At 37.3% G+C, this 55488-nt stretch overlaps 12 protein-coding genes across 12 annotated transcripts in view; 7 read left to right on the top strand and 5 right to left on the bottom strand.

The window, feature by feature from the left end:
- Positions 1 to 6726: 6726 nt before the first annotated feature.
- On the top strand, positions 6727 to 7872 carry MONOS_15765 (uncharacterized protein; the record flags this gene model as incomplete). Its single annotated transcript, XM_067868660.1, has 1 exon — positions 6727 to 7872. The coding sequence occupies one exon, from the start codon at positions 6727 to 6729 to the stop codon at positions 7870 to 7872; it is 1146 nt and encodes a 381-aa protein (XP_067723111.1).
- A 215-nt stretch (positions 7873 to 8087) lies between these two features.
- MONOS_15764 (uncharacterized protein) lies at positions 8088 to 8798 on the top strand (the record flags this gene model as incomplete). Its single annotated transcript, XM_067868659.1, has 1 exon — positions 8088 to 8798. The coding sequence occupies one exon, from the start codon at positions 8088 to 8090 to the stop codon at positions 8796 to 8798; it is 711 nt and encodes a 236-aa protein (XP_067723110.1).
- Positions 8799 to 10792: 1994 nt separating this feature from the next.
- On the top strand, positions 10793 to 14053 carry MONOS_16043fu16299 (uncharacterized protein; the record flags this gene model as incomplete). Its single annotated transcript, XM_067868952.1, has 1 exon — positions 10793 to 14053. The coding sequence occupies one exon, from the start codon at positions 10793 to 10795 to the stop codon at positions 14051 to 14053; it is 3261 nt and encodes a 1086-aa protein (XP_067723109.1).
- Positions 14054 to 21408: 7355 nt separating this feature from the next.
- On the bottom strand, positions 21409 to 22117 carry MONOS_14671 (uncharacterized protein; the record flags this gene model as incomplete). The annotated part of the gene is made up of 3 exons (XM_067867493.1): positions 21409 to 21557; positions 21639 to 21764; positions 21997 to 22117. The coding sequence occupies 3 exons, from the start codon at positions 22115 to 22117 to the stop codon at positions 21409 to 21411; spliced, it is 396 nt and encodes a 131-aa protein (XP_067723108.1).
- Positions 22118 to 23010: 893 nt separating this feature from the next.
- MONOS_14670 (uncharacterized protein) lies at positions 23011 to 23486 on the top strand (the record flags this gene model as incomplete). The annotated part of the gene is made up of 2 exons (XM_067867492.1): positions 23011 to 23096; positions 23204 to 23486. 2 exons carry the CDS (start codon positions 23011 to 23013, stop codon positions 23484 to 23486), a joined length of 369 nt encoding a protein of 122 aa, XP_067723107.1.
- A 2052-nt stretch (positions 23487 to 25538) lies between these two features.
- Positions 25539 to 27527, top strand: MONOS_14669 (uncharacterized protein; the record flags this gene model as incomplete). The annotated part of the gene is made up of 1 exon (XM_067867490.1): positions 25539 to 27527. The coding sequence occupies one exon, from the start codon at positions 25539 to 25541 to the stop codon at positions 27525 to 27527; it is 1989 nt and encodes a 662-aa protein (XP_067723106.1).
- Positions 27528 to 29668: 2141 nt separating this feature from the next.
- MONOS_14668 (uncharacterized protein) lies at positions 29669 to 30358 on the bottom strand (the record flags this gene model as incomplete). The annotated part of the gene is made up of 1 exon (XM_067867489.1): positions 29669 to 30358. The coding sequence occupies one exon, from the start codon at positions 30356 to 30358 to the stop codon at positions 29669 to 29671; it is 690 nt and encodes a 229-aa protein (XP_067723105.1).
- Positions 30359 to 33620: 3262 nt separating this feature from the next.
- Positions 33621 to 33902, bottom strand: MONOS_14667 (uncharacterized protein; the record flags this gene model as incomplete). Its single annotated transcript, XM_067867488.1, has 1 exon — positions 33621 to 33902. One exon carries the CDS (start codon positions 33900 to 33902, stop codon positions 33621 to 33623), a length of 282 nt encoding a protein of 93 aa, XP_067723104.1.
- A 130-nt stretch (positions 33903 to 34032) lies between these two features.
- Positions 34033 to 34617, bottom strand: MONOS_14666 (uncharacterized protein; the record flags this gene model as incomplete). The annotated part of the gene is made up of 1 exon (XM_067867487.1): positions 34033 to 34617. The coding sequence occupies one exon, from the start codon at positions 34615 to 34617 to the stop codon at positions 34033 to 34035; it is 585 nt and encodes a 194-aa protein (XP_067723103.1).
- Positions 34618 to 35235: 618 nt separating this feature from the next.
- On the top strand, positions 35236 to 35929 carry MONOS_14665 (uncharacterized protein; the record flags this gene model as incomplete). The annotated part of the gene is made up of 2 exons (XM_067867486.1): positions 35236 to 35513; positions 35608 to 35929. 2 exons carry the CDS (start codon positions 35236 to 35238, stop codon positions 35927 to 35929), a joined length of 600 nt encoding a protein of 199 aa, XP_067723102.1.
- Positions 35930 to 41507: 5578 nt separating this feature from the next.
- Positions 41508 to 43732, bottom strand: MONOS_15979 (uncharacterized protein; the record flags this gene model as incomplete). Its single annotated transcript, XM_067868883.1, has 2 exons — positions 41508 to 41554; positions 41905 to 43732. The coding sequence occupies 2 exons, from the start codon at positions 43730 to 43732 to the stop codon at positions 41508 to 41510; spliced, it is 1875 nt and encodes a 624-aa protein (XP_067723101.1).
- Positions 43733 to 54897: 11165 nt separating this feature from the next.
- MONOS_17938 (uncharacterized protein) overlaps positions 54898 to 55488 on the top strand; it is a gene marked incomplete at both ends in the record, with an annotated part of 1038 nt that continues 447 nt past the window's right edge. Inside the window, 3 exons of the mRNA XM_067870908.1 lie at positions 54898 to 54926; positions 55125 to 55376; positions 55430 to 55488. The exon at positions 55430 to 55488 is cut by the window's right edge and continues 236 nt beyond it. Of these exons, the coding sequence (XP_067723100.1) occupies positions 54898 to 54926; positions 55125 to 55376; positions 55430 to 55488 (340 nt within the window). The remainder of the gene's footprint in view (positions 54927 to 55124; positions 55377 to 55429) is intronic.

The following is a 55488-nucleotide window of genomic DNA, read 5'->3' as shown; positions in this document are numbered from 1 at the left end:
CAGATTCAATTATCAATAAAGAACAAATAAAATCGTCATCATCTTCGACTGAAAATAAACAATCAACAAAAATTAACAATTCTTCTTCTTCTTCAAATAAAATTTATCAACAAAAAATTCAATCATTCGATAATTCAATTTCTTCTTCAAAGTAATAATTATTAAATAATACATAATATATAAATAAAAATTCATTTTGTCATCTATTCTCAATGAGAAAAAAACCTTCAAAGATATCAGCAAATCTCATGACCCAAAAATTTTCTTCACTTTTTTTTTTAAATGAATGCAATTCAAATGTGGTATATTATATCACTTCAGGCATTTTCATAGAAAAATTATGCACTTTTCGTTGAATTTTTTTTATCAAAAAACACACACACACAAAAAAAAAACTGTCTATTTTTTGACATTCGTAAAATGTTAAAAAACTTATTTTTTTCCATTTCAACGATGCTTGTTTTCAGATATGATAATCAAATTTGTTTCGAAATCTGAGAACGAGGAATAAAGTTATGAGTGAATCAATTTTTTCCTGCTTTGTACAAAAATAGTTTGAAATTTCGCATTTCCCCCCATATGCAGATAATTGTGGAGTTAAAAATTATTAGTTTAAAATATAGAATCTTTTTTATCAGTCGGTAAAAATTTGAAATATGGGTCATTATTTTTGAAATCATATCTTTTTTCGGGGAATTGATTTTTTAAAGATTGTTTGTCAATGGGATGAGATTTTGTATTCTCTTGCTAAAATTATAACTACTGTTTCAAAAACAAATGATATTTCCAAATTAAAGATAAAAATGTCATCAATATACCTTTACACTTTTCAATGTTCATTGGTTAATATTCAACAGAAATTTTTAGACCGAAATTTTTGAATGAAAAAATATGCTTTCAAAATAATCATCCATATAACATTTTTTAACGAAAATGAATTAAATCAACAGTTTTCAAAGTTGAATATTAACAGCTATACAGGAGTTGTTTTGAAAAATTTGAAATTGCATACTCCAGCTTGTGAAGACCCTGTTGGCACTTCCCAAAGAATAGATATCAAGCTCAACAATATTTTCATTTGCACTCCGAACATTCAACAGAGAGACATTTGAACCTTATCTTCAAACAGGCCTTTCAATTAGCAAGGAGAAGAAAAAAACACACGCTTAGGTGCATGTAATGCTTGTTTTCTTTTGAAGAATAATTAAACACGAGCATTGGCAACTCAACATCGATGCTGCATACAGTTTTATCAAACTGTTAGAAGCTGCGGTTGGATATTTTATTTATAGTTTGGGAGATTCAATTCTTCCGTCATCACATTATTGTTCATGGTATCGAATAAAGAAATTGTCACACAAGAAGTTAGAAAGATGGCACTATTGGCAATAGCAGAAATTCGATTTCAAAGAGATCAAATGTTTGATAATGACGAATTGGAGGAGTTTCAATGTGTCACAAAACATAAAGAACAGCTTATTGTTCGGGACTTAGAAAAAATCCATTCTTGCATTCCGGATTGGACAGCAGAAAAGCTGAGAAAGGCTTCTCCGTTTCTTTTTGCTCTTGCCACCTGTGCAAGAAGTCTGACATGCTCAAGAATTCGTCTGCGAAATATTGTCAGAGTGTTTCAAAAAGGCGGTTTATCAATAGCAAAATTAACAATTAATTTTTCATGTGGAAAGGGAATCAGAAACGATGATCACTGTGACACAGTAAAAAGTGATATCAAAGAAAAGAACAATTAAAACGTGATATGGTGGCTGGAGGAGAATTTGGTAATCCAAAATGAATTATTTTTGGCTTCATTCGACACTTGGAATTTGGGAGAATTTGAATCTCATTTTCTTTGGTGAATTAAATAATATGAGACGAGAGATCAGATGTTCAAGCGGACAGAACGTGAAGATGATTCAGAAAAAAGTTATAATTTTGTTCTCTGCGTTCTTTGTATAAATACAAAAATTAGAAAAAACTTAGAGATAAATTCGAAAAAAATAAAAGAGTTTTAGAGACTGTTTTTAATTGAGCAATCAAGAAGTTTAAAGGCGCCTTGGAGGGAAAGCGAATGATCAAAACAAGATAAACTTTATTTAAAGAAACTTTACTGATTTTCCAAATGAAGTTTCGGAGACAAATGTTCCCACTGAACAAAACTAGTAAAAAAATCAGCCATATTTCATAACATTAACATAAAGAAAATCGAATGGAAAGCGGAGAGCATTATGGATGAATTCAGATTATTTGTAAGCAAATAATTTAATTTGATTGTTTCAACATGCAAATCCAAATTTATTCAATCAAAACATCAGCAAATGACAGCCAGAAAAAACATTCAACATTGTCACATTCAAAAAAGGAAAAATGAAATTGTTCTTCAAGCTTGAATGAAATTTATGTGAATCAAATTTATCAAAGCAGATCATATCATTATTTCACTTGCATGTGTATTTTTTGGCATCTATTTTAGGTATATTGTACGGAAAACTCGAATAAGTGGTCAAATCATTTCTCCAAAAATCAAATTGAGAGAAAAAAAGGATATTAACCCAATCATGAAATGCTCATCAAGAAAAAAATAAACAAGAAATGAGAATGATCCTTTGATAAAGGAGTTCTTGATGGAAAAACTTTCGAAAAAATTAGCGGAGAATTGAAGATCAGATTTGCTAATTATTTAAGTGATAGCGTTCGAAATATTATAAAGAAAATGAAAAAGAAAGAAAACGAAGTAGACTTCGACAACTTTTCTTCTGAAGTTCTGAAATAGTTGAAGAATGATGTTCACAATGCTTCAGTTTCTGAATCGGAAGATTGTTGCGAAGAAAGAGAAAATGAAAAAGTTTCTTGGAAATGTGATCTCACTGAGAGAAACTTTAACATTATCTCAATAATGTTAATAAAAAAAATGACAAATTTTTGTTCAACACCGTGGATTATTTTATTTATATTATCAAATTATAATCTGGAATTATGTCAATGTGCTATTAAAAAAGTGTCCAGTCCAAATGAAAGTTTGTTTGATGTTCGAATGAATATTAAACAACAAATTCGATAAAAGTTATTGTCATTTTTATTTTCTGTTTGTGCTCTTTTGTTTTTCACACAATAAATATATAACTTTTTTTGAGAGTTATGAATGAATATAGTCAATATTTGTAATATTTCATTTTTTCGTTGATACTTTTATCTGATTGAAAAAATACTCAGTCAAAGAAAAAAATTTCTTTTGAAAACATAAAAAAATTTGAATTTTCGTTTTTTTTCATTTTTGGTTTGAAGTATTTCACTATGTCTGCAGAAAGGCAAAAATACCAATGGTTGTTGAACATGTTTGCTTCACAAATAAATACATTTGAATCAAAGCATGTCCATGATTATTTGAAAAGTTTTTTTTATTAATTTTCATATAGAATAAAAATTTTTCTTTTCATCAAATTTCCGTTCCCACAAATAAAACTTCACTGAAATGGAAACCGAAACTTAACAATGTAATTATTTTCATTTCACAAAAGTTTCTAAAGTGCGAATAAAAATCTGAAAAAAACAAGAATAATTTGTTTTTTTTTTTTTTATTAAACAAAAGGAACTTTTCAAAAGATTTTAGACACATATTCAAATTTGTCGAAAAACTGTTTCTTATTTGTTGAGAATTAACAGTTTACCAAAGATGAAATAAAGTGATTCGAATATAAAATTTATCTATTTTGATTTCTTGAAAAAATAACCCTAACAGTAATGAAATATTATTGAAACATAATTTAAACTTAATCGAAGATTGACAATTGATATATGTATTGTTTTTTCAAAACAAATTAGGATTCGGAGAATATGTGAAATCATATTTGAAGGGGGTTGTTATTGATTGGATTATTATGACAAAGATTTTTTTTTTCTGTTTCCAATGTGATAAATCTTTTGAATATTATTTTTTTTGACTTTGTTATGAAAAATATATTTGAAGAATGTTTATATTCATTTTGTGGAGTCTCAATCACAATAAATAATTTTATGAAACTTGAACATTATGAATTTTTAGTATATTCATGTTTATTCATAATTATCTATTTGCAAAAATGTTATTTATTAATTTTTATCGAAATTCTCAATTAAAAATTTCTGATTTTATTTGGAAAAATTTTGTGATCTCCCCTTAATATGCACAAAAAGCAAAGGAGATACGTTGAGCTATCTCCTTCCGCTTTGCATATTCATCTTGCTTTCTGGCTGCAGACAGTGCTTCCAAACTTGCACTGTGGTGGGTTTGTTTTATTTTTCGTTATAATTCTATTTTATACTGTTTATTTTCACTTCGAATTTTTAGCACTTTTAAAAGAAGCAACTTTTTGAAGTGCAAATTTGCTTGCGAATTGGTTTCGAGCGCCTGAAGAAGAAATGTATATGCAACATTGTGCAGCAAACTATGTTGAACCTGACGATATACAATGAAATATTTAGAAAAAATATTTTTCCATTGTTCACAAAGTCAACAGCACTCTGGCAAAATTTTTTATTTTCGAACTTCATAAAAGCAATCGTTTGGCGTGAAGATCAGGAAGTGAGATTTTTTGGTAATTAAATTTAGATTTGCTTTTTTATTATTTAAGTTTTCTTCCGTACAAGAATAAATTTTCACTTGATATCGAAATGAGACAATTAATAGACAAAAGAACTATTGATTCACGGATGCTTTTTTATGAATTTTCCTTTGTTTAATATGAAAATAGTTGAAACTTTTCAGAAGAAGTTTGTTATTAATTTAAAAGCTTTATCTTTCGAATATTTATTGACAGATGCTTCTTTTTTGAGGAAAAGGATGTGGAGTATTCGCAATGGTTATAGTCCTATGAGAATGAAGCACTGAAAAAAGAAGTAAGAAGTGAACAATGCGATCGGAATAACTGCTTAAAAACACCTCCTTCTGTATCAAGGTTTTTTTCATTTCAACAAAATAGAAAAGAATATTATTAAAAACTGACACTTTTGGGTGGAGCAGTTTTTTGATTCTTTGACAAAAATTTCTGCAAAAAAATTTTTGTGATCAATCCCACAACTAAATTTTCATATTCATCTTTTTCACTCAAAAGTTAATTTGTGATATTTGAAAATCAATCTTTTCATCAAGTGAAACAGTTTTTTGAAAAGAAACAAATAAAGTTTGTAATTTATCATTATATATTATATTATGAAATTGAAAATTTCTCTGATTTGTTCGAAATAATTTCTTAGTCACAACAAAAGCATTTTGATACACATTGTATCCATCGAATTATCACATTCAGATAATGTCTTATTGAAAATGCATTCTGGATGTTTTTGTGATTGTGTTGTGAGACTGTTGCATATTTGATTTCATTTTTATAAATTTTCTATCAACTTTTTTTGTAAAATAATAGTCATTCGAAAAGAATTCGATTTGATTAGAATTTAACATATCAAAATTTCTATATTGTATTCTGCTTAACAATTGAAATATATTAATTGATTCGATTGAAACTTCAACCATTGATAGATCGCAAAAATTAAAAAATTCAAAGATGAATCTTCTGAAAATACACAGAAGCCTTTTTTTTCTTGAATTAAAAAGAAAATAACTTTAATCAATATAAATCTTTCATTTATCATCATTATCTCTCAACATTTGGTTTTTGGAATTTTGCTTTTCGTTTTGATGCATCATTTTTTTTAATCCCATTCTAAACATGCTTGCAACGATTTTGTAAAATAAATATTTGAAATCATTGTTCATGTTTTTGATAACAGGTTCAATAATCTCGTTTGAAATAGAATCAAATGATAAAATTAAAATATTGCAACTTTATTATTCCTCTGTTAAATGTTGTGACAAAAGTTAAAATAATAATTTATTGGAGATTTTTGTTTATTTTTTTTGGCTGCCCAAATCAATTGACTATCTCATTTCATCTGTGGATTTGGAGTAATCAAAGCAGAACATAACTGCAAAACGATTTTACACTTTTTTACAAGTATTTTAAATGAAAATATGATCATATGATATCACAATTTATGAATATTATAATTACAGATTTGTTTTTAATGAATATTCAACTATTATCTTATGCTTTTCATGAACCATAATGAAAAATTTTGGATTTCAATTTTAAAAATCTTTTTTAGTATACAGTCTTTTGTATATAATGAGTGAGACCAATTCTATTAACAACGTTAACAACAACACAGAATCGAGTTTTGGTTCTGTAATGAGTGAAAATGATTATGAACAAATGGAAATACAAAAAACTTCATGTACAGTTGATAAAACAGTTTGTTAATTATTGAATATGCAAATGTTGATAATCTGAATGCTATCTCTAAACATTTTTAACAATTAACACAGATTCAGATGAGTTTTTATAAAAATGAAAAATCGAATGAAAATGACAGACAAATAGTTTCATATCAAATGAATGTTTGATTATCACTTTTTATTAGATTATTATTGGTTTTATTTTACTTCAAAAAAACAAAACAACTTGATAACATTCATGTTAGACGAGTGAAAAAAGAAAAAAGCATTCTCAACTTCATCCTCCAAATGATGATTTCGTAAGCAAAAATGAAGTGGCAAAGAAAATGATATCCTTTGTTCAACAATTACTCACTCCTCCTAATCCACGATCTCAACAGAAAAAGACACATCATTCTCCTTTATCGACATCTTCAAAATCACCAAACAACTCTTCAAACACGACACACTCTACTCCAATGAGAAAAGAATTGAGCAGACAAAGCTCTTCATATGAGGTTATGGATGCCACAGCCACGCCAAAGACTTCGCGCGTTATTTGCACTGATTCTCTTTGTCAACAATCAGAGAATTGCAACGATGATATATTTGATGACGAAAGCGATGAAAAAGAAAATGAAGAAATCGAAGAAAGCGGCGATGATGGATATTTGGAAGATGACATTCTTGACGGATATGATGAAAAAGTAATTGAAAAATTAAACAAAGAAGCAATTGAAAGCATTCTCGCAAATCTCGTTGACGACAGTGATGATGAACACGTGGAAAGTTCAGAAATGGAATGTGATTACTCGGGCAAAGCAACTTCATTGCAACAAGAGTCAGCGTCAAGCAGCAACAGCAGCAGTGGCGATAGTAGTTTCACATCACCAAGTGCATTGAGAACTCCGATTTCTTCGAGACCAACAAGAATGGATTTGGCTCTCGAGAGAGTTGGAAAGGAAGGTGCATTGAAGTACATGGGAACTGCTCCTTTATTATCTTTGTCGACAATAAAAAAACACGTTTGGGTGGAGAGACTTTTAACCAGATGGTGCGAGAAGGTTGAGAGAAGAGTGTGGCCGTTGGAATGGAATGTGGTCAGAGGGTTTGTGCTGTTTTGTGGAAAGGAGTACAAGTATTCCCTCACCTCCATTGTCCACGTTATTGTTCACTCAATAAAAAGAATGAGTATTGAAAGAAGAAGCAGAAAGTTGAACAAGAAAACAGTTGCAGCTATGGATGACGCGATTTGCTTCCTAAGATATGATAAAGAGGTTAAAAAGATGGGAAAGGAGAGGGAGCCAGCGTTGTTGCTCGATGAAGAAAGGGTAATTAGTTTTGTACCCAATGTTCTTGACTCAAAAGAGATGGAGGCAGCGATGTATCTAATGTCTGTTCAAACAGGTGCCAGAGCAATTACGCTCTCAAGCGTTCTTTTGTCTGATATTGTTCGTGTAATGAGTTCCAACGAAAGCGGAAAACTGTTGGTCACACTTCGATACAACAGAACGAAGGGTTCTTCAAATTGGAACCATGAAATTACAATTGAAGGTCAGGAAGAAGAGGGAAAATCAACAGATGCAGTTTACTGGCTTTCAGCTTATTTACAAAAAAAAAAATAAACTTTAAAATAAGCGAATTTGAATTGAAAAAGAAAGAAGATGATTTGAACCAAACCTTGTTTACACTTTCAACAGATGCAATGAGGGAAAGGTTCAAAGCAAGAGCCGAACAAGCTGGCTACCCCAGAAGTTTATTTTGTTTTCACTCATTGCGGAGTGGTTTCATATGTACAGCATTGATAAAAGCAGGAACAAACAAAGTGGAACAAAAGGCTATGCTGGAGTCCACAGCTCTCATTGCGGGCTGGGTTCCATATAGATTAGCCCAGATGGGCTATATAAAAAAAGTCGCAAGACGAGTGATAGTGTCGTCGAGATTGGTGAATGAAGATGAAGAAGGAAAGAAGCTGAGTGAGATAGATAAGACTATGTTGGGGCTCGAAGCTTTCCATGGGATAGAGTTGCGTGTTTCAGATAAGATGAGTGCACCCATGAGAATGTTTGAAGAAAAAGTGATTGAAAGAATGAAAAAATTCTTCGGAACAGATGTGGTTGAGAGAGCAAAGAGTATAAGATATCGAAGAAGTAGGTCGATGAAGATGTGTATGATGAAAAAAAGTTTGAAGAAATACTCAGAAGATGTGTTCAGGAATTCTAAAGGTTTTGGAGACAAAAAGCACGCATTGCGCTACAAAGGCTCTGCGTACATTTACACAACACGAATATACATTCGCGACAGAATTGAAAATTGTGGTGCAGACCCGATTGAAGTTGCAGACGAATTTTGCGGGTTGGCAGAAAAGAAAATATCAAAAGATGATGTCCGCAAATATTCGAAAAAAGAAAAGGTTGTAGATGAGAATCAAAGAATAGATGAGAATGAAGAAAATAAAAAGACAGCCGAGAAAGAAATAATAGAAAATGGGAAAGAAAACACAGGAAAGAAAAGTTTCAGTGAAAGAGAAAGAAATGAGAAAATAATTTGAAAAGAATTAGGTGGTCAGATGAAGATGACAAAATAGTAAAGGAAATGTATGATTACGGAAAAAGAGCATCAGATATAGTAAAACATTTTCCATTTCGAAAAAGACAACACATCAATGATCATATTCAAGTGTTGATAAAAAAGAAAAAGATAATGAAGAAACCACCACCAAGTTTAGGTTTGGTTAGAAAAAAAAGTTTAACCTAAACTAAGAATTTGAAGTGCTTGAAGAACTAGCATGGAATGAAAATGATATTGAATAATAGAGCAGTGATTTGTCTATCATTTGAGATATTTTTTGTCAAAATTGGTTGGATGGTTGACCGGCAAAATTCAAATGAAGTTATGGGTCATTTATACTGCTAACCTAATTTTAATAATTAAGCTTCCGATCTTTCCCGCTTTTTACTCCAAAACTTTTTGGAATATCTTGAAAATGTTATCTTTCAATGAAAAATATGTTTTGACTTATGAAATATTTTTATTCGATATTTAACTTTATTGAAAACAAAGAATATGATGATTATTTTAAAAATGCTTTGTTATCAACATGAAAAAAATGTTATTTGGAAACGAATGTTATGAGAAAAATATATTGAAAAACAATAACATTGATTTTCTTTCTTTTTTTGATTAAATGGAAACAAAAAATCTTATTGTTTTCATTCGTCAATGAAAATATTCGGTTTTCATAAAGAGAACTGATTAATTTGCCTGTAAACAGCTTTATGTTCTATCCTCCTAACCATATGTCCTGATAAAAAGATTTAACAATTCATTTTCAACGTTTAATATTCAAAATTTGGCTGACTTGGATTTAAAAGCCCAGCTTTTCCTTCTGATGAAATCTTATTTGCAGCACGGCAAACTTGCATTGCAGACAGCGTTTCCACTTCGTTACACATGTCAATTCACTGTCGAGTTCTGTAAAATTGAAAAACGAACTAATCAAAAAATTGAATCAAAATCAATATTTTTTTAATTTCAATATAGCCAACATACTTGTAAATTAACTCTTGTTCAATATCGACAACATCTGATACGCTTATTTTCCTCTTTGGAAAAATCTGAAACAAAAGTATAATTGATTGATCATGACCATAATATGTTGCGGAACAAACCATTATCTCCATCAATCTTGATCACTTCAAAGGAAATAAATATTCCTGATAAATCCAATTTATTTCTTGTATATATTTGAAGATTTTGTGACTTATTCAAGTTTGGAACACTACTTTAACATCAATTTCTCACAATTAATCGATTTTTCCTGTTCTTTTTTCGTATTAGAAAAATTGCAATGTTAAGAAGATTCCGATACGCTGGAGATAAATAGTTTGTGGAGAATTTTTCATTGGTGCTAATTTTATTATTCTATTCAATTAACAGCAAAAATTCTATGAATTTCTACAGTTTGTTTATGATTTCTTTCGTTTTTATTATAGGCAATTTATTTTCTATAAAGAACGAAATCAAGAGATCACCAATCAAAAGGAAGACGAGAGAAGAGCACAGAAAGGAGTTGCATCGCCTTCGCAGCCAAATTTCTACCGTTTGCCACCACTCACTCCAACAACTACCCCTCATCACACTCCTTCAATTCGTTCAAATGCAATTTCCGCTCCTTCTTCTCCTTTCTTCATCAGCCCACCAATGTCCCCACTTCGTCAATCTTCAACCGTTCAATTCAGTAGCTTCGACGATGTAATTTCCACTCCATCACTTGAAAGGATTGCAAACAATTCTGCTCAAAAGGAAAAAGCCAAAAAGAAAAAAATGGACAACGCTGACCAAATATCTTCTATTTCTCAGTGGCTTATGAATTTGAAAAATGATGATTCCTTACCCAAATTTGATTTTAACTCAACCGTCTTGGAACAGTATCCAGAGCAAATATCTTTGGATTGCATTCGTGAGTGCGCACATAAAAGCATTTTCCCAAGGCCGCTGTTTTCCGTTAGGAAAGAAAATCTTGACGAGCTCTGCGCAGAGAGAATGAAAAGAAATATTGACAATATAGATAATTCTTCAACAGACGAATTTCCAGACAAACTCAGTTCAGGCAACCACAAGGAAAATGAAATAACAGAAAAATCTTTACAATCATCAAATGAGGAGGAGACGAATTCATCAACTGAGACTTTCTATTCTGAAGAATCTGAATCGAAAGGAATGGATAAAAGTTCTGATAGGAGCGATCCTTATGCACAGTCATCAACATTTTCGGATTCACTTGTTGGATATTCATCTGCATCCGTTTGTGCATGTCCAGAAATGTTTTCGAGTCATTTTCAATTCATGCAAAGAACTGTAAATGCAACAGAAGCCACAAATGGAACAAATGAACATATTTACCCCGAGATAACACGAAAAACCGAATACGAAGAATTTCGGAAAGAGTTTCACTACGATAAAAATCAATCAAGTTTCAATATTCGTTCATCGCAACATGTTGATCTATCTTTATCAAAGGAGAACACGATAAATCAAGTTCGTTACGATAATGTCGAGGAGATAATTTCTGTTTTTGAGCAGCAACTCATGCTTGTGAACGATTTTAATGCTTTGAAGGACAAAATATGTGGTGCAACGATTTCAAATGTTACAATTGTTCAGCTGGAAGAGCAATCAGAGAAAGAAGATCCAGACAATTACAAAAAACAGGAAAAGAATATCAAAGAATTAAAGAAAATCTGTGTAAAAAGAAAAAAAAGAGGGAGACCCAAGAAAAGCAGAACCGCAAAATTCATCGAAGGAACATTAAAGAAATACCAAAAGACGGATGAAACGGAAAAGAAAAGAGTGTACAAACAAAGGCGTTCTTCATCCGATATATATACTGCATCCAAACTTTCAACCATATCGACAAGAAGACAATCAGAGAAAGAAAATCAAGAAAAAGAAGGAACTGAAAATGAACAATGTCCTGACAGTGGGAGAAATTTTCAGATTAATGAAGAGCTGCAAAATCTTTCATTTATCGATATCAGAAAAGTTCTTCATGGTGAAAAAGTGAGTGTCAAAGGTTCGAAGGGAAAGAAAAAAAAACTTTCAGTGAACGAAATGGATAGAAAACAAACCGCTGAAGATAAAGAGATCATGCTGATAGATAATGATAAAGAAGAAAATGAGAGTTCGCAGGAAAATTGTGGAAGCATTGCAAGTTCAGATTTGGCAATTTCAAAAGTGAAAGGAAGAAAACAAAAGAAACAAAGATCATTTTTGAAGAAAAAGGAAAAGAAAAAGCGAAGGACTGTTTTTGACACGGCTGAGACGAAAAGTGCTCTGTTGCACAAATTGAATATGTCAAGAAAGAAACCGTACACATTTATTGAGCAAATTACAACTGATGAAGCTTTTAGAGTGAGAAAAACAAGAAAGGAATTGTATGGTTATGAACAAGACGAAGAGTTCAGGCCTTTGGATTTGATTTCAACTGGATCTTCCACACCAGCGATGGATTCTCCACGCTTTGTCTACGATACACCAAATCGATTATCTAATGCACTCAGAACTTACAGCGCGGAGACTTTACAAACATATATCAAAAGAGGGACACCAACATACGGAGAAACATCAAAAAGTCATGAATGGGTGAGGGGAATGTTTTGTTTGTTTTGTGAAAAGTTTCATTTTCCAACCTGGCCATTGGAGGAAGATCCAACATATGGATTTCTCAAGCTTTTGGGAATTGGACTTCGTTATTCAGTGAAGTCTCTGTGTGCTTCTATCATCCCAAGTTTGTATTTTCTTTCTGAAAGTCAATCTGATTCATCCGTCAGTGTGAAGGTGAAGCTTGCTGTGAAGCAAGCAATGAGTGAGATTCGTGCTGCGAAGACAAAACTGCATCACTTCAATATTGATACAAAAGGAGGAGCAAATTTGATTAAATCCAAAAAGAAGGAGCCTTTAATTGTCGGAGATCTTGAAAGAATTATTGGATGTATTCCAGACTGGGTGTTGGAGAAGCCAAGGGAAGCATCCCTTTTTATTTTTGCTTTGTCGACAGGTTCCAGAAGCATAACGTGTTCAATGGTGAAGATGAAAGATATCGTTCGGGTGTTCGCCAAGCCAGGTTCAACCTTTCTGAAGGTTACGTTTAATGTTGAATGTGGAAAAGGGTACAGAATGGATGACCATTGCGTGACCCTGGAGGGGGACATTTGTTCAAAAAGCAGCTTGAATTTCATATGGTGGTTTGAACAATACTTAGTGCAAGAATTTGGGCTTTCGTTAACTCGATTTGATGAATGGAGTTTAAAGGATTTGGGGTGGGAACGTGTGTGGGGCTTGCGCAAAGGTGCAATGAGGGTGAGGATACAGAAGAGGGCAAAACAGGCAGGCTATCCCGATAAGCTTTTTGGCTTCCACTCTTTACGATCAGGGTTTCTTTGTTCCGCTCTTTTGAAAATTGGGAACAATCCTTTAAAGAGAGAAAGCGTTCTTGAAACTGCTTCATTTATTGCGAAGTGGAAGTTTGGCGGACCAACAGAGGAGGAGTATGTGAGCAGAACAACAAAAGCAACTATAATTTCCAACCGAACAAATTTTCCTAACGATGTATTGGAGTCTGAGGAGCCGTTTGCCTTGGATTTGTCAAACCCAACTGTTTTCCATAATGTCGAAATCAAAAGGAGTGAATGGAGAATAGAAAGCATTTTGGACACATTTCGATTTTACGTCTTGCAAATCATTAAGTTCACCTGTTGGAAATTTGGATATCCATCTTCGTATATCTCCAAATTGCATTCGATGGCAGCTGCAAAGTTTGTAAAGGCACATGATATTAAAAGAAAGAAGAATCAAACAGCTATTCATGCATGCAAGGAGTATATTCTACAACTCGTTAAGACCAGTGGCGGAGATTTGATAAACTTGGCAAATGAATATCTGTCGCAAATAGATGACTATCTTGATGGAAAGATCATGTTGGAAGTTTCAAACTTTAAGCCAAAGGAAAAGCTCAAAGAGAACAGAGAAGTGAATCCAATAACAAGTTGCAAGACAAGAATCAAGTGGACTCGAATGGAAGATGATGTTTTGATGAAAGGATTGCTGGACAATAAATCTTTCGAAGAAATAAGCAAAGAGTTGAAGTGCAGATCAGGAAACTCTTGCCGCGACAGATTAAGGAACATTCTCAAAAAAATCAAGGCTGAACACAACGACGATGCTAATTTGGATTTCCCGGAGAACGTTTTGGATTTACTGCAAATGGGTGATGAATACGAAGATGTGGAAAATGCAAAGACATAAACGAACATGAAAGCAAGCGAGTGAAAAAGACTGAAAGACATATTTGCAGAATTTCATTCTTTTCAGTGTGAATTCCTTATCTGTCACAATTTCTTTGATATCATAATGTTGATAACCTTTTTCTTTATCGAACAATTAAACTGCAAATTTCTCTTTGTATTGGATTGTTTGTTTTTATTTGCTGTTTACAGAAAATTATAAAAAGATATCATGTTTCATTGTTTCATTCTTTAAAATCAAACATTTCGAAGTGAAAATATAGAAAGTACGAAAAGATGGATGAATAATTCATTGTTCAAACAATCAAACGTTTGCTATCTCTTTGATTTTTTTGTTGCGGGGAAAACATTTCCGTAGGCTCCTATTCTATTTGATACTGAATTTGATTAAAGACACGTGACAATCAGAAGAATGCTGCATGAGAGAAAGAAATATCAATATGTGCATGTTTCTAATGAGTTTATTATGAATTATGTTTGCTTTGTGCAGTGAGAATCATTTTAAAAGTTGTGAAAGTCTGATTGATTAACATTGAAAAAGCGATCTCGTGAGAAAATCAAAAGCAGAATCACAAAATGGTTAAGGCTAATAAACAACATCAGAACATTGAATGTTTCAATGCTAAATGAAATGGACAATTGTTGGATTGATGATTGAGATGTGATGCTTGCTGTAAAGGAACAAACGAAGCATTAATTGAGTTTCACAAATGGCTTGTTGATTGCAGACATGGTAATATTGATTGTGGAAAATGATTTATGCTTGAAGGAAGATGAATCGATAATCTTTGAATGCAACAGTTGAATATCGAATCAGATGGATGAAATGATTAAAGATATATTTGCTTGAAAATGAACAAAATTACACTGTTGATGCTGAAAATAATTAAATATTTGATTTATGCAAAAATTAAATGGAAAAAATAATGATTGATTTGATGAATATTGCGAATGAAGAAAAGAATTTCAGAAATATTTAAATTGAAAAATAACGATGCTTACGGAAACAATTACAAAGTCAGACTTTAATAAGAAAAACTATTGAATTGGAGGGTTCAATCAATCGGAGCACAAACAGGAATGTTCATTTCGAACAAAGATTCGGAGAGTTTTTTCAGAATTTAAGTTTCCTTTTGATTCAACTGAAACTTAATGGCAGACGCTGAGCTTCTTTGAAATGAAAAAGGATAACATTATTTTCTATTGGCTTCTATAACTGTGTAGAATTTTGATTTTTCCATTCGTTCATAAAAGATCTTTCATATGAAGTTGCTTGAGAAATAAGAAATAAATTTCAAACTCTAACAATCAAAGAAAGAAACTTCTCACACATTACACTTTCAATATTAATTATATATGAATTTTGCTATTATCCATATGAGACATAATCCTTAATTTTATCGAATGACTGTGAATTTCGAATTAAATAATCAGATCAATCAACTGTCATAAGATGGTCAAACAAAGATGAAAAGGATATAGTTAGCCTGAAAAGAAAATCTGTGAAAGCGTACGAAAACAATAACACTTGAATTCGACTGTTGAGTTCGAATGATAATGATTTGGACAATAAAGGTTTGTTTTATTCTTTATTTTTTAGCAAAACTCTTTTTTTTATTTCAGAATTTATATGAAATGCAACATTTGGGAAATAATGATATCAAAAAGTCATTTATTGAAGAAGTTTTCTCCAAAAGCTTTTCAGTGATGGACCATTTTTCATTATTTCAATCTGTGAGGAAATGAAAGAGTGATACATAAAAGCACGTTTATTTGATTGGGGATTTAAGTTTAATGCAGTTTCATTTGAACAAAATTTGAATTAGCAATCCAGATATGTGAACAGTTTGTTCTTGATACAAAATTCAATTATTTTGTCATCTTGCAATTATTTATTTGAAGGAATGAATGTGAAGCAATTTTCAGACATCTTCAGTTCTATGGTTAATATATAAGACATTAAAACTCCTGATAGATCCATGGTAAGGAACAGAGTAGTTTTTATTATCTTTTTGGAATCCATGAAAAGCAGAAGGATATAAATTGTTTCATTTGGAGATTTTTATTTCTGTGAAAGAAAATATCACTCTCTATTTGGAGGTTTGAGGATTGCGAAAGGTTTTCTTTTATTTTGAAAGTTAAATTTTTGAAAGATATTTATATTTTGAGATAATTACGAATGATCAGAGAAAAAGAAAAGACAATTTGAAGAGTATTTCGATTGCAAATCATCGATATGATGTTTTCTGAAGGAAATATTTAAGAATTTGTCTGAATAAATAAATATCTTTCAATGAAAAATTCAGATCTGGCAAATTTTCCCACATGTTTTAGCAACATCAATAATAATGTTTGGAATTTAATGTGAATGAGAGATAAATCATTCAGAGGTTTGAAATATTTAATATTTTTGTAAGTTTTTTAGTAAAAATTGGCTTTCAGTGGAGATACATGCAGTTTATTGAATAAAAAGCACAATTTTCAATGAATCATAATATTCAGAGTATGCGTTTCTATTTGAAAGGTTTTATTAAAAGAAATTATTTATTTTGGATTTTATTCAGCATTTTTATTCTTTGTCAAAAGATGAAAGGACGAATGAATAACAAATACCATCGAGAAAGCTGTTATATTGATTAGAAAATGAAAGAAAGTTAGGATCGAAGTGAAAAATTCAATCATTGATGAAGTTCAAGGTTTGTGAAGCTGCACTGGTATGAGTTATTGATATTTATCTTTCAATTTATAGAAGATATGTAATATGCGGTGAGATGTGAACATAATTGTTACAGATTTTGGAAAATATTTGCAGCAGATAATTATGCACTCTGGGGATGTAAGCTCGTTATGAAAATAATTCATTATGATGCAAAACTCGAATTCAATGTTATCAGAACCTGAATATTACCAAGCGGAATGAATAATTGAGAAAATTGTTGTTCATTATCAACGTGTCAAACTTGTTTATCAGAAAGTGGAGCATGCAATACGCTGAGCCTATTAATCATCAAGATACGAATGATAATCTTGGTTTTTTGCAATAGAAATCCATTTCAAAGTTATCACACATTGAAAAAATATCGATTTGAAAATTAATTTATGGAAATTTTGATTTTATCGAAATCAATATAAAACATATTAAAAATAAAAAAGATATTAATAATTAAAATGGAAAATAATTAAATGAACCTTATCGTGCTTCTTTACGCTCGACGAGCAAAAGTTTGAATTCATTGAAAATTTTTCAAAGAAAAAAATTAATTTTCATTGAAAAATATACTTCCACGAGTGCAGAGAAATATTCGCTGGGCCAATTTCTTAGCAACCGCACCATATCATACCCCCACTAACATTCCCCAACATATCCTTCTAACTCCGGTCACTTGCCCTCCCTTCACTCTCCACAGCTCTCCCAAGTCAATACCCCCCCAGTCATTTTTCTATGTAAAAAATCAACACTGAACTCAAAACAACTAGTCGCTTGGATTTCTCAGCAACCACTGGGCCGATCGAAACGCCGTTTGGCCACATCCGGGCATGGGTTACTGTGCCGGTCATATGTGTTTCGATTCAGCCACTTGCCTCTCCTTCGCTCTCTGTGACTTCACTAACCAGGCACCCCCAGACAAAGTCAAAATTTTTATTTCTTTTCTGGACAGCCTGCCAGACCCCCGCCACCAACACCCATATGCATGCTATTACCGCACTATATGCACATATATCATATATTAATATCAAATTTATCTGGCCATTACTTCTGGTGTTATACTCGATATACCTCAAAAATGACCATTTTCACTCAAAATATCGATTGTAACTCAGAAACTACAAATAAGTGTATCCAACCAAAAATCACCAATATACAACATTGCAACTCATAATCATCCATGGAATCATATTTTATATCGACTTTGAAATTTTCGAGAAAAAAAATATTTTTCGATTTTACAGTCAAAATCACCAACTTGTCCGCACTGCCCTGCCACAACCGCTCGGTAGAAAAAATTTAGATTCGAGTATGTTTATAAGTGGCATATATACTTGCCACCTGCCAATTATCAAAGGAATCTGAGACCCCATATTTTTCGCTCCTTGATCTATGATCACCACTTTTTCAGTCAAAATCTTCATATCACATTTTCTCACTAACCAGACCAATCTGGCCCGAGAAAAAAATTCAGCGGACTATTCGCGAATTATCCGAACTTTTTGTGTTTTCATAAGTTTCGATCACAACTTTCATAAAAATCGATTTTCACCAATTTTTCATTTTTTCTGACTAACTTGAGCTAAATTCAACTTAATCAGAAAAAATCAAAATTTCACATTTTTCGAATTTTTGACCATGACTTCAAAAATTCACAAATGGTCCAACTAACACTTCTGTAAAGTCTCACGGCTTAGAAAAATTTATTTATCGAGATATTTAAATTTCTTTTTCCAAAATTTTGACTGAAAAAATTATATTTTACATATAATTCCACAATTTGAATAGATTAATTTCTGATTTTAATACCAATCAATTCCTCTCATAATATTACCCATATATGTAACTTTTCATCAATCACTAATTCCTACTTCTTATGAAAAAAATATTTTTTTGAAAAAAAGTTTGATCTAGATCAAAACCATTTTTCAATGAAAAAAATTCGACTTCTCAAAAACTGTTTGTTACCATTCTTACTATACACCAACACATTCCCCACCCCTCATAACCTATACAAAACATTATTTTCAAATTAATATGTTCATGGAATAAATAGAAAAATATTTATTAAGATTTAAAATTATGGAAAAAAAATTATTTCATAAGAGGATTGCTTTCAATATTAAAAATAAAATTAGTAGAGATATATTATATGATAATTATTTATTTGATATTAAAATTGAGATGGAATGAACGTTACAAAAAAATAAAAAAAAATTAATTATTATTCAAAAAATGAATGAAAAAATGAAAATATTTTTTTATCTCAATAATTTGTGGACAGATTAACACCAAAAATTTACATTATATACTATATCATATTAACATTATAAATGAATTTTTTCAATGGAAGATCAAACTTTGTTAGGTTAGGGTTAGTAATCCGGCGGAATTTTCACATAAAACCCTGGAAAGAAACTGAAAATGATAATACGAAACAAAAACAAACAAAATATGTACTATATTTTTTGTATTTCAATTTTCATTAATCAATTATTGATTTTATTCCGTTTCCGTTTATGAAAGATGAATGAATAAAAAGATATTTCGAATTATATATATATGGATCATTCAATCTTTAAGAAGTTTCAAAACATGAATAATTATAAAAATTTAAATGATAATTTTCATATTTTCAGTCGAAAAAAAATTTGAAAATCTGTGAAATTTTTTTTGAAAATTTCCATCGAGCAAAAATTTGACACATGAATAGCTAATTATAAAACACTATATTTCTTTTTTATCAGAGAAAATTCAACATTTTGGAATGAAATTTGTTGATTCATCACAAACTTTTTCTTTGGATAAAAAAATTTTGTTTTAAAATATTATATATCCAAGATTTTTGATCAAAATAAAAAATTTCAATACTTGTATATGAAAAGGGTATTTTTGAATGGACTATTTTGCAATTGTTTGTTCATGAAATTTACATGGTTTGTTTCGATTCTTTTTCATAAAAATTTTGAGATTCAATAACAATTCAGATTCTCATTTGAGCAGAATTTCTCGCATCGCAGAATACACATGGAATTTTAATAAATACAAAGATTTCCTTTGCTTATCTGATTAAAATAATAATAATGCAATTCAGGGGGTTTTCATCTTTCTTTAATATAAACTTGAAATTATTCAATTACAATTAAAATTTTCTTTTATTCGCTTGACAAATTTGCAGCAGATGACAGAGAGACTAATGTGAAAGAACCAGCGATGTGGTGCAGCGCAACAGATACGTCTTTTGGCGAAGAAGATCTTTTTTTGAGGATTATGAGATACCAGAACTATGCAATATTTGTTTCTCCAGCAACAGGCAACCGCAGAGATGGAAAGTGATGTGGAGAGTTCATTTTGCCTTGTGGATCATTGGATGTGGGAGTGCAACACATCATTCCATTTCACTTTTCGCGGCTGTTAATCTCAGATGAAACAATCACCAATGTAAAAATCAGTGCTGTGAGTGTGATCATTCGCTGACAAAAAATCTCCCTCAGCTGCTTTGGTGAACAAGGACTCAACAATTAATTTCTATGAGGGCAGTCTTATCAGAACTTCGGGGAACGTAAGGATTGAATGATAGAAATTCAACATTGGGGAATTGTTTTCGTTTTCATGCAATTCTATTAGTCATAAGGCAAATAGAGAAAATTTTTACTCATTTGTCCAGTTTTCTTCAGTTAGGATATTTGAAAACAATGAATCAGTTCTCAATTTCAACATTTTTGAGCATTTAAAAATGAATTCTTCATGTTGATTGCTGCTCAATTGCAAAGCTTTCATTCAAGAAGTCTTCATTTTTGCTGAATAGAGATGAGATCAATAAAACGAATGTTTAATTGAAACAAATTGAAGAGACAGAAAATGCATTTGATATATGCATTTGTTAAAAAAGTTGCATAACATTTGATTGTCACTAGAGGAGTAAAGCTGACTGAAGGCCGCATTTTTCTAATTGGAGATCCAACTTCGAAAACAATTTCTATTGGAATCTTTTCAGACAATAACTGCTCAATAAAAACAAAAAGAGCCTCTTCTATTATTGCTTATCCCCCTCCTTCTTTTTCACATTCGCCTTTTTCAATATTTTCAACTTTATTTCGGTTGTTTTGTTATGAAATATGAAAAAAGATAAATGTTGCATTTACAGTGGAAATTGCTTTTTTGTTTCTGTCAAAAACTTTGTGAAAAAAACTGAACACGACGAGAAACAGAAGAAAGAAGAGGAAGAAGATGAAGAAATAAAAAGAGAAGAAATAAAGAAAGAAATTGAAGAAAGAAAAATAAATAAATAAATTAATATTTGGAAAGCAAACGAAAGAAAAAGAGAAAGAAATGATTGAAAGAGAGAAAGAAAGAGAAAAAGATGAGAAGAAGAAATGAGAAGAAGAAAATATAAAGAAAGAGAAGAAGAAAAGAAGAAAATGATGGAAGAGAAAGAAGAAGAAATTTAAAGAAGAAAAGGAAGAAAAAGAAGAAAAAATAAAAAAAAAGAAGAAAGAAATTAAAGAATTAGAAAAGAAAGAGAATGAGAGAGAAGAAGATAATACTTGGCAATATATAATTACCTGCTCCCCGGCTGTCCCATCGCATTGTGAAACAGCTCCATGCACTACACTTCCACCAGCAGCAGCCTTAAGCAGATCTCCCCTTCAACTTCCTTTCTTCCACAGCTTCAGCTCAATAAGATCCTTCACAAGCATCAGAACCATCAGGAACAGCGCCTGCAGCCCTTCTTTCTTCCCTACCACAGACTGCACCGCCTCCACCCGCAGCTTCAGCCCCGCACCTGCAAACACCCCTACAAACACCCCCGCCGACACCCCCGAAAGTTTTCACACTCTGTTGTTCAGAGCTAACTTCAACAGCGCCAGGTACCAACTCACAGTATAAGCAACATTTCTGCTATCAGACGCTGTCTGAGGCCCCAGCCGAACATCTGCGTTGCACACATCAGGAATCCGCAGGAACGGCTTGAAAAAGTTGCCGAGCTGGTGCACCTCCAGTTCTTAGGCAAACGAAAGCAGACAACAACCAGATAGTCTACATGCTCCTGGAAGATCCGCAGCAATAGCGCAGGCAGTTTTCTCAGATGGCACATACAGAAGAGACTCCATCTCACAATATGCGAAGCCACAACAAGCCGCACATGATAACAAAGGCGAAGACAAATAAGTTGATGTTTCACTTGTATTTTTGACTTCATGCAGCTCATTCATCGCGTACTTTCGCTTTGCTACCTCGGTCCGTTTGTATTTCAGCAGAAACTCTGGAAACATAGATGCGTCTGCTATTCTCCTCTCCTTTCTGCAGCCCCACAAACTCCACAAAAAACATCTTGATCTTCTTCTTTACTGCCATTTGAAGCACGATGTCGAAAAACATGAAGAACTGCAATTTGTTTTCGTTAAACTTCTTCCAACAAACTTTCCAAACGGCCACATCTCTGCAATATTCTTATTGAATAACTTCCCTCCCGTAAATCATCACCTTCAAAACTGATTTGCTATTCTTCTGCTTCTGCTACTTTTGCGCAATCTCTAACTTCTGCTTCTCAATCATTTCCTTGAACTGCATCCTAAACTCTCTTGTAGTCTGTAAGTGCACTTTCAACAGCTCCTTTAGCATTTTCGTTTCATTCTCCATCTTGTTCATCTTCTTCCTCCCCGTTGCATCTGCTCTTCCACTGCACTGACTGCCTCCCTTTTTCCATTTGTCCCAGCGCTATTCTTTTTTAATTCCTTGCTGCAAACTTCTCATGGAATTTTTCACTAAAATGCGATTGAAAAATCAACGAAATAAAAAACAGAACCATCCCGCCACACACAAAGAAACCAACGAAAAAGATATGGCAATTGCAACCCCTGACCAGCCAGTTTCCACTTGCCATCCACACTCATTAATCCTCCTTGCTGAGCCCAGCACTTCTTCTCCTTCACCTGCTTCACATCCTTCACATTTGTGTTGTGCTTCTTGCTTAGCTCCAGAATCTTTTTCTGATTTATCTGTTTGATCTTATCCTTCTACTGCATCTTCTTTACCAGCCCACTTCTCCGCTTCTAGATCTTCTCGCCTTCACGGATCTTCTGCAGCAGCATGCTAAACTTCGAATACCGCTTATCCATCTTCTTCTTTGCCTCTTCGTGCTGCTCTTTCAGCTCTCGGATCTACCGCCCCAGCCCCTTCTTCTCCCCTTTCAGCTCCGCCATCTGTGCCTCGAACTTTCCGCACGACTTGCTTAACATCAGCATAGCATGAGCCTTCTTCATCTGGCTACATCGTCAAACGCCTCGACTGCTGCAATGGTCAAGCAGATCAGAGAGTGGGAAGTCACATTTTCGTTTGAAATGATTTGCTTATTTCTTCGACGGTTTTCCCTCCAATTTTTCAAGCAGAGAGCTGAAAACGTCAGAAATTCCTAATCCATCGAACTCTACACTCGTACAGCCTCACAATCCTCACCAAAATGTCTTCCCACAGCAGTAATGACAGAGACAGATACAATTCATGCACTCCAGCAGCAACAAGCATCACAGTCCGCAGATCCCTTTCCACATCATCCATTACTGCTTCCGACTTGTGTGATGTTGCCACAGCAGATGCATCTAATGGATCAGCTGAATGTGCAGTGGATGATAAGGACGACAATTTTTGTTCATTCCTTTCGACATTCTTCTCTTCGCTTCACCTCCTGAATGGCAAAGACAAAAAAGAAAAAATCGCAAAGTGAAGAGACGAACTGCTCTTGTAATTAAATTCTTTTCATGTTAGCCTTCAAGCCTGCCATCAGTTCTACTGGCTACTCAGATGCTTCATTTTTACATGAAAAGGAATGTCAATCATCCCGTGTAGCTCACCTTTTTTGTTTTTAAAGAAAAGAAAGAATAGAATCAATACGAACAAGAAAAAAAGTGAAAATGAAAAAGATGATTGAAAGATAAAGTATTGCGAAAGAGACTGAGAATGTTATTCATTATTTGAATCTGAAAAAAAGAATCAAACGATGCTTTTTTTGTATTAGAACTATTCCAATAAAAAGTCACGATTGAATAACATTTTTTTATCAAAACATTTATAATTGTTCGACAAGAACAACTTTTTATTTAAAATATATACACTCTTAATGAATTGTAAAAAGGAAACTGTCAAAAAAATGAAAATTCTCAAAAAAATTACAATGATAATGAACACACAATCTAATCGATTTCTAATGAGTAAAAATGTTTAAAAAGGAGTATTCATGCAAACAATCGAAATGAATATTCAAATGAATGAAATGAGAACTCAAAAAACAATAGAAAAAAAGTTTTACTCGTTCCAAAAATACATATTATAAGTTTTATGATCATGAGAATAACATAATTTGAACTTTATATTTATTGTTTCAAGTTGTTCACAAATTTGGTATGTTTGATAAATTCCATTTTCATATGAGCACATTGATCTGTAAATGTCTATTGATAAACAGAAACATAATCTCGGAATTATTGATATGATAAAGCAGATTGAAAGATACAATCGAAGAGTGTTTGCCCTTTTCCTTTTTGCAATTTATTCAATAAGCTCTTTTCTTCTTTCAAATCGAAAGGAAAAACAGGCACTTTTTTGAAAGTTTGTCATTTCTATATGAGCTTCATTAATAATTTCTATGTCATTCACTTTAACAATAGAAAAAACAAAAGAATCCAAAGAAAAAATGTTGTTAGAAATTGAAACCTCCAAAAAGCCGATTAATCCAATTATCTCTCCAGAAAATGAACACTTCTTTTCGCCTCCTCCAACTTCTCCTTCTCTTTTGTCTCCTCCCTCTTCTCCCCTCCCATCTCCTATGTCTCCGTTGAGGCATTGCAGTTATGCTTTGGAATCTGAAGAAGATTCTGAAAATGAAGAAGAAGATTCCACAGCTTCACTTTCATTGGTACAATGGCTGATGAGCCAGGGTGATGGAGGAAAAGTGCCAAGAATATCTTGCAAGTTTTCAAAACTTGACAATCTTCCTCCACAACCATCACTGGAACATGTGAGGAAATTCGCCCACACTTCTCAATTTCCTCGTCCTCTCTATTTCTCTCGGCATGAAGACCTTGACGAGAGATGCAGAGAAAGGAATAAAAAGGAAAAGGAAAGCCCAAAACAACAATGCCCCACATCAAAAGTTATCAAGAATGAGCCAAAACATCTTGCTAAAGAAGAATCCCAAAAGAAAAGCACGAAAAGAAAAGCAACGAAAAAAAATAAAAATAAGAGTTACAAGAAGAAGGAAAAGAAAATACATGTGTCAAAATCAAACAATGAAAAGACAATACGTAGCAATTCCACTCAATGCAGATCTTCTTCTCCATCTTCGTTTTCCGAAACTTCTTCTTTGACACCTTGCGTATTGGAAAAGGATTTACGAAGAAATCCTCCTCGAAGTGCAAAAATGAAGTTTTATAATGAAATGGAAAAGTCGTTCATTGATGAAGAGGATGAAGATGATTCAACACAAAGCAGTGACTACTCAGAAGAAAGAGACGAGATCCTTGACACAGTGAAGCCATGCGAAAATGAAAGTGAATCTTGTCAAAAAGATCAGAAAACAAAATTCTCTGTGGAACGCCTACAGCTGAAACAAGAGAGGAGCGAAAAGGAAAGTGAAAAAGAAGAGGAAAAATCAACTAGCAAACTGTCAAACTCTGATTCAACGAATGATATTCCATCAAAGGAAAGAATTAAAAGAAAAAGAATAACTTTGGACACAGATGAAAATCGAAATTTGATTTGGAGAAGGTTGTCTGTAGAAATGAAGGAAGATAATCCATCAAATACATTTTTAGCGAACAAACACGGAACAAGCCTTTTATCAGCCACTGACATCTACGGTCCACATAATGAGAATTTCATTCCACCATTAAGCATATCAACAAGTCCATCGATAAGACCGATATTGAATCCCATCAGGAACGAGTATGAATCACCAACAAGATTATCAAAGGCTTTGCGATGTTGCAGCAAGGATTCAATAAAGGAATATTTGGTTCCTGGTCTTCAATTCTCGGAAGATAGAAGGAAAACTCACAGATGGATCTTTTCGATGTACACACAATTCTGCGAAGTGATGGAATACGAACCATGGCCTCTTAGCGAAAAGCCTGCATACGGTTTCATAAAGCTGATGGGAATTGCATTACAATATTCAATCAGCACGATTAGAGATGATGTAATAAGTTCCCTGAAAGCCATTTCAAGATATCGTACAAATAGCCCAGTTCCAGAAACTGTTTCGCACAAAATGCTTGTTGCGCTGAAGGAAGTGAAGCTCGCCAGAAAAAGATACTGTTTGAGCGAAGCTTATGGGAAAAAAGAGAAGGAGGAAGCAGAAAAATGGAAGAAGGAGCCTTTGATTGTGCCTGACTTGTGTTGGATTCTTCAATGCATTCCGGATTGGTGCATTGAAAAACCTAGGGAAGCTTCCTTATTTCTGTTTGCAATAAGCACGGGTGCCAGAAGTCACACTTGCTCTCACATTAAACTGAGAGATATCGCGAGAGTCTATGTTGGAGAGAATTCAACAATGATGAAGGTCACAATCAATCTCGTTCATGTAAAAGGAATGTTCAACGACGATCACTGCGTTACAGTCGAGGGAGATATTACACAGAAACAAACTTTAAACGTTGTTTATTGGCTGGAGCAATTTCTTGTAGAGGAATATGGTTTATCATTGACATTATTTGATGAATGGAAGTTGGGAGACTTAGGAAACCAGTTTATTTGGGGAATCAGAAAAGGAGCAATGAGAAAAAGATTACAAAAAAGGGCTTCACAGGCAGGATATCCAGAAAACATCTTCGGATTCCATTCATTACGATCTGGATTTATTTGTTCAGCATTATTGAAGATAGGAAATCATATGGAAAGAAAAGAAAGCGTTTTGGAGACAACAGCTATTATTGGAAGATGGGATGAAGGATCAGAATGCCAAAGAAGGTACATAAAGAAAGCAGAGAAAGGAACAATCGTTGCGAACAGGATAATTCTTCCTGACGAAGTTGTCGAAAGCGATGAGCCTTTTGAAAAAGATCTGTCAACTCCTTGCGTGTTTCATAATATCAAATTGAAAGAAGTCGAGTGGAACAATAAGAGTATCATTGATTCTTTCAACTTTATTGTTCTGGAATATATCAAATTTTCATGTAGTCGTTTATTCTATCCTTATTCGTGCGTTAACAGACTCAACAATATCGCTGCCAATCGATTTTTGAAGAATAGGAGCATCACAAAGCCAAAAGACATTTCTTCCATTAAATACTCAAGAACAATTATATGTGAGGATTTACTCAGTGAATCTTTTGATATTATTCAAATCGTTCATCAATACTTGAAAGGAATAGAGGACTATTTAGATGGAAAAGTTCCGATGATATTTTCTGAGCCAAAGATAAAGCCAAAGCTCAGAGAGCAAAGAGCAATCAATCCGCTTTTCAATAGGCCTGCAAGAATCATGTGGACTCCTTCTGAAGATAAAATCTTAATGGAAAAATTTCTTGAAGGGATTTCATTCAAAGAAATAGCAACGCAATTACCAAACAGATCTCCGAACTCGTGTAGAGATAGGATTCGTAATATTATTCGAATACAAAAAAGAAACGATAAATTTAATGAAGAAACAAGAAAAGCAATGCCAGATGAAGAAAGCAACATTCGTGAAATTGCAGAAGTTGAAGATGATGTTCCCGTCGGTGTCGAAGAAGTGGAAAAAATGCTGGAGGTTGAAAAAGATAAAGCTTAGACTGCTTAACAGTTGCCATTTTCAAGCAGTTGCAAATATTCAGAAAGGTTTTTGTCAAGGTTAGCATTTTTTATTTCTTTTGTTTTGTTTTTGATTTTGGTTATCAAAGTATCTGCTTTGGTATTTATGATTGAAGTTATGTTTTTGCTTGTTTTTTACAACACTTATTTGAAAATTTCATTTTCAGAGTATTTATTTCAACTCTGAATTCTTTTTCGCTAATCTTGAAGCAAACACCTCAATACAAGAAAGTTATTGTTTTTATTTCAAAGATTCTCAGATCTTCTTCTCATATATTATATATTCACTTTTATTCGTGCTTATGAACGAATATATTAGGTTATTAATGTTTATTTGATGAAATGAACAATAAAGCGATACACAAATTGAATATTCATCTTCAAAAACAAAACAAACGCTTTATTAACGAATATTCTCAAAAGGATATAAAAATGAACTGTTAACCAAGTTTGCTTTATTAACAAAGAAGCTTTAATCCATCTCATTAAAAAGAAATAACAGAACTTATTTTGTAAAAAGAATGATAAATTAACTTTTCAATTATAAAAAAGTGAATAAGAACAGGAATGGAAGATATCTAATTAGTTGTAATCGAAGAAGTGACAGGCGCATTTTGGAAAACCAAAGGAAAAGCAGTTCGTGTAATAACTTGCATGCGGAGAGTGACCGACTGCGCCATTAAAACTCTGTGTTCTTGTTTCGCCCGCTCTTCTTCTTCCTTCTGCTTTCGCTCGTATTTCCTGTGAAGATCACCGCAGATTGGCAAAATGAAAGACGGCACCGAAGACACAAAGCCAAGAGTTTTCAAATCTTCCAGCATCGAATTTGCTTTTTCGTGCGAAATTGTCTTTCTTCAATCTTTTTTCTTTTGTCGGTTTGCATCTCCTTTGTTTTTGTACCTGCTTAGATTGAATCCTGCTTATCCATTTCATTTCGTTGTTGAAGTCAGCGTTGAACGGCCTGAACTTTGATGACTCGAAGAGATTGCTTTGTATGAAGAAATTGATGGAAGATAAGAGCGTGGAGTAGAAAGCGAGTTGCTCTGAAGCTGTTCGCGGCTGCTTGTGTTCGATCCTAAGTGCGATTCATTTTGATGAGTGAAGTACTGCGCCTGAAGTGAAGCAGTGAATGAAGAACTATATGGAAACTATTTGCAAAACAGGGCATTGCCTGATCGTTTATGCATGAAGGGAAGCTGAGAACGCGAAACGTCCAATGGGGATGATAAAGATGGAGAGGAAGAAAACGAGATGAGTTGGGCCTGGCTGTATACTTCTGCTTCATACGTCTTGTCTCCTCTGATCTGCCATTCAAGCATCTTCATGTGCCTCGTGTGGATGATTTGCCGGTGAGAAACAGAAGACTCTTGCTGTATAGAATTCGTAATATTCACAGGCGATGTTGAAATGACAATAACAGATGATGCGATTTTCGCGTTCTGTTATTGTTGAACGGATTCATTGGTCATAACTGACGGAGCAGCTCAATTGGGAAGAAGTTAAGATATTCATTCATCATTCTTTTGTGTCATTCACTCGCAAATAAAGTTAGCTTGGCAATGTTCACTGAGCCGAATGACTGAGGCGCGACAGACGTATCAACTGAGGTCTCTGCATTGTTCTCACAGTTGTCTGCAACATAAATCACAATAAACCTTTTTTTCAAATGAAACGAGGAAAAAGGAGCGGAAGCAAGCTGCGCGAAATTGTCATTGTCGTGGATATCAAATATCTGCTGATAAGGCGTTTTCTGCGCTGATGCACAGAAGCCAGTGTCAATCTTGTCAACACATCTAGTGAGTGCTCGCTGTTATCTTTTCTATCCGCATGGAAATTAGATTCGTTCGCTGAAGGAGAATCACTTTCCATTCCTTTCAATCCTTTTCTGTTTGCCTTCTTCTCTCTCTTCTTTTTCGATTTGGCTAAATTTCTATTAGCTCCTTCTTCACTATATGAGAATAACAAGCTATTCTCCCACAGCACTCCTAACATCGACTCCTGCTGTCCTGACATCATCGAATGCACTGACAGCTGAGAATGCTCTATGCGGCTTGTGCCGAGTGCTGTTGCTTCAAAATTTTCTGTCTCTTGAAAAGCGATTCGTGCAATTGATGATCCGACTTAGCCTGGTCTTTTCATCTTAAATAAAGAAGACTGCCTGCTTTGCGCAGCTGAGACAAGACGTAAATGCTGTTTTGGTGCGGTAGAAGTGGATACAACAGCAGAGAGTGGGTGACCGGTGATGGAAGCAGCAGAGGTGGATACTCTGAGAGAAAAAGATGTGGTAAAGGCAGCCGAGGTTGAAGAAGAAGAAAAAGAATAGGAGTTAGAGGAAGAAAACGGATAGCTTCCCATTTCAGAAATTGGCTCTCCTGAATGAGAAATCCTAGTGAAAGGCATTGGTTTTGTGTATTGTAGCTGGTTGAGCGATCTTCGAGGAGAAAGGGAGCTCAAAATGAAGTCGAAGGAGTTTGGATGAGAAGACGACTGACTAAACGAGGAATAGCGCATGCGCACAGGCCGAGTGCTCGGAGGAGCCGAATGCGGCAGGGCAAACGAAGAGGAAGACAAAGCATTAATGTGAACAGATGCAGCAGACGATGATGATAGCACAGATGATGAAGACGAGGAAGATGATGTTGATGACAATGGAACTGCTGGCGCAAATGAACTTTGCCGGAAGTCCAAGGCAAACGGGACCGAAGAGATGAAAGAGCCTCCAGAAGTGCTTCCATATGAGCTGCGCAGTTTAGAACCACTAAGTGAGTGTGATGACGATGTGTGGAACAACCTCGACGAACGCTTCTTCATCTGGGCGAAGCGTGAGTGGTGTCGGAGGTGCTTCCGTTTGTGCTTCTTGCTTGAAACATTCTCAGAAATTGATGTGTCAGATATATCCTATATATTGCTTGATTTGTGGAACAATTCTAAAACTGCTGCAAACTCAGGGGTAGCTCCGATGATCATTTCGATCTGAGGAGAAAGGCAGAAGGAAAGCAGACACCGGTGGATGAGATGGTGTTATTGCTCAGCAAACGAAAGTGTAATGACATTATATTTTGCACGGAATGAGAGAATAAGTAACTGTCGCTTTTGAGCAATGAACAGATTGCATTGCAGAACATCTTATCGGAATGAGGGCATGGAAGCAGCAGCGATAGAAGGTTATCTGAGGACATGACAGGATATTTGTCAAACACGTAGCTTATCAAAAAATACTGCGAAACACCTTCCAAAGATGGGATAAGAGAGTTGAACAATCCTTCACTTGTTGTGGAGGAGAAGAGGTTTGAAAGAGAAGTCAAATAAAACTTCTCCTGCTGAGAAAAATATTCTGCTATGCATTTTGGAGCAGAAGCCAAACAAGACCCTGTCAGTTGCTGCTCCTTTTGTAGAAACGCATTCTGCAAAAACAGACCATCTTGAGTGCTCTTTTCCTTGTGACTAGTAAAACTTGCCTTTTCTGAATTTGACTTTGAGGAAGAGAACACAGACGCTATCATTTGTGCAATCCACTACGAAAACAGAGATGCTTCGGAAGCCGACTCTGCCTGGTGAATACTCCGCTGCAATAAGCTCTCGTCTGAGCGGTCAACAGAACTCGTGAACAAAATATGGAAATCAAGTTAATTCTGCGCAGACGTCTCAATCACTGTTGTGGCAAAAATCGTTGTCTCATTGTTCAAGCATCTTCTTCTGCTTCCACTTCTGCTTCAGCTCCTGCTGCAATATTTGAGGCGGACGAATAAGAAACATGTGAGCAATAAACAGTTTGCAGTATACAATGTGCAATGTGGCAACGTTGTCATTATCTGAAGCAGCGCCTTGCAGCCCGAGCGATCTGTCGTCTCAAAGCTGCGCAGCTCATCCTGGAACAGAGGGTCAAAGAGATGTGGATAGCGCTTAAACACATGTTGTAAAATGATTGAATGAATTTGACTTTTGACCGTGGAGGAAGACACATCACGTGCAGAGTCATTCATGTTTTTTTTAATATTCTCTTTTATCTTCATCTTACTGAAAACAACCGCTCTGCTTTTCATTTGCGGAATGCGATCAAGATGTCGATGACTTGCTCTTCCATTTCCAATTTCTTCAACATCTTCTTCGTCTTCTCCTTCTTCCACCTGTATTTCACATCCCTCTTTCTCCAATACAAGGTACCGCAATCATATGTGCAACTGTTTCGAAGCTCTTGCCCTTGTTCTCGCATCTGAATCCTCCAGCAAAAAGAGAACAAGCAAAAGCAGCGAGAAGAACTAGACGTCGGTTGCATTCAGCGTATTTGCCCTGAATGCAAGTTCAGATACTGCTTTGATGTGCGCAGACACGATATTGCTGGAAGTCGAGTTTTGCATATGTATATATTTAAAGATGAGGATAAGTGATAGGGAAATTAACGCAGATAGAACAGCAACATTTTCAGATTTGTTGCAATAACACTCATCAAAACTTATGATTAAACTTTCACTTTCAGTTTGAAATCGCGTTGAAAACTCTTAGCAAAGAACATTGAAAAATGAGCAATTTGAGAAGCTGCTCTGAGAGAGAAAGCACCTTTATCTTTGTGGGAAGAGAAGAAGTTGATGAATTGCTGTTAAAGCTGCACATGAACGAAGATGAACCTGAGAAAATTGAGTTCTCTTTAAGTTCAGCAGAAAAAGAAGAAGCAGGAAATATGTTCTCATTGCATGGAAGCACTTGCGAGTTAATAAAACAGTCGTTCATTTGGATCAGTTACTCAAAACTGTGTTTGCTGTGTCAGGAACAGTGCTGGAATTTGAGCAGCCCAAAGCCTCTCAGGAAAAAGTGATGAGAAGTGGATAAGGTGGAAGAAGGAAAGGTTGGTACATAATTCCAAGAGAATGGTGAGGAGAACAGAAAGAGCACTTGGAGGAGGCACAAACGTGTTGAAGGAAGAGAATGTTTGGAGAGAAAAGAAGGACGGTTTGGTGTGACAGGGAGGGAGTAAGAGGTGAAGAGATGGAGATCTGAGCCAAGGGAAGGAACAGATTCTGGAGGAGAAGAGGAGACTGGTTGAGTGGCTGAATGCATTGATTGAGTTGAAGAAAAAAAAGAAGATGATGAAGATGAAATTGAAGAAGATAATGAATTCGGCTGAGAAGATATTACATGAATATGCAGAAGGCAAATCTTAAACTTCCGAGAAACCATTGCTGCTATTGCTTTTTCTTCGAGTGTTGCTTCCATTGTTTGGTATGCTCTGAATTGGAGTGATAACATCCGAAAATCTTGCCGAAAACGGAGAGAGAAGTAAACAGGGCGTGCTTGAAGGTGTTAGAATCGAAACATTCAGAGGCTGGTTGGACTGTGCGAGCTGTGCAGAACTTTCAGAGGAAACTGACTTCTCACTGTTGGATGAAGAAGAGGAGGTTGTTCCCGAATTGACTGATATTTGTGAGAATGAGACAGAATTTCTGGTAGAGTTGGCAGTCACGCGGAGGAAGCAGAGTGGGGGCTGGTGATTTTGTTTGAGATTTGCGTTTGGAGAGAGAAAGTGCCCATCTTTTTGTTTTCTTTCGCCGAAGCTGCAGATGAACCTGAAGCAGAAGGATCTGTTTTTACGTCTGTTGCATTCTGTGCGTTGTTCAAGTTGATCGCTTCAAGATTTTCTTCAGTGGGCAAAAGACAAACAAGACAAGAATCATAATGGAGGCGAAATGTCCGACGAAAACATTTGAAAGGGATTTGCAAGTTCAGGAGGCAATGAGGAAAGTGAATAATTTGTTGGAGTCACATATTTGGTGGTGTTGTGCAGGTGGAAGAAAGGAGGATCGCAGGGAGAATTATCAGCCAAGGAGGAAGTCCTGTCTCTGTCACTCAATGGAAGCTTGATCTGAGAAAGATAGGCTGTTCACTATTAAAGAAAAGCCTTAGTCCGTTCTTCTCCTTCTTTTCCTCCTTCTGAACTGTCTGTCAGTGCAAGTGGTTCAAAATACTGCTCAAACAGATCTTCCCTTTCCACACAGTTATTGCTTCTGCTAAAGCCATTGCTGATGTTGTAACAGTTGATATTCAGAAGCAGCGGGTCTACTACACTCGCAAGCGCTTTCTATCTCATTTGATGGCGCGAATTCTGACTGCGCTTCTCCGTCGAGGCAGCCTCAGCAAACGGCGGAGGTTCAGACTTCAGCGACGCATTCACCAGAACAGGATGGTGGATCAAGTTTATTATGAAAAGCTTCTCGATGAGAAGGTCTTCAGATGTTTCTGTGTTGTTGCTATAGTTGGCAGTGACATTTTCAGCCTCCGTGTTCATCACAGCTGTCACGTCCCCTTTCAGAAACAAGCCATTCATTCCGTTCATTTCATTCCCTCCTCTAATACTCCTCATGTACGTCAAACTATGTGCAGGGGAATAAAGAAGCAAAGAACACATCCGGATGGAATGATTAACCAAAAAGAAACTGCTCCATCGTTTCCTGCGTTGCAACATGAAACATCTGCAGCTCGCACACAACTGCTCAACACGCTGCCTCTCTCCTGCCGCGGAAGATGTTGTTCTGTGGCCACACCACGTTTGCATTGGCAGCTGTCCTCAGCGCAGCAAAGAGACCCACGTGTGGCTGTTTCAGCAGAGAAAACGAGAAAAACAGCACAAACAGCCGGAAGCGACAAGAAGTGCTAAGAAACCTCTCAGAGAGTGTTCTCACTGGAGGAAGCGGACTCGACAGCAAGCGGACGGTGTCTGTGGAGCGGAGGATGGAGCCTGACTGGAACAGGGCTGACTTCTGTCTCTGCATTCCGCCCTGCGTGGAAGAATGGTCAGAGCTTGGCTGCTGAGCAGCTTGTGCTGATGATGGCGATGTTGACAATGTGGCTGAGACTGTTGCTGTTGATGAAGCAGCCGTTGTAGACGTCCGGATGAATGAGTAGTCACAGAGCGACGAAGACAAAAGAGGAACAGCAATCTGCTTTGAGTTCTGAGGGAGCAAGTCAGAAGAGAGCTGAACGGTTGCTGAGAGATTAGTGGCATTGGCTGCTGTGAGTGTAATTCCTCGTCGCGCTGCTGCGTATTCCTTTTTCGCTGAGCCAGGTTTTGTATTCATGGACTTTGCTTGGGTTGCTGGAGGAAGGCTGCTGGGAGGAAGGGGAAGATTCAGAGGAAAAAGAAGAAGAAGAAGATGATGATGATGATGAAGAAGGAGTTGTTGTTATGGATGAGGTGAATGGAAGAGGATTTTCAGTGTGTGCACGCTGCAGGGAGGAAGAATGAAGAAGAGCATAATCACTTTTAGTGCAAGAAGAAGAGGAAGGTGAAGAAGGAGAAGAAGAAAAAGATCGATGTGATGTGGATGGTGATAACGATGGAGACAAAGGTGAATGTTGCAATGTAACTTCACATGCAAGATTCACATCTTCTCCTCTTCCTTCTTTTCCTTCTCTTGTTTCTTCTCCTCCTCTTGCTATTGCTTTCTTCAATTGTTAATCATTTCGTTGCTCTCCCTCAGAAAGAAAGAGTGAAGGAGGAGGATGATGAAGATCTGTTTGTTAAAAGTTGACAGCCGAAGCAGTCAAATCCGAAGGAGAAGGTGAAGGTGGAAGCAAGTCAGAAGGAGAAGAAGGTACGTCCATCTCAGACGCGGGTGGATGAAGAGCTTCGCCATCGAAGGGGTTGGGGAAAGAGGTGAAAGCAGCAAGCGTGTGATAAGCTTGGTGAGGAGGAGATGGGAGAAGAGAAGAAACAGAAGGAAGGGAATAATGTTGAAGATAATAAAACTTCTTCTTCTTCTCGAACTTCATCATTGTCCGTGATTCCACATTGTACTCCCCCGCCTTCGACGAAAGTGAACATTAAACAAGTTGTGATTGCGAGAGAGAAAGAAGATGCTCCAGCACAAAAAGGGAAATATGAGAGCAGCAAACGGAAGAGGCAGTCGAGGCTGGGAAAGCCGAAGGGATATGGTGTGAATTGCATGTGTTATTCGGAAGTGTCAATGAAAATGTTTTGTTTTTTTGAAATAATATTTTTATTTTCTCTTCTTTCTCTTTCTTTCTCTCTTTCTTTCACAGTCTTTGTGAGTTCCTCACCCATGAAGATGCGTTACTGTGTATGCTTGTTCTGAACAACAATGCGGAAGCGTTGAGTGTTCTTGTTTCGAAAGAGGAGTGAGAGAAAGAGAGGAAGCGATACAGAGACAAGACAGAGGAGGTGGTGAAGAGGGAGAAGGAGGTGTATTTGAGAGAGGAGAAGGAGAAGAGGAGGAAGGAGGAGGAAGAGAAGAAGAGGGAGATGATGATGAAGACGAAAGTGAAATGTTGCTGTCAAAATCTGCTGATGTTGTGGATGATAGAAACAGAGATGGAATTGAAGTCCCTTCCAGCTGTGACTTTGCGAATGACATGAAAAAAATCAATTGAATGAAGATTTGTGAGATGCATGTGAAGAATTTGAAGAAGAAGAAGAAGAAGGAGGAGGAGGAGGAGGAGGAAAAGGAAGGCAAAGAAGGCTGTTTTTGGAGCTGCTCGTTGCTGCATTTTTTCCGAATACTTGAAGGATACGAAATCATTTAATGCCGAGAAAGATGACTGTTGATGAAATGAACAACTCATGCTTTATTTCGAATTGTGATTTGTTAGGAAAAGAGAGTGAGTTAGAAATAAAGAAAGAAGTTGAGATTTAATGAAAGAAATAATTGGAAAAGGAAAGTAAGATTTTCAGAATTGGACGGAAGTTGACGCTTCTCTGAAATCTGATCTTGATTCATGAGTTGCAGCAATGAAAAAGGAGAAGAAAGCTGAAATATAGCTGCCAGAGTAAATGATTCAGAAGGAAGCAAACACATGGCAAGAGAATTTACCAGTTCAATTGAAAAGGACGAGTTGATTCAGTGTAATATTAAATGAAGATGAAGAAAATTATTCAATTTTACTGATAGAAATGTTTGATTATGATAGAAATTCTGTTATTATCGCTATTCTGCTCAAATTCTTTACTCAACTTTTCTTTTTCGGCTGATTGTTGAATAAGAAATGGAATATGATGAAAGCGATGAAGGGAAAGAAGAATGAAGAGAAGCATATAACGATGAAGCGAGAAGTTTTTGAATTTCAATCGAGCACATTGATTGGACACGCAGAATCAGAAACTCTATATGAATAGTCTTTGAACAAAATAGACTTGAATTCCATTGTTGAACTTAATTGATAAGCATTTATTGACAAGTTGATGTGAAATGAAGAAATAATTGTTGCATTTGTGAAATTTGTGAGCGAAAACAATCTGTGATAGATACCATTGGTGCCAAACCCGGAACCTGGTGCCAAACCCGGAACTGGCAAATATTTGTGTAATTTGAAAAAAATAATAACTCGTTGCAAACAAAGAACGAAGAGCTCTCATTCAAAATTTGACTATGCTTATTATTATTTATTTATATTTTTTTATCAAAAACGCAAATACATTCGTATTAATAAAAAATGTATAATTCATCAACTATCCAAAAATAAATATTGTAAACAAGATAACAATAAAAATAAAATATCATGTCACGATTTCTTTTATATTTGTGAATGAAAAATCAAAATGTGTTAAAAAATATTTGAGATTCACATACAAAATAATTTTTTCACATTTGATCATAACCATAAGAATGTGAAAAGTTATTGGCAAGCTCAACCACAACTTGCGAGAGAGGTTTGCTTTAAATATTTCAGAAGCCTTTAATAACAATTTATCTTTCTTTTAATTTACAACAATAATTTTATGAATACGTCTGCCAGATACCTGTTTTGTCTCAACCATGTTTTTTTTGGTAGCAGACGTTCCAAAAATAAAGATTACAGTCTGTTATTTTTGGAATGAAATTTGTTCCATTATTGTTTGTTATGGATCACTTTTAAAAGCTTCAAAAGCGGGGCTATAACTGCAGTGTTTAATATATATTTTTTTAAAGTTTGTTGGTATTTAATTTGTTGAATGATAAGCCAAACTTTGTTTATGTGTTATTTATACTAATGACTTACTGTAGTTAATATTTTGATTCAAATAAATACAAATTCAGCTATTATTTATGTTGATATTATTTATAAAAATTTGTTCAATTCTTTCTATGTTCAATTATCGTACTCGATCTACTATAAAATTTCTTGTGCATTTTCTCAATACATTATGTTTGTTAATGTTTTATTTCATAATTCTTTATTCTCACAAAAATATACGATGAATTTGTTAAGCCAAAATGAAACTTTTTTTTGTTTATTTTTTGATTAAAATTGATGTTTTTTTAACTTTGAACAATGAATTATTTGTGATTTTGTAAATCAAGATAATATTCAAAATTTATGCCAAACACTAATATTTTTTCAATTTATTTATATAATCAAATTGATAAACTGCATTTCTTTGAAAAGAAATTCATTAACAATAGAAAAAAATAGTTCATGCTTATTGAATGAAAGAAGTTAATATTTCCATATGTAATGAAACAGTATTAATAAAATAAAACACTACAATATAAGACAACTTGAAAAAAATACTCAAAAATTAACTGAACAAATTCATCGTATATTTTTGTGAGAATAAAGAATTATGAAATAAAACATTAACAAACATAATGTATTGAGAAAATGCACAAGAAATTTTATAGTAGATCGAGTACGATAATTGAACATAGAAAGAATTGAACAAATTTTTATAAATAATATCAACATAAATAATAGCTGAATTTGTATTTATTTGAATCAAAATATTAACTACAGTAAGTCATTAGTATAAATAACACATAAACAAAGTTTGGCTTATCATTCAACAAATTAAATACCAACAAACTTTAAAAAAATATATATTAAACACTGCAGTTATAGCCCCGCTTTTGAAGCTTTTAAAAGTGATCCATAACAAACAATAATGGAACAAATTTCATTCCAAAAATAACAGACTGTAATCTTTATTTTTGGAACGTCTGCTACCAAAAAAAACATGGTTGAGACAAAACAGGTATCTGGCAGACGTATTCATAAAATTATTGTTGTAAATTAAAAGAAAGATAAATTGTTATTAAAGGCTTCTGAAATATTTAAAGCAAACCTCTCTCGCAAGTTGTGGTTGAGCTTGCCAATAACTTTTCACATTCTTATGGTTATGATCAAATGTGAAAAAATTATTTTGTATGTGAATCTCAAATATTTTTTAACACATTTTGATTTTTCATTCACAAATATAAAAGAAATCGTGACATGATATTTTATTTTTATTGTTATCTTGTTTACAATATTTATTTTTGGATAGTTGATGAATTATACATTTTTTATTAATACGAATGTATTTGCGTTTTTGATAAAAAAATATAAATAAATAATAATAAGCATAGTCAAATTTTGAATGAGAGCTCTTCGTTCTTTGTTTGCAACGAGTTATTATTTTTTTCAAATTACACAAATATTTGCCAGTTCCGGGTTTGGCACCAGGTTCCGGGTTTGGCACCAATGGTAATATTAAAATGACGATTTTCAACTTCGTCTTCTTTGAGGGGTGCAAATTTCAAGAGCGAAACGATGGTGTAGCTGAGGAAGGAACTGGATTTAGCGTATGAATGTTATTTTTTGGAAAGAGGAATAAAACACCCCACTTTCAGATACAAGATTCGAATTTCTGTTATTTGTGAAGATATGAAATAATAAATATGTGCAGTTATTTTGCAAATATTTCATTGATTGCTGGGAGATTGTGTGATGAAAAGAAGAAGTTATAACGAATTGTTAAAATTGCTTGTTGAAATTTTTTTTTCAACTTTCGAAATTTATTATTTGTTTTTTAGAAATTCTATAACATTATTATTTTTATTTGTTAAAAACGAATGGAAAACGTTTGTTTAACACTCAGTTATGAAAGGATTTGTTTAATATAAGTTTTAATGAAATAATTTGCGGAAATACATGTTTCAGAAGCATGTTTATCGAAAAGAAATGTGAAAAATTAAATATCAAAAAAGAAAGATTATATAAATCAAACAAAAGTTTATTTATGACTCATCATATATCAAAATGCTCATGAAGTTTATGAAAGGTTGAACTGTGTTGTTGAATGACGTTAATATTGCACATATTGCTTAGAAAAGATATGAATTGGCAATAATATCATTTTTTGAAATTGTTGCAATTGGGCAGTATTATTTCGTTTTTAAAGTTCATTCTTTAAACGAATATTAAATTTATTCGTTTGTGTCTCAATCATATGGCTTTATTGAATGTATTTAATCATAATGATTGTTATTTTTGCTGAAACGTTTGTTTCAGCGAATTGTGAGCTTATAATTGCGAATGTTCCAACCATAAAGCAAGCATTGTATCATTTGATTGCGTTGAAAGTTATGATCATATGTTCATTTATAACTTTCAAAGCAATTTTATTCATTAGGCTCATTTTTAAGAATATATTTTATGTGGAGAATATATTCAGTAAGGTTAGGTTAGGGTTAGGGGACCAACTGTGCATTATGGGAGATATGAAGGTTGATGATATTTGTCATATGATCATTACGTTAACTTTTAGTATCAAAATTTCGGATTTTTAAGTCGCTAACCACAAAAATTTGATTAGGGTTAGGGTTAGCACAGACCGGTAGTCATAAACGAGTTTTTTTCAATAAAATATCGGTTATAATAAATCCGCAACCTATTTTTTCTAATATTTGAAATGAATAATGAAAGATAATTCAGAAAATAATCATGATAGGAGCATGAAAAGCTATATTTTTATCAAAATTTATTCGAAACATTAATAAATTATTTAATAAATAATTTGTTATCTGTTTGACTATCATATTTGATTGTTCATTTCATATTAAGCACAAAGATAAAAACGAATTATTTAAAGACTTTGTTGAAATAAATAGAATATTGCATTTTTATTATTCAAAAAAAGCTCATCATTCAAATATATCAAAGGGAAATTATTTTTGAAAAATAAAATATGTTAAAAAAGGAAAACAAAAACAAAACATAATTAAAATTATTTTTCGATATATGTCCTAGATATTTTTTCGAAATGTGAATTTTTATGAAAAGCAAATTACACATTATTTAATTTACATCGTGGAGTAATGTGATATATGTGTTAAAAAAAATGATAAAAAAATGATTTGATTAATAAATCCAACATATTGAAAAATTTGCCACTTTTCAAAAAAAAAATTACTCACCCATGTTTTCAATGAATAAAGAATAAACAATATAACTTTTTTTAATTTTATTATAAAATGAATATTTAATACTTAATTGAGAAATACAAGTCAATAAACATATTTTTGTAAAACTCAGAATACGAAAAGAAAAAATTCTTCAATATTTGAAAATATTTTTCTTTGAATTTTTTATTTGTTTAATTTGAATGATTAAAGTTTGAATTCAAAATTAGATACAAAATGGTAAAATTCGAAAAGAAAAGAATTTAAAAACAAAAAAAAATAAGAAAAAGAAAAAAATAAAATATTAAGACAAATTTTCTTTTTTTTCTTTATTCTTAATGTTTCTCCATCTGTCATAACAATCTCCTGCAGTTCTATTTTCAAGAAATTTGCTTATTTCAATCCACTTTTCTCCCTTATTTTTGTGTTCTTTCAAAACATCATCTTCTTCTTTTGACCATATTCTTCTTTTTCTTTTTCCATTTTTATCTTTTTCTCTTTTCTCTAATTTCATTTTCGTCTCACTTTCATTTTTTCGATTATTATTTCTCGTTTTCACTTCTTTCTCAACAATATTCCTCTCTTTCATAAAACTCCAAAACATCTCAACCATTTCATTCAATTTTGACTGATCCAATTTCAGAATAAACAACAAATCTTTCCTCGCAATTTCACTCCGCATATTAGATTTTATTTGAAAGTGTGAACTTGATTTACTCTTCTTCAATAGTGGAAGATATTTTAATTTCGCTTTCTCCTCCAAATCTGGCTCTTCTTCTGAGTACTGAGAGAGAGCTCTATGAAACAAGTATCTACACGTGTCCGTTGAATTGCGCTTTCCATCTCTTTCCTTTTTCAGCTTTTTCAAAATTTGATGATAGAAATTTACGAAAATAATGTCATCATTCCATTTGTTTGATTGCAGCTTGAACCCATGAAATGATTCTGTTCTCAACAACTTCTTTTCAACGAATGATTTTTTCCTCTTGTCAGAACTTGTCATTATTACTCGAGAAGCAATAAAATTTTGTGATGCAGATTTTTTCACATACACCATTTGTGACCTTGAATATGGAATCCAACCAGCAATAAATGCACATGTTTCAAGAATTGAGTTTCTTTTCTCTTTGTTAGAACCAGCATTCATCAAAGCAGAGCATAAGAATCCACTGCGAAAAGAATGAAAACCGAAATTTTCTGGAGGAAAACCGGCAAGCTCCAGTCTCTTCTTCAATCTGGTTCTCATTGTTTCTGAACTCCAGCTCCAAATTAATTCTTCTGATTTTTCTTTCAAAGGCCACTCTTCTTTAAGAAATAGGTCCTTACCAAACTTTTGAAGAATGTGCTGTCTCATCCAGTACACAGCATCTAGTGATTTATTTTCTTCTGTTTGGTTTTCAAGCAGAACAATGTGATTCCACTTGTCATTTCCCTTATTTCTCATTAGTCGAATTTTTAAAAAAATAGAATCATCTTCAATAATTACTTGTCTTACATCACAGAGCCTCACATTTCCGCATGTGATGGCTCTGGCTCCAGTGTGAAGTGCGAAAAGAAAAAGAGAGCACTCCTCAGCTTTTGACATGAAGAAATCTGGTATACTTTGAACTAAGTATTTTACGTCAAATGTCATTAACGGCTCTTTCCCTTCGCCCTTTTGTTTTAAAGATTTATCCCTTCTCATTTCGTTCACTATGAGGTTTAATTCTGTGTTCAGCTGAACGTCAATAGGCTTGTTATACATTTTCACTTGTATTCGTTTCAATGATGGAAGGACAACAGCATAGATGGAATAAACACAGTATCGACAATCGTAAGCCAAAAAACGAATGAATCCTCTCACACACTCAAGCGACATTGGAAACGGCTTGAAGTCCATATCCTCAGCAAAATAGTCATACAACCGCAACACCCATGCGTGCTTATGCAATGTTGACTGTGCATATTTCCTCTGATGAAGGAAATGCTCAGCAATATTTTGTTTTTTTTCGTTTGCCAATCCAACATCCATAAGTGTTTGTCTGTTTCTTTCTTTATCAAGTCTCAAATTTTGCTTGCCATATTCATCAGACATGTTCTCATAGCCTTTGTTTCCATGTTCTTTGGGAATGTATTGTGTGATTTCTTTATCTTTGTGATTCAATTTCTCTTTTGAAAATGCATCCAAACCTGAATCTGCAACTTTTCTTTTCAACGCCCTTTTACGCAAAAATTGTTCTTCGGACTCAAGCTTTCCTTGTTGTTTGAGTTCCTGAATCTTTGCTTCCACAACATCTGAATGAGACAATTCATCCTCCAAACAATCATTCTCGCCCAATTGCTCCTTCTCAAGTTGGATTTTTTCAAGCAACTCCTTCTCTTCGTTCATTTTCTTTTCGTAATATTTCATTAACAGATAATGATCTTTCATCTTCGCAACATTTAAATCTTGATCTTTAAGTGATTGAATGGCAACGTCACTTCCGCAGATGTCATTCGAAGTTGATTCTTGATCCTTTTCATTGCAGATTTTGTCAGACAATAATTCCTTTGATGAGTCCTGATTGATCGAGTTTTCAGATAATTCTACTTGGTTTCTTTCTGCTTCACAGACAAGTTTTTCCTTTTTGTCACTTTGTTCAACATTAGTATGATCCAACGATATCTCCTCCTGATCACATTCATCATCCGAGTCTATTATTTCAATACAGTGAACCTTTTTCTTCTTTTCAGTAATAATATGATTTTCCGCTGTTTGTTGATCAGAAATCAGATGTTTCTGATCTGAATTTTCATGATCAGATTTGTCATTTTCTATTTCGCAAGATTTTCTTTCCAAACGGTTTTCGAACGACGTATTCTCTTTTGAATGGTGATCTGGTCCAATCAATACATCATTTTCTTCGAGATATTCTTTTTGTCCAGTTGAATTTTTATGTCTCTGCTCAAAAGTTTTCAAGAAGTTGTACGTTTTGACGAATCCTTCAGCTTTATCATCAGAATCTTCATGATCATCCTCTGAACTACTATCTTCTTCGTAAAAATCTTCGTCTGACATTTGCTCATCATCTGAATCGTCAACAATTCTCCTTTTTGAGCTCGCTTGTTCAGTTATAACACAATGATTCGATCGTTCTTTATTTTCATTGCTTTGAATGTGATTTCCCATCGGAATGCTGCTTCTGCTGTTTCTCATTCGTGAACTGCTGCTTTTTCTTCGATTCAAAACAATTCTTCTTATTTGATCATCATCTTCATCATCTTCGGAATCTTGCTTTTCACCAAGCCATGCTTCTCGAACAAGTTTGGAGCTTTTCCTCTTTTCAGCTTGCGGCATTAATTCGTCAACATCTCCTTCTTCTTCCGTTTCAACAATTTCATGGGATTCAATTGCTGTTCACATATTTTTTAAAAAGAAAATAAAATTGTTATTGTTTTTTAAAAACATTCAAACTTTTGTTTTTTTTGTAATTCTCGTAAAATTCTTCTATAAAACTTTGCAATTCGCTTGCTGTTGGAATTTCAAACTCTTCGTTTAACGAAGGACTTTCTTCAGTTTGATCCATATTTTTGAAGTATAAGTGTTCTGATCACATAAAAAAAGCTTTTGCGATAAATAGTGAAGAGTTCAAGACAAAAGGCAATTTGCACAGTGCAAAAGTTTTTTTGCAACAGGAACATTGACAGTTTGCAGTTTTATTATCAATCGAACTCGAAAAGACATGTGAAAATTTCAAATTGTGAATCAAGATGCTTTTGTAACAATTATCAGGAGCTTTTACAGAAAAATGAACGTGATTTTAAAGATAATGCAATTTCCATATATTTGCTATATTTTGAAAGCTGGAACTTTGAGAATAGAAAAGCCAAAAGAGAAAAATCTATCATATGTCAATCTGAGAAAATTTACAATCATATGCAAAAGAAAGATTATCTCTTAAGATTTTGAGAAATGGAAAGTCATTTGTGAAATTGAATTGAGAGAATTATTTATTTGTGGATGAATAATTTTCAAATTTGATTATTCTGTGCATTTAAGTTTATCATCGATTACACTGGATTAAAACAAACTTTATTAAATGGATAACCCAAGAATGCGATTATGAATTTTATATCAAAACAGAATTTCATTGTGGAAAGTGGAAATGATTTGAACAGTCAAATCGAATCTTTTATCACAATTGAGAAACAAGGTTTGTATTATATAGTTTCAAATTAATAAAGAACTGATTTTGAAATATTAATTTCATATAATTTTTATTTTGATTTTGTTTAATAATGAATGGATAAAGAGAGAAATATTTCGGAAATATTTATTACAGAAAGATGGAACATTTTGTTTAATCAGATTATTGTTTAACTCCCAACAAATTGTACGAAATGAAAGTTATATCTGATCCTAGAAGATGTTTGAATCAAATTGAAAAATTCTACGTTAAATGATAGATGAATACGAATGAATTTGAAAAAGGATGAATGAATGATCCATATTCATGAAATGATTGAGCGATGAGTGATGAAGCAACGGAAATATATGATTAATGAAAAATAAAAATTTAAAACAAAGTGTGCCTTTCATAAACTTGTTGAAATGATTTGCTTCATCTGTTTTAATTATTGTTTAATAATAGTTGAACAACAATCGATGTTGCTTGAAGTTTGACAGATTGAAAGAAATATCATATTATTATTCGATTAATCTTTGATGAAAAGTGTTTGGAGCAATTTATTTGATTGAATTGTTATAATTTTTCTATTTTATGTTTTATTCAGAAACAATTCAATTTGATGATTCAAAGACATTTGGAAATAGAGAATTCAAATCATTGAAATTATATCCTAATGATATTTTATGATGCATGTAAAAATAGAAATCCATTCAAAAAATATTAATTTGCTGTTGACATCAATGAACAATGTTATCGGAAATTATGTACTGAACAAATATCTTGATCGTTATCAATGTGGTTTGTCATCTGGTTATGATATTATTAAATGAATATTTAATATTTGATATTATCATTATTTTTCCATTTCGAAACAAATAGCTATCAATAATTGTGATAAAAATAAAAACATATTGTTTCAATGCAAAAAATAATGATTATTTATTTGCAAAGATGAAGCAAAGCTTGTATTCTATCATAATTATAACAAACAGCTTCAGTGAAATTATTTGCGAATGGAACACTATTATTGAATACAGAATATTCCAATTGCACATCGAATGGAGATAATTTGAAAGGTTTGTGTACAACATTATTGTGTTTCAAATTAACAAGCTAATTTTATATTTAAAAATTGATAGAACAACAAATTCAATTGGAAGAATGAAATAAATCTTTTTTAACTCATTACATATCATATTTAAAGCCCAGTGAAAAATTAATAACGAATTAATTATATAGGACAATAAATATGACTCCCTTAAAGAACAATGCGAAGCTTTTTTCCGCCCCGAACACGAAAAATTTTTGAAACGCTCGATAAAAGCGCGTTTCAAAAATTAGGTGTGAGGGCGGGGAAAAAAGCGAGCGGGGCAAAATGGAGGGGCCGCGGGGAGGGAACGTCTGGTGGGCGGGGGAGATTTTTCGGGAAAATACTGTTCGCAGTATTCTCAAAAAATCCCCCCTTTTTCCCACTGACCCCCCTCTTTTCTGCCCTTTCCTCCCAACACCTCCCTCAGCACCCCAACCACACTTCCGCCCTCTCCCCCCTCAAACAACCACACCCCCCCACACTCTCCAAATCCACCACCCGCTCTGCCCGCACTCGCCTCCTCCGCCCCCCACAAAAAAAATACAGGTCATTTTTCCCCTTTGACCGGGAAAAACCCTGTATTTTCGCCTTCAAAAATTAGGTGTGAGGGCGGGGAAAAAAGCGAGCGGGGCAAAATGGAGGGGCCGCGGGGAGGGAACGTCTGGTGGGCGGGGGAGATTTTTCGGGAAAATACTGTTCGCAGTATTCTCAAAAAATCCCCCCTTTTTCCCACTGACCCCCCTCTTTTCTGCCCTTTCCTCCCAACACCTCCCTCAGCACCCCAACCACACTTCCGCCCTCTCCCCCCTCAAACAACCACACCCCCCCACACTCTCCAAATCCACCACCCGCTCTGCCCGCACTCGCCTCCTCCGCCCCCACAAAAAAATACAGGTCATTTTTCCCCTTTGACCGGGAAAAACCCTGTATTTTCGCCTTCAAAAATTAGGTGTGAGGGCGGGGAAAAAAAGCGAGCGGGGCAAAATGGAGGGAGCCGCGGGGAGGGAACGTCTAGTGGGCGGGGGAGATTTTTCGGGAAAATACTGTTCGCAGTATTCTCAAAAATCCCCCTTTTTCCCACTGACCCCCTCTTTTCTGCCCTTTCCTCCCAACACCTCCCTCAGCACCCCAACCACACTTCCGCCCTCTCCCCCTCAAACAACCACACCCCCCACACTCTCCAAATCCACCACCCGCTCTGCCCGCACTCGCCTCCTCCGCCCCCCACAAAAAAAAATACAGGTCATTTTTCCCCTTTGACCGGGAAAAACCCTGTATTTTCGCCTTCAAAAATTAGGTGTGAGGGCGGGGAAAAAAGCGAGCGGGGCAAAATGGAGGGGCCGCGGGGAGGGAACGTCTGGTGGGCGGGGGAGATTTTTCGGGAAAATACTGTTCGCAGTATTCTCAAAAAATCCCCCCTTTTTCCCACTGACCCCCCTCTTTTCTGCCCTTTCCTCCCAACACCTCCCTCAGCACCCCAACCACACTTCCGCCCTCTCCCCCTCAAACAACCACACCCCCCACACTCTCCAAATCCACCACCCGCTCTGCCCGCACTCGCCTCCTCCGCCCCCACAAAAAAATACAGGTCATTTTTCCCCTTTGACCGGGAAAAACCCTGTATTTTCGCCTTCAAAAATTAGGTGTGAGGGCGGGGAAAAAAAGCGAGCGGGGCAAAATGGAGGGGCCGCGGGGAGGGAACGTCTGGTGGGCGGGGGAGATTTTTCGGGAAAATACTGTTCGCAGTATTCTCAAAAAATCCCCCTTTTTCCCACTGACCCCCTCTTTTCTGCCCTTTCCTCCCAACACCTCCCTCAGCACCCCAACCACACTTCCGCCCTCTCCCCCTCAAACAACCACACCCCCACACTCTCCAAATCCACCACCCGCTCTGCCCGCACTCGCCTCCTCCGCCCCCCACAAAAAAAATACAGGTCATTTTTCCCCTTTGACCGGGAAAAACCCTGTATTTTCGCCTTCAAAAATTAGGTGTGAGGGCGGGGAAAAAAAAGCGAGCGGGGCAAAATGGAGGGGGCCGCGGGGAGGGAACGTCTAGTGGGCGGGGGAGATTTTTCGGGAAAATACTGTTCGCAGTATTCTCAAAAAATCCCCCTTTTTCCCACTGACCCCCCTCTTTTCTGCCCTTTCCTCCCAACACCTCCCTCAGCACCCCAACCACACTTCCGCCCTCTCCCCCCTCAAACAACCACACCCCCCCACACTCTCCAAATCCACCACCCGCTCTGCCCGCACTCGCCTCCTCCGCCCCCCACAAAAAAAATACAGGTCATTTTTCCCCTTTGACCGGGAAAAACCCTGTATTTTCGCCTTCAAAAATTAGGTGTGAGGGCGGGGAAAAAAGCGAGCGGGGCAAAATGGAGGGGCCGCGGGGAGGGAACGTCTGGTGGGCGGGGGAGATTTTTCGGGAAAATACTGTTCGCAGTATTCTCAAAAAATCCCCCTTTTTCCCACTGACCCCCTCTTTTCTGCCCTTTCCTCCCAACACCTCCCTCAGCACCCCAACCACACTTCCGCCCTCTCCCCCTCAAACAACCACACCCCCACACTCTCCAAATCCACCACCCGCTCTGCCCGCACTCGCCTCCTCCGCCCCCCACAAAAAAAAATACAGGTCATTTTTCCCCTTTGACCGGGAAAAACCCTGTATTTTCGCCTTCAAAAATTAGGTGTGAGGGCGGGGAAAAAAAGCGAGCGGGGCAAAATGGAGGGGCCGCGGGGAGGGAACGTCTGAGTGGGCGGGGGAGATTTTTCGGGAAAATACTGTTCGCAGTATTCTCAAAAATCCCCCTTTTTCCCACTGACCCCCTCTTTTCTGCCCTTTCCTCCCAACACCTCCCTCAGCACCCCAACCACACTTCCGCCCTCTCCCCCTCAAACAACCACACCCCCACACTCTCCAAATCCACCACCCGCTCTGCCCGCACTCGCCTCCTCCGCCCCCACAAAAAAATACAGGTCATTTTTCCCCTTTGACCGGGAAAAACCCTGTATTTTCGCCTTCAAAAATTAGGTGTGAGGGCGGGGAAAAAAAGCGAGCGGGGCAAAATGGAGGGGGCCGCGGGGAGGGAACGTCTAGTGGGCGGGGGAGATTTTTCGGGAAAATACTGTTCGCAGTATTCTCAAAAAATCCCCCTTTTTCCCACTGACCCCCTCTTTTCTGCCCTTTCCTCCCAACACCTCCCTCAGCACCCCAACCACACTTCCGCCCTCTCCCCCTCAAACAACCACACCCCCCACACTCTCCAAATCCACCACCCGCTCTGCCCGCACTCGCCTCCTCCGCCCCCACAAAAAAATACAGGTCATTTTTCCCCTTTGACCGGGAAAAACCCTGTATTTTCGCCTTCAAAAATTAGGTGTGAGGGCGGGGAAAAAAAAGCGAGCGGGGCAAAATGGAGGGGCCGCGGGGAGGGAACGTCTAGTGGGCGGGGGAGATTTTTCGGGAAAATACTGTTCGCAGTATTCTCAAAAAATCCCCCTTTTTCCCACTGACCCCCTCTTTTCTGCCCTTTCCTCCCAACACCTCCCTCAGCACCCCAACCACACTTCCGCCCTCTCCCCCTCAAACAACCACACCCCCCACACTCTCCAAATCCACCACCCGCTCTGCCCGCACTCGCCTCCTCCGCCCCCCACAAAAAAAATACAGGTCATTTTTCCCCTTTGACCGGGAAAAACCCTGTATTTTCGCCTTCAAAAATTAGGTGTGAGGGCGGGGAAAAAAAAGCGAGCGGGGCAAAATGGAGGGGCCGCGGGGAGGGAACGTCTGGTGGGCGGGGGAGATTTTTCGGGAAAATACTGTTCGCAGTATTCTCAAAAATCCCCCTTTTTCCCACTGACCCCCTCTTTTCTGCCCTTTCCTCCCAACACCTCCCTCAGCACCCCAACCACACTTCCGCCCTCTCCCCCTCAAACAACCACACCCCCACACTCTCCAAATCCACCACCCGCTCTGCCCGCACTCGCCTCCTCCGCCCCCACAAAAAAATACAGGTCATTTTTCCCCTTTGACCGGGAAAAACCCTGTATTTTCGCCTTCAAAAATTAGGTGTGAGGGCGGGGAAAAAAAGCGAGCGGGGCAAAATGGAGGGGCCGCGGGGAGGGAACGTCTAGTGGGCGGGGGAGATTTTTCGGGAAAATACTGTTCGCAGTATTCTCAAAAAATCCCCCTTTTTCCCACTGACCCCCTCTTTTCTGCCCTTTCCTCCCAACACCTCCCTCAGCACCCCAACCACACTTCCGCCCTCTCCCCCTCAAACAACCACACCCCCCACACTCTCCAAATCCACCACCCGCTCTGCCCGCACTCGCCTCCTCCGCCCCCCACAAAAAAAATACAGGTCATTTTTCCCCTTTGACCGGGAAAAACCCTGTATTTTCGCCTTCAAAAATTAGGTGTGAGGGCGGGGAAAAAAGCGAGCGGGGCAAAATGGAGGGGCCGCGGGGAGGGAACGTCTGGTGGGCGGGGGAGATTTTTCGGGAAAATACTGTTCGCAGTATTCTCAAAAAATCCCCCCTTTTTCCCACTGACCCCCTCTTTTCTGCCCTTTCCTCCCAACACCTCCCTCAGCACCCCAACCACACTTCCGCCCTCTCCCCCTCAAACAACCACACCCCCCACACTCTCCAAATCCACCACCCGCTCTGCCCGCACTCGCCTCCTCCGCCCCCCACAAAAAAAATACAGGTCATTTTTCCCTTTGACCGGGAAAAACCCTGTATTTTCGCCTTCAAAAATTAGGTGTGAGGGCGGGGAAAAAAAGCGAGCGGGGCAAAATGGAGGGGCCGCGGGGAGGGAACGTCTGGTGGGCGGGGGAGATTTTTCGGGAAAATACTGTTCGCAGTATTCTCAAAAAATCCCCCCTTTTTCCCACTGACCCCCCTCTTTTCTGCCCTTTCCTCCCAACACCTCCCTCAGCACCCCAACCACACTTCCGCCCTCTCCCCCTCAAACAACCACACCCCCCACACTCTCCAAATCCACCACCCGCTCTGCCCGCACTCGCCTCCTCCGCCCCCACAAAAAAATACAGGTCATTTTTCCCCTTTGACCGGGAAAAACCCTGTATTTTCGCCTTCAAAAATTAGGTGTGAGGGCGGGGAAAAAAAGCGAGCGGGGCAAAATGGAGGGGGCCGCGGGGAGGGAACGTCTAGTGGGCGGGGAGATTTTTCGGGAAAATACTGTTCGCAGTATTCTCAAAAAATCCCCCCTTTTTCCCACTGACCCCCCTCTTTTCTGCCCTTTCCTCCCAACACCTCCCTCAGCACCCCAACCACACTTCCGCCCTCTCCCCCTCAAACAACCACACCCCCCACACTCTCCAAATCCACCACCCGCTCTGCCCGCACTCGCCTCCTCCGCCCCCCACAAAAAAAATACAGGTCATTTTTCCCCTTTGACCGGGAAAAACCCTGTATTTTCGCCTTCAAAAATTAGGTGTGAGGGCGGGGAAAAAAAGCGAGCGGGGCAAAATGGAGGGGGCCGCGGGGAGGGAACGTCTGGTGGGCGGGGGAGATTTTTCGGGAAAATACTGTTCGCAGTATTCTCAAAAATCCCCCTTTTTCCCACTGACCCCCCTCTTTTCTGCCCTTTCCTCCCAACACCTCCCTCAGCACCCCAACCACACTTCCGCCCTCTCCCCCTCAAACAACCACACCCCCCACACTCTCCAAATCCACCACCCGCTCTGCCCGCACTCGCCTCCTCCGCCCCCCACAAAAAAAAATACAGGTCATTTTTCCCCTTTGACCGGGAAAAACCCTGTATTTTCGCCTTCAAAAATTAGGTGTGAGGGCGGGGAAAAAAAGCGAGCGGGGCAAAATGGAGGGGCCGCGGGGAGGGAACGTCTGAGTGGGCGGGGGAGATTTTTCGGAAAATACTGTTCGCAGTATTCTCAAAAATCCCCCTTTTTCCCACTGACCCCCTCTTTTCTGCCCTTTCCTCCCAACACCTCCCTCAGCACCCCAACCACACTTCCGCCCTCTCCCCCTCAAACAACCACACCCCCACACTCTCCAAATCCACCACCCGCTCTGCCCGCACTCGCCTCCTCCGCCCCCACAAAAAAATACAGGTCATTTTTCCCCTTTGACCGGGAAAAACCCTGTATTTTCGCCTTCAAAAATTAGGTGTGAGGGCGGGGAAAAAAGCGAGCGGGGCAAAATGGAGGGGCCGCGGGGAGGGAACGTCTGGTGGGCGGGGGAGATTTTTCGGGAAAATACTGTTCGCAGTATTCTCAAAAAATCCCCCCTTTTTCCCACTGACCCCCCTCTTTTCTGCCCTTTCCTCCCAACACCTCCCTCAGCACCCCAACCACACTTCCGCCCTCTCCCCCCTCAAACAACCACACCCCCACACTCTCCAAATCCACCACCCGCTCTGCCCGCACTCGCCTCCTCCGCCCCCACAAAAAAATACAGGTCATTTTTCCCCTTTGACCGGGAAAAACCCTGTATTTTCGCCTTCAAAAATTAGGTGTGAGGGCGGGGAAAAAAAGCGAGCGGGGCAAAATGGAGGGGCCGCGGGGAGGGAACGTCTAGTGGGCGGGGGAGATTTTTCGGGAAAATACTGTTCGCAGTATTCTCAAAAATCCCCCTTTTTCCCACTGACCCCCTCTTTTCTGCCCTTTCCTCCCAACACCTCCCTCAGCACCCCAACCACACTTCCGCCCTCTCCCCCTCAAACAACCACACCCCCCACACTCTCCAAATCCACCACCCGCTCTGCCCGCACTCGCCTCCTCCGCCCCCCACAAAAAAAATACAGGTCATTTTTCCCTTTGACCGGGAAAAACCCTGTATTTTCGCCTTCAAAAATTAGGTGTGAGGGCGGGGAAAAAAAGCGAGCGGGGCAAAATGGAGGGGCCGCGGGGAGGGAACGTCTGGTGGGCGGGGGAGATTTTTCGGGAAAATACTGTTCGCAGTATTCTCAAAAAATCCCCCCTTTTTCCCACTGACCCCCCTCTTTTCTGCCCTTTCCTCCCAACACCTCCCTCAGCACCCCAACCACACTTCCGCCCTCTCCCCCCTCAAACAACCACACCCCCCCACACTCTCCAAATCCACCACCCGCTCTGCCCGCACTCGCCTCCTCCGCCCCCCACAAAAAAAATACAGGTCATTTTTCCCCTTTGACCGGGAAAAACCCTGTATTTTCGCCTTCAAAAATTAGGTGTGAGGGCGGGGAAAAAAGCGAGCGGGGCAAAATGGAGGGGCCGCGGGGAGGGAACGTCTAGTGGGCGGGGGAGATTTTTCGGGAAAATACTGTTCGCAGTATTCTCAAAAATCCCCCTTTTTCCCACTGACCCCCTCTTTTCTGCCCTTTCCTCCCAACACCTCCCTCAGCACCCCAACCACACTTCCGCCCTCTCCCCCTCAAACAACCACACCCCCCCACACTCTCCAAATCCACCACCCGCTCTGCCCGCACTCGCCTCCTCCGCCCCCCACAAAAAAAATACAGGTCATTTTTCCCCTTTGACCGGGAAAAACCCTGTATTTTCGCCTTCAAAAATTAGGTGTGAGGGCGGGGAAAAAAAGCGAGCGGGGCAAAATGGAGGGGGCCGCGGGGAGGGAACGTCTAGTGGGCGGGGGAGATTTTTCGGGAAAATACTGTTCGCAGTATTCTCAAAAAATCCCCCCTTTTTCCCACTGACCCCCCTCTTTTCTGCCCTTTCCTCCCAACACCTCCCTCAGCACCCCAACCACACTTCCGCCCTCTCCCCCCTCAAACAACCACACCCCCCCACACTCTCCAAATCCACCACCCGCTCTGCCCGCACTCGCCTCCTCCGCCCCCCACAAAAAAAATACAGGTCATTTTTCCCCTTTGACCGGGAAAAACCCTGTATTTTCGCCTTCAAAAATTAGGTGTGAGGGCGGGGAAAAAAAGCGAGCGGGGCAAAATGGAGGGGGCCGCGGGGAGGGAACGTCTAGTGGGCGGGGGAGATTTTTCGGGAAAATACTGTTCGCAGTATTCTCAAAAATCCCCCTTTTTCCCACTGACCCCCCTCTTTTCTGCCCTTTCCTCCCAACACCTCCTCAGCACCCCAACCACACTTCCGCCCTCTCCCCCTCAAACAACCACACCCCCCACACTCTCCAAATCCACCACCCGCTCTGCCCGCACTCGCCTCCTCCGCCCCCCACAAAAAAAATACAGGTCATTTTTCCCCTTTGACCGGGAAAAACCCTGTATTTTCGCCTTCAAAAATTAGGTGTGAGGGCGGGGAAAAAAGCGAGCGGGGCAAAATGGAGGGGCCGCGGGGAGGGAACGTCTAGTGGGCGGGGAGATTTTTCGGGAAAATACTGTTCGCAGTATTCTCAAAAATCCCCCTTTTTCCCACTGACCCCCCTCTTTTCTGCCCTTTCCTCCCAACACCTCCCTCAGCACCCCAACCACACTTCCGCCCTCTCCCCCTCAAACAACCACACCCCCCACACTCTCCAAATCCACCACCCGCTCTGCCCGCACTCGCCTCCTCCGCCCCCACAAAAAAATACAGGTCATTTTTCCCCTTTGACCGGGAAAAACCCTGTATTTTCGCCTTCAAAAATTAGGTGTGAGGGCGGGGAAAAAAAGCGAGCGGGGCAAAATGGAGGGGGCCGCGGGGAGGGAACGTCTGAGTGGGCGGGGGAGATTTTTCGGGAAAATACTGTTCGCAGTATTCTCAAAAATCCCCCTTTTTCCCACTGACCCCCTCTTTTCTGCCCTTTCCTCCCAACACCTCCCTCAGCACCCCAACCACACTTCCGCCCTCTCCCCCCTCAAACAACCACACCCCCCCACACTCTCCAAATCCACCACCCGCTCTGCCCGCACTCGCCTCCTCCGCCCCCCACAAAAAAAATACAGGTCATTTTTCCCCTTTGACCGGGAAAAACCCTGTATTTTCGCCTTCAAAAATTAGGTGTGAGGGCGGGGAAAAAAGCGAGCGGGGCAAAATGGAGGGGCCGCGGGGAGGGAACGTCTGGTGGGCGGGGGAGATTTTTCGGGAAAATACTGTTCGCAGTATTCTCAAAAAATCCCCCCTTTTTCCCACTGACCCCCCTCTTTTCTGCCCTTTCCTCCCAAACTAGGTTAGGGTTAGGTTAGGGTTAGGGTTAGGGTTAGGGTTAGGGTTAGGGTTAGGGTTAGGGTTAGGGTTAGGTTAGGTTAGGGTTAGGGTTAGGGTTAGGGTTAGGGTTAGGGTTAGGGTTAGGGTTAGGGTTAGGGTTAGGGTTAGGGTTAGGGTTAGGGTTAGGGTTAGGGTTAGGGTTAGGGTTAGGGTTAGGGTTAGGGTTAGGGTTAGGGTTAGGGTTAGGGTTAGGGTTAGGGTTAGGGTTAGGGTTAGGGTTAGGGTTAGGGTTAGGGTTAGGGTTAGGGTTAGGGTTAGGGTTAGGGTTAGGGTTAGGGTTAGGGTTAGGGTTAGGGTTAGGGTTAGGTTAGGGTTAGGGTTAGGGTTAGGGTTAGGGTTAGGGTTAGGGTTAGGGTTAGGGTTAGGGTTAGGGTTAGGGTTAGGGTTAGGGTTAGGGTTAGGGTTAGGGTTAGGGTTA

This window comes from Monocercomonoides exilis (assembly GCF_001643675.1).
Source record: "Monocercomonoides exilis strain PA203 chromosome Unknown scaffold38-1042076, whole genome shotgun sequence".
Taxonomy (NCBI): Eukaryota; Preaxostyla; order Oxymonadida; family Polymastigidae; genus Monocercomonoides; species Monocercomonoides exilis.
Note: the sequence above shows the minus strand (reverse complement) of the source record. Positions and strands in the feature narration are given on the sequence as shown.